This window comes from Carassius gibelio, chromosome A4, assembly GCF_023724105.1.
Source record: "Carassius gibelio isolate Cgi1373 ecotype wild population from Czech Republic chromosome A4, carGib1.2-hapl.c, whole genome shotgun sequence".
Taxonomy (NCBI): Eukaryota; Metazoa; Chordata; class Actinopteri; order Cypriniformes; family Cyprinidae; genus Carassius; species Carassius gibelio.
The window spans coordinates 9,415,548-9,487,636 of NC_068374.1; the positions used below are offsets into that span (position 1 = coordinate 9,415,548).

Genomic DNA, 72,089 nt, shown 5'->3' on the forward strand with positions numbered 1-72,089 from the left:
ATCCTGCAGTGCTTTCATTTACAACGCCGGGTGGAGTTAAGCATCGTTTTGAAGATCATAAGAAGGCCTTGATATGCATCAAAAACCTCTAAAACGTTAAACAGAACAATCATTCTTATCCCCGGCCATTAACGTTAGCGGTGATATTCCTCCCCGTTCTTTATTTTTTTTTTTTTGTTATTATTATTTTTATTTGTTACATATAGGCCTACATATATTTTTTCTTCTTTTGAAACCTTAAGACTGATTCGGGTATGATTATATACAATATATGTCCGTTTTTCCTGTTTCTCCTCTGATGTTCATTTAAACTAGCATTCCGAATTTTATAAAGCTGGAGTTTTTATTTTATTTTATTATTTTTTACTATTAATATTAACTATTTTTGATGTTTGTCTCGCATCACTATCTATAATATACTTCACTGCATGTCTCCCACTTTATTCATTTATTGCCTTTAATATTATTTTTGCAGTGGTATTCTTTATCACAATTTGTAGACTGGGCATATTGGTAACAATTTTTTTTTTTTTTTTTTTTTTTTTTTTTCTCCTCTCTCTCCTTCTTTGTCTGCCCGAGTTATAAGTCATGTGTGCAGGTTATGTTGGGTGGGGGGGTCTGTGGATTTCGTGTCCGTTAACGATATAGCACCGCTGTTATATGGCGGATGTTTTTAATGTGTTCACACTACTGCTGTTCAGTTGTTTGCTGATGGGTGGCGCCGCTGCCGCACTTGAGTGGTCAGAAAGTTCTCTGAGTTAGTTATCCAGTTGTGGATTTTCAGGAAGGTTCGACAGTTTCAGCTTTCTCACCTTCCTCTTCTTTTTTTTTTTTTTTTTTTTTTTTTTTTTTTTTTTTATATATATATATATATTTTTTTTTTTTGGGTGTTTCTCTTTTATGGATCCGGTTCTCTCTCGTGCTGTTGTTGGGACAACTCTTTCTTCTTTTTTTTTTCTCTCTTTCTTTGTTTTTCAAAAAGCCTTCTAGCATATGACAGCTCTTAACCTTATTTCAGTCAACGCCAGGGGTCTGAACGTTCCGCACAAAAGAACCACTGTACTAGAATTTTTTCGTAAGAAAAATATAGACTTTGCTATGATTCAGGAATCACATTTATTGGGCAAAGATGTGGGTCGATTAGCCAATAAGTTTTACCATTCTATTGCAACTTCATCTGCAGCAACAAAATCTAAAGGGGTAATGGTATTGTGTAAACGTAAACTAAAATTTGATATGATTGACTCTTGGGCAGATGATGCAGGTCGGATAGCTATAGCAAAGATCTGTATGGATGGGAAAAACATTGCACTTATTTCTGCTTATGCCCCTAATGTATTTGATCGTACCTTTTTCCATCTATTAACTAAATCCTTGCTTGATCTTACAGGATTTCACTTAGTTCTTGGGGCTGATTTCAATGCGGTGTGGGACAGCAGCATGGACAGAACAGGCGGCAGCGAGACTAAAGACCAACATCTTGCATCTGAGGCGTTGCGCCACTGGGCATCCGAAACGGGCATGGTCGATATCTGGCGTTTGTTAAACCCTTCTTTAAAAGACTATTCTTTTTACTCAGGGAGACATAAATCCTTTTCGAGACTAGATTTTATCTTTGCCTCAAAAGATTTATTTCAAAATATTCAAAATGCGCATTACATTCCGGTGACCTGGTCTGATCACAAACCCATATGTTGTTCAGTCACGGTTCGCCCATTTTCCACTAAAGCCCCCAGATGGCGTCTTAATACTTCTTTACTGCGAGATGAGTCTTTCAAAGCTCAGTTTGAAACAAATTTTAGTGAATTTTTGGATTTTAATGTTGGCTCTGTTCTCGATCCAAGGATTCTTTGGGAGGCCGTAAAAGGCTTTATAAGGAGTAATACCACTTTATATGCCTCAACACAAAACAAAGCTCGTGCAGCTAAATTGGAAGCTTTAGAATTAAAATATACGTCCCTTGATGCTTCCCTGCAACATAATTTTAATGATTACACAGCCCTACAAAAGGAATTGATCAAAAAAGAGATTAACTCTCTTCTGAGGCGTCGTTCAGAATTCCTCATGCACAAAACCAGACAAACTTATTATTTTAACTCCTCAAAACCCAGTCGCTTACTGGCAATGAAACTTCGGACGGATGAGCACTTTGCTGATATCTTTTGCATTAAAGACAAAAATAACACTATACAATGTGACCCAAAGAAAGTAAATGCTGTTTTCGCCTCCTTCTATCAGGAGTTATATAATTCGGAAAATAATTTTGATAAAGATGTCTGCAATAATTTCCTGAAAGATGTTAAACTATCTCATCTCAGTAATGACGACGCCATAAAATTAGATCAACCAATCACATTACAGGAGTGCGAGACAGCTGCTAGGGACATGCGTAAAGGTAGATCACCAGGTCCAGACGGAATACCACCCGAATTTTATCTTACTTTTTGGCCCCAGATTGGCCCGCTTTTACTGGATATGATTTTATATTCTGTCAGAGAGGGATCATTTTCTAGGGATGTTAATTCTGCATTAATTTCACTGCTTCTTAAAAAAGGAAAGGATCCAGCTGATTGCGCCAGCTACAGGCCTCTTTCGCTTTTAAATGCAGATTTGAAGATTTACGCAAAATTACTGGCCCGTCGGCTTCAAGGCCATATGACAGAACTGGTACATAGTGATCAAACTGGGTTTATAAAGTCTAGACTTGCTACAGATAATGTTAGAAGACTATTACACATTATACATGATGCTCAAGATTTAAATTCCCCTGCTGCTGTCCTTTCACTAGATGCAATGAAGGCCTTTGACCGCCTGGAGTGGCCATTTCTGTGGGCAGTGCTAAAGGTTATGGGGGTTGGTTTGCCATTTATTAATATGATTAAGGTCCTGTATAAAAACCCAACAGCTGTAGTACTTACGGGCAAAATTAGCTCCTCCCCATTTGCTGTCTTGAGAGGATCAAGACAAGGCTGTCCTCTTAGCCCGCTGTTATTCGCCCTTTCTCTTGAGCCACTGGCACAAGCTATCCGCGGTTCTCCCACAATCTCTCCAATTTCCATTAGAGGTACACACCACCATGTTTCACTTTATGCTGATGATATTTTATTGTATATAAATAACCCAGTGCAATGTATCCCACATATTTTGTCTACCTTCGATCTTTATGGCAAGCTTTCTGGTTTCAAAATTAACTGGCAGAAATCAGCTTTACTACCTTTAAATCAGGCAATGTGCAATGCTCCCATCCCTGCATCTATTCCAGTTACTAATAACTTCACTTATCTGGGGATAGACATCTCTTCCTCCATACAGACAATTATTAAAAATAATTTTTCTAAAACACTTAACAAAGTGGTGGCGGATCTGGACAGGTGGTCTAACCTTCCAAATTCGCTCCGTGGCAGGGTAGCCATAATTAAAATGAATATTCTGCCCAGAATCAATTTTGTCAGCTCAATGCTCCCCCTTCCCCCACCCCCTAAATATTGGGGCAAATTGCACTCAGCAATAAGTACATTTCTGTGGCATGGCAAACGACCTCGTATATTAAGTTCACCACCATGCAGCGAGAAAGGCAGGCCGGTGGCCTGTCTCTCCCAAATTTTAAGTTCTATGAGTGGGCCTTCACACTTAGACCTCTCCTATCCTGGTTTCACCCTGATGCTCAAGTCTCTTGGCAAACTTTAGAGGAACGGATGATAGCTCCATATTCTTTTGCTAATATTTTGTATGCAAAAATCTCACCCCATCAATGCCGTTTGAAATTTGGTCCTATGATTTCATATTTACTTTTGGTATGGAGGAGGGTGGAGAAATTGGCTGGTTGTTTTTCTATCTGGGACCCACACTTTCCAATATTTAACAATGAGAGATTGCTGATTGGCGGTTGTCATATTCGATTTCCTGATTGGGAAAAAAAAAACATTTGTACACTTGGGGATATTCATGGGGAGGCGGGGTTACTTACTTTTCAAAATATTTGCATCAAGCATGGTATACCACGTACCTCCTTTTTCTTTTATTTGCAGTTGAGATCGACTCTAAAAAGCAACGGTGCCCCCTTACAAGCTCCGCTCACATCACATCCAATTCGAAAACTGTTTTACTCTGTCGGGAGCACAAGGGGTTTTGTATCAAGACTCTACTGGCTCTTGCTGCGATATGCTTATAGACCTCTGGCGTTGGACACAGTGTGGAGGAGAGATGTTCCAGATTTGTCACCCACATTTGATTGGGATAAAGTGTGGATCAATATAGGTTTATCATCCAGAAACCCTGATCACCAGCAAATTCATTATAATTTTGTACATAGGGTTTATTTTACCCCTAGAAAGCTTCATTTAATGAAGGTTATTGACGATCCTACATGTACTTTCTGTTCTACTAAAGTGATTGGCAGTTACTTTCACATGTTCTGGGAATGTTCCCCAGTGGCTGAATTTTGGAAGATGGTTGCCTTTAACCTCTCTAAGTTGTTTAAGATTAGACTGCCTTGTACGCCTGCTACACTTATTTTGAATGATTTGTCAAAGTTGGGATTGACACTGGACAAGAGAAGGGCATTGTTGGCTGGACTTACAGCTGCTAAAAAACTACTTGCCACACGCTGGAAACCTCCACACTCACTCTGCTTTCGAGCTTGGCTTTTAATGTATTTGGATATTGTTTACTTGGAGTTGTCAATAGCTAGAGTCCACGGTGCCAAAGAGTCAGCAATAGAGGCTTGGCACTCTTTGCTGACCACTCTCCGTGGGCTTTAGATTTAATCTGCGAGTGAGATATGGGGATCGGGATCCAAGGGGCGGGTGGGTTTCACATGGGATTTTATTTATTTTTATTTTACTTATTTTTTTTTATGTTAATTATGCTTCATTATATATGCTTATGTATAGACATGTATGTAAATGGATGTATATATACATTTATATTCTATTTCTGTGAAGCATGTCTGTATGTTTTTCCCTAAAGGAAAAAATAAATAAAAATTTGATAAAAAAAAAAAAAAAAAAATGGTAAAATACATATATCAAGAGCATGCTTAAAGATGTAAACAGAACAAAACATTGTCGATGAAGTGGATTAGAGCCCTGCACGAGCCTCAAATACAGGCCTTAGCCAGTCTTTTTTCTCAAAAAAGCTTATAGTACGGTTTCAGCTACGGTTCAGAACGTTTTTTGTGGTTTTTTTGAAGCTTTGATTATGTTTACAGTGTGCAGTATAACATGTGTTCATGTTTCGCGTGTAAAAAACACAGAATTTTTCACACAATTCACCTATCTGTTTACCGCTGTTATCACTGTCATAAAAACGGGCTGATGACTTCCTTGTTCTATGAAGTCTCTGCTTCAGAAATACTTAACTAGTTCTGATTGGGCCAGCGGTACCTGTGCTGTGATTCGACAGCAGCTGAGCGCACGCGGCCCTCCTGGAAACGTGATTGGGCTAGTTTTGGACTAGTTTTGAGAAGCAAGTGGGCAGGATTTGTTTTGAAAACCTGGCAATCCTGATCTGAACGCAATTGCTGGAGATGTACTTACAATCATAGGAGCGTTTTTACAGACGAGATACGCATGAAAATTGTATTAGATTTTTTTGCACAGCCCTACCATCTAGTTAACAAAGCTAAACAGCGTTGCCCTTTGTGTAATGAGTTACAGAAACTGTCAAACGCACCAACTTAAATAATAAAATACACTTTCCGGTTGTGGTCCATAAACAACGCCTTCTCCAGACAAAGAGGGAACTGCTCCATCTTTCAAGAATAATCTTTGTGTGAATCCGGCATTAAACTGATTGAGATTGAGGAAGCTGTCCTCAGCAAAATGTGCTGCACATAGTTTTACATGTGGATTTTAATTTTCGGGAACCGAGTTAAACATAAATTGTAACCATTAACACTAGAAGCGCCAGAATTCCAAAACTACTAGAACAGCCGTGAGCGGTCATTTTGACCGCTATATTATAAACGCTATAATCTCTAAATAAATTGCCCAAATGAGAGATTAATGTATTAACTGTGTTAGGATATCTTTTAAAAAAACAAATAACACCAACATTTACATTTTTTATTTAGTTAAAAATGATAATTATAAATTTAGAAATATTCGCATCATTTCATAGTAAAATGTAATTATTGCATATTCAGTATTTCTCTGTATTTATTTTACATAACTCAGAACAACAAAATAACATTTAAAATGATCTATTTGATTATGAAAAAAAAAATGTTACAACATTTATGATACATTATAACACAGAACATAAGCTGGAAACAAGCAGCTCTAAAGTTAAAAAGAGTCACGAACGAAGTTTGGAACCATAAAACAATTATGCTACAAATTCTATATTAAATAAATCTATATCGTGCTCGGCTATTTAAGATTCACAGTCAACACAAGTTACTTCTGTTCTTCTCGCACAATTTCCACACAAGGGTTTGTGGCATTTGCAGCAGGTGTCGTGCGTTTTATTTTGTTTGCAGATTCTCCGCACCTGGCACTGTCTCCGTTTTGGTGTCAGTTGCGGGGGTTGATTTTTTTGGTTGGGACCTTGTGTCAACTGCGATGCTGCCCTTTTTCCCTCCATGAACTCCGCTCTCAGCTCCTCTGCCAGTCGCAGCAGGAACTTCCTCCGGGCAATTTTGCTGCTGGTGCACTCCTTGAAGAGGATGTGGGCATTGATTCCAGCAAGGTCGAGGATGTTGTAAAATACAGCCACTGGCCATCTACGCGTACCGCCTTTCACAGAGTATGCCCGTGCCATCTGATCTAGGACATCCACCCCATACTTGGTGTTGTTGTAATAGGTCACAGACTCCGGCTTTGCTTTCGGCCCATCGGTGATGCCCACGCTTGTGTGCACGGAGCTCAAAATGCACACATTCTTCCTCGGCTTTCCCTGGTATATCGTGAGCGTCGCATCCGCACATTTTAGCACTTTTGTGTTATACAACTCCGCTTGCTCTTTTGCGGAGGGGGGCAACTCGCGCTTACTTTTTCCCATAGTGCCAACCAGGCTGGTCTTCTTGGCCTGTAAGGCGGTGGCCAGTTTCAGTGAAGTGAAGAAATTATCCGTTGTAATATTTCTTCCCTTACCCAAGAATGGCTCCGCCAGTTTCAGCACCACACTCTCTCCCACGAGCTGACCTCTGCTCCGTGCCTCTTCTTTACCCAGAAACGGAGCCCCGTTCAGCATGTATTTCGAACGGACATCAGCAGCCAGCCAAAATTTGATGCCAAATTTATCAGGCTTATTCCCCATGTACTGAAGAAATCTGCACCGGGCCTTGGTGGGGAACAGCTGCTCATCTATGGTTATGTCGGCACTGGGCTTGTAACAGGCTATGCTGTTCTGAATAAACTTGTTCCAAGTGGCCGATACCAGGGCAAACCTGTCATCCTGCAGACGCACACGTCGGGTTTCTTTTTTATCGAACCACAGAAATCTCATTATCTCCCTGAAGCGATTTCTGGCTATGGTTTCTTTGAAAAACGGGAAGCCCCATTTCTCCGACCAAAGGCTCCCCAAATCCATGTTCTTCGCACCCTGTGCTCCACGGATATATAACAGAGCTATGAAGGCTTTCAGTTCAGCCACTGTCAGGTCCCATGAGCTGTCACCACGGTGCTGATGTGCCTCAGCCACAGTGCAGTCCCTGATGTGTTTCAACATGCCATCGTCAAACAAACACAGAAAGGCAGTGAGCGCATCTTCGATGTTGCGCTTAGCGTGCGCGGTGGGACCGGCAGCTTCAGTCAGAACATTTTGGCTCTGCCTTCTCCCTGGACATTCAGTTGACTGAAGGATGGTCCACACCGTCCCATCCTTTCCCTTTTCCACAGCCACCTCCGGCCGAGATGACTCTAAGGGCGGGCTGAGCACTCCAGCTGGCTCAAGTGCAGGTACTGGTTCGGGAAGGCCTAGGACAACAATATAACACTAATAAGAATAATAAAAACAAAAATATAATAATAATAATAATAATAATATCACAATAATAATAATATTCTAATAATAATAACAATAACAATTACATAAGAATGATAGTAATATTCTAATAATAATAATAATTATAATTTTATAATAGTATAAGATAATAAAATAATAATAATATGAACAGCAGAACTAGTAAATATGGGCATCCAAGTTTACCTGGAACGTCAGCTGTGAATGGAACATCTGGTTCCCTAATCTCCGAGGAAGGTAACCGCCTCTTTTTCCTTTTTACGGACTCTGACTCACTCTCTGATGAGGATGAACTGTTGTCTTGCACCCAGGAAAGGTCGCTGTCACTTTCCACCTCAGACAGCGCCCCTGCATCAGAGTCATCACTGTCCAGATTGTGAAGCATTTCCAAGGCCATGGCAAAAATCATATTTCTCTTCATTCTATTATTTGTATTAGACATTTTCTAAACGCTCCCTATAAACTCTTTATAAATTTATTTTTTAAAAGCAATAATAATTTGTAGTCCAAGAATTTGTATTTATAATCAAATGAGCATATGCTAATAGTACTGGTGACGCTGACAGAGACAATAAACCGCGGGAAAGAACAATAGAATTGTGCGAGATTTAGAGCGGTCAATATGACCGTTATGGCTTTAATAGGTAGAAATGCTCATATTTTTTTTGCCTTTTATGTAATTTATATAAAATCTATTGTAAGTAAAAATAGAAACACTTTTAGGAAAAGTCACAAACCAGCAAGATTGTATTTTTTTATTCAACAAAGTTATTGTACATATACATTTCAAAACGGTCATTTAGACCGTCATGGCAGTTCTAGTGTTAATGTGACGATCGTAACCCAGTGAAACGCAGGGAGAGAGAGATCCAATTGCAGGTATGTTTTATTGGGGTAATCCAAAATGTAATCCAAAACAAGCCAGGGTCAAAACCAGAAAACAGTCCAAACAAACAAACAAAGAAGGAGCAGGAAGGGAACAGGAACTCGGAAAGCGAGAAGACTGGGTACAACATGAAACGGAAGGTAAGGACTCCATACAGACAACAGGAAAAGACTGGTAAATATAGGGAGGCTAATGACAAATAAGTTAAGGCACCTGGTGCAGTTAGCAAGAGTGCAATTACTGTGATGAAGGCTAGTGGGAATTGAGTGCCTACAGTGAGGTGCCTTAGGGGGAAGTGAGCCCACTAGTGGACACCCAGGGAAACAGAGACCAGACAGCGTGACGATTAATCTCCAAGTACAGCATCCCTGGAAAGCACAAACAAAGGTGATTGGACTCAGAGATGAAAATAACAGAGTTTCAACGACATGTCAAACACAAACGCAGCTCTTCCTCTTCTCCGTAGGAGCACACCAAGACCACGCCCCCCTTTTTGTGTATTCATGTGGGTGGAGGTTAGTCAAAAAACTGTTTTAGTGACGTCATTACTGCAGGAACTAGAGGGCTGTAGTCCAAACGAGTCGTTCGTTGTAGGCGAATTCTGTTAAATAAAATATCTCGCTTGGCATTGAACTTTGAGCTTTAGAATTTTACAGATATTATTTATACTCTAACAACAACATTACACAGTAACTAAAGTTTAAAACATGGAATCATGAAGAAGGGGACCTTTAATATACCGTATATGTGTGTGTGTTTTGGCCATTCATCATAAGTAGTAATAGGCTGAATTGCGAATAGGTAGCCTAATTCTGATACAAGCAATGACTATCCATCATTACATTTTTACATTTATGTAGCCGACACAATAATATTCTTTTACACTGTAATTATTTTGTTTTTAATATTTGGCATGTTTGTGTGATGCACATCCCTGTGTGTAATAAGCAAAGTCAACGCACACTGTGGATCCACCCAGAGGCACATCTTCTACCAAAGCGCTCTTTAAATTTTCAGCTCCCTAAAATAGCAATGCACCAGCAATGTGCCTGAATACACCTCTTTTTTAGACCAGCATGCCCATGGCCGCACAAATGGGTGGCGCTGGACAGGAAAAATAATATATATTTGAGAAAATGACTGCTGACTTGCAGTTAAGATCTGACTTTTTTCAACTGAAGTTGATTTTCTCACCCTCAAGCTATCCTAGGTGTATATGACTTCCTCTTTTCAGACGAATCCAGTTGGAGTTATATTAAGAGGTCAAACAGGAAGTCAATCAAAAAGTTGACGTGTGGTGTTTCTATCACTATTAAAAGAAAAGTTTGTTACATTTTAACCCATATACACTACAAAATATCATCATATAGATATTAACATATACACATTTTACGTTACAAAATGACATATTTACACAATAATATTAGGAATATAGCTCAACATTGGTATTATTCGACACTCACTCTTCCTCCTGCACTAAAATGACTGTATCTAAAATGACTGTATCTAGATGCTGTAAATTTAGCTAAGGTCAAACATGATGTGTGAAAAGTGTCATGTATTCAGTAAATGATAAGAGGAAGTGTGCTGAAGAAGTGATAAGACAGACTGTCGCCTCATACTCTGCAAAATTCTTGTTGTTTATAGAAGTCTGTACTTGAGTGTAAAGAAGTAAATGACATAATGAAGTGCTGATTGAGCATTAGTGATGAACACCTGCTGTTAACTAGCAGAATCACTGAAAGAAAGAGAAACAACTGCGACTGACTTCCAGCCGTACAGCCTTCGATGAGATCAACTATATATTAAATCTGATAATACCTCAGCAGAGGATGATTAAACAACTCCACAAACAGCTTTCCCAGCTTCACTTATTCCTGCACAGTTTGACTTGATTTCTTTTGCATGTCTACAGAAGTTCATATTGAGAATGAACAGAGGTTTATCTCTAGTCAATGCTGAACTCTACTGCAGTCAGTCAGAAGAGGGACACAGTCTCGTCTCTCGACGTCTGTCTCAGTGTCACATACACAGAGTATGTTTTCAGTCATATTTCTGAATAACTTTTGTTAATCAATAAACAAGATTTTACCAGTACATCCTCCACAACAGGTGTATGCAGTGGTGAATCTATGTGATGAAATAAAGGAGTGTGAATCAGTGTCTCAGGCATGCAGCATTATTACAGTGGAGAATATTAGTGTACCTCCAGAAATGAACATTAAGAGAATTACTCTGGTGTCATGTGTGAGTTAATGAAGCTGTAATTAAAAACTTGTGTCTTTACAGATATAAATGACTGAGTTTGATTTATTTCTGTTATTTCAGCAGTCAGATGTGTTTCATTTGCTGAAGCACCAACAGATTTTTAGCAAATGAAACACATCTGACTGCCGAAATAACAGAACTTGCTCAGATTAATGTAGATCTGGTGACTCTTAACTGCAGTTTTACTTCACATTTAAAGCTCTGAATCTCTTGAGGCCTGTCACTGAATCATGGGTAACATCTCCATCACCACAGCAGTTCAGATGGAAACAGACTTCAGATCAATTTGTTCCAGTAGAAGAATATAGGGCAAGTTATACATTACACAATTTAAAGGGACAGTAAGTAGGAATTACTCCCATCTAGTGGTGAAATTATATTTTGCATTCAAACTAATTTTGCTCTCCAGCGCCTCGCTTTTTCAAATGTGCGTTGCATCTACGGTAGGCGATATGTACCAAAAAGCTTTGACAGGATGTCTTCTAATAGCACTTCGTCGAGTTTTCCTTCAGGTGAACAGGTGTGTTATTTCAAACAAACTGCAACATGACAACTAACAAACGAATGTTACAGTATGAATTACTGACTGTGGAAAACATGAAATATTGTATTTAGTAGTTATGTCTTCTTTCTTCGTTATATTTTCTGAATAATGTGCATTGTTAGATTTAAAAAAAATATTGTAATATAGATAGTAACACTGACTTACCTGTCGAGAAGAAAACTGGCCACTTCAGCGTCTCTTTTGAAATCTTTATCAAGCATTAGCTCTTTCCACCTAGAAAAAGCTTCCCCGACATTAACTCTTGTTTTCTGTAATCTACGGTCACGTTTCCTTTTACGTTCTATTTTTGACTGTTTTGGCGACGATGTTTTCTTCTCCTGTGGCGTGTTTCTGGCTCTGACCGAAAACGCGCTGTGGAAACGCGTTGGCTTAGTACTTTTTGTCCCTCTCTGCTATTATAGTTTTGCAAGATGGCGGAACTACATGGAAGCCTCCGTCGACCTACCCGTCCCATGTATATAAAGATAATAAATTCTTCATTTACGAGGATTAGTTTAAACATTGGCTTAGGTATTTGTACACCATTGAGGGCATATTTATGAATAAAAATATTGATTTTAGATAATAAAATACCTAAAAAGTTACTTATTGTCCCTTTAAGTGTTTCATCTATCTTTATGTTGACACTCACATGAAGAGGATGAAAAGGGGATCTGCTGTAAAAGAGAGTTTTCTCACGAAATGTGAAGTGAACCACCAACAGCAGGTTTTTGTCACACCACGTCTGCAGTTTCTTCATCACACAACCAGAACCAGACACTCAGTGGTTTCTCAGCTCACTTCCTTTAGTTGCAGTCTTTTCTGAGGAAACTCTCTTCAATAAAGTCTTCTTGTCCAGTAAACAGTGTCTTTCTGTCTTACTTTACAGTTATCTCACAATGTACACAATTATTCACTTAAATTTAATTCACATTTAATTCACATGAATGTTACACATGAAATAATTGTGAAAATAAAATGAACTTCTAGCCTGTGATTGTATAGTTGTTTTTGTTAAAGGGGGGATGAAATGCTCATTTTCACTCAATATCCTGTTAATCTTGAGTACATATAGAGTAGTACTGCACCCTTCATAACTCCAAAAAGTCTTTATTTTTATTATATTTATAAGAGAAAGATAGTCTGTACTGATTTTTCCCGGAAAAACACGAGCGCCTAGAGGCGTGACGTGTGGGCGGAGCTAAAGAATCACGAGCGCCAGTAGGCTTTTGCGTTGAGAGCATGTGGAAGCTGTGACACAGATCCAGAGGCTGAAATTTAACAAGAGCAGCATCAGCAAAGGCGTCTCTATGTGGTATGTACTGAAACTGTATATATTTGCTTAGCGGTTTTGGAAAATGACTAAGTTACACTTTATGTTGTCTTTTTTTTTTTTTTTTTTTTTTTAAGCTGTACATCTGGAAAGTGCAGTTTGATGACAACATCGCATGTTGTTTACTTGATGTGCTTACGCGCCGATAGCTAAGTAAACAACACAGAGATATTTGAAGCAGTTTTACTCACCGCCTGCGGTTCCAACACACAATCGTGACCCTTTTCCGTTGGGACTGCATTACCCTTAAGAAATAAACGATGTGCAAACCCGGCGTCAAACTGGACCTTGTTTGTAAAACAAGCATCTTCGAAATGCAGGGAACAAACAAAAACACTTGCACAACTCCGTTGATGCTCTGTAAAAATAAACTCCATCCACTGGTCCCTTAATGCTGTTTTTTCTTTGGTAATCTGTGCAGGGTTGTCTTGTCCTGGCAACCAAAAACACACTTCTTTTGTGACATTTCGCGACGCTCTCGCTCTGATCAGTGAAGTCTGTTGTTCTCTCAGTGCTCTGCTATACGGGAGCGCGCGCTCTTCCGGCAGAAGTGCCTCAGGACTCATATAAGGAAATTCCGCTCCATCTAACGTCACACAGAGCCATACTCGAAAAAAACTTTCCGAAACTTGTGACAAACCGGAAGCAGTATTTTTGGAACAGAAATACTCCTTCAAACGTACAACTTAATTTTTGAAACTTTGTCCATGTTTAGCATGGGAATCCAACTCTTTAACAGTGTAAAAAACTCAGTATGCATCAAATAGCATTTCACCCCCCCTTTAAAAACCTCGAAAGCATAAACACTCATTCAAAGTACTTTGAAAAGGGATATGTAAATAACCATAACCATAAGTTCCCGCCTCCTCAGCACGAGCTGACCGATAACACTCCAAGAGAGGTGGGACTTAATGCAGAGCAGCCAATCATCAGCCGGTCACACTCAAAGCCGGTGTCAGGTTTGAGAGGGAGGGGGGAGGAGGCAGCCGCGGCGAGCGCAGACACAGAGCGGCCAGAGAAACGGAGGAGCGACTGTAGTAAGGCATTTGTGCAAAATTGCGGAAAAACTGCAGAAAACGTGCGGGTGTTGAACACTCTCACCATGAAAAGTGTGGGTGTTGGGTGCGACGCCCCTGATTGCTGATATCAATCAACTTGTCCTCCTCTGTTACAGTTAAACTATAAAGGACGTTTGTAGTACTGACATTTGTAAATGGATCTCTGATCCAGTATTTGTCTGTTTTCAAGTCATTTTCCACATCACCAAAGTATTTTCTGAAACCATCAATAAGCACAGATTGTATCAGAGATGTCCACTCTTTCTCCATCTTTCAGCTCTGTGTAGCAAACGTGTTACTCCATTTCTCACACGTTCTATTCAGCGTCATGTGTTCCATGCAGGGTCCTTGAAGTGTGTGGCCACAGTTCTTTAGACAGCTTCTCTGTGTAAAACACAATGCGTTGTCACAATATTGGGTGACAACTGCTCTTGCAATGAAGCCCTTCCTTGAGTCTGTCTTTGCTTTAGCTCTGTAGGTGCATGTGCCGATGCAGTTCTCCCAACTAAGTCCTTTTGATGTCATTAATCAATTGATTCCATCAAAAATCTCAGCTCCTGTTGTTCTTTCTGGCAGGATAAAACACCCCAAAACGTCTCCATTGATTATGTTCTCCCAAACATAATGAATAAAAACCAGCAGTTCGGCTTGACTTTCAACATCCACAGACTCATCAATTTGCAGCGCATTTTAAGTCTATCAGTTAGTTTTGCTTCAATGTCTCCTGGAAACAGTGTTAACAGAGTTATTGTATTGTTTTTTTTTCTGGTTTCATACAATTATTTGCCAGTTGCTCCATACATACAACGCACGTGTGAGCGGGCTTGCGGCTTGCCATTAACACCGTCTATGGATGTAAATCCAAATTTGATGTAGTCCTCATTATACTTGTGGTGCTTTTCTCGCTTTGGTACTTTTTTATGCTGGCTTGAGCTTTGCGTCATGACAACAGACAAGATATCCGAAAACCACAGTAACATGACATAAATTAAGCAAATAATATGTTTTTGTTAGCAAGTTCTATTCAGATTTTTTATTTTAATATTAAGTAGCCTATTATGTGTTTTTATTATTATTTAAAAAAATAATATTTTAATTATCTGCTTGTCATCAACTCACCAACCCCCTGTAATTCCCTCCTGGGGGTTCGTGAACCCCAGTTTGGGAAACCCTGCTCTACACTAACCCTACACTTAAACCTAACTCTTACAGAAAACATTATGCATTTTTACAACTTCAAAAAACTACTTTGTTTACTTAATTTTAATATCAGTTTTACAAATGTGTACATCCCCAAAGGGAGGTTTTGTAGATTTTGTCAGGTACAAATTTTTCACCAAAATACGGTTAAGTAGGTACACACACACACACACACACTGATCTTATGGTTTATATGATGATTTGTGACACATTTATTCAGACTGTTATTCCAGTGACAGAAGTTTAGCTGCAGTATTAATGAATACACTCCATAACATCACTGTTACTGATTTATCATGCAGCTAAAAGCATTATGGGTAGAATCTCTCGTCAGTCTCTGATTCATCAACAGTTTCACTGATGATCCAAGGCCAACATAAGACCCAGGATACAGCGGCTGAGTGAATGTGGTCTGGAATGTGTGGATGAGGCTCATTGTGTTTCTGGAGACGCTGTAGAAGGACAGAATTCCTGCGCTGTGATCCAAAAACACTCCTATCCTTCTGCTGATGGGATTTACAGGGAGGTCAGTGTGTGTGTCATTTTGTTTAAATATGTATCTGGAGGGAGAGCAGATCAAACTCCAGGATTGATCATCACCTCCAAACAAAGAAACACCCCATGCTCCCTTCCTGCTGATGCTCTTAAATGACACTGATATAGATACATAATCTCCACTCCACTCAGTCTCCCAGTAACAGCGTCCACACACACTCTCTCTACTCAACACCTGAGGCACATGATCGAATCTGTCTGGATGATCAGGATACGGCTGTCTTTCGCTCACATGTGTCGCCTTTCTGTTCTTCTCAGACAGAATTAGTTGAGTGTTTGCTGTGTTTGGATCCAGTGTAACAAAACAGGCATCTGAACACAAGAACAGAGACATTTAGAACAACAACTAACCCTACAGCCGTGTGTTTGTGTGTATGAATCATAAAAATATACATGCACTGCTTACAGACAATGATTTGCAACAGATTTGTTTTACAAAACAGATAAATATGTATAAAAACACTGGGCACGGAAATGCAAACACTGATTTTTTAATTAATGCAAGCCTACCATAATTACATTGTTAAATTGTAGAGATATTTATAAATTATATTGTCAATTAACGTTAATAAAACATGCATGCAGAAATCTCTAAGCATCTCATATGACAGTCACAACTAGGGATGGGCGTTTTCCGCAAATATCACATTTGAATATTTGGGCTCACAAAAAAACGAATATTCGAATATTCATTTATTTAAATTAAGTTTAATGAGACAGACGTTATTTTTCAGCAAAATTTATTGTTTCCGTCATTTTGAACAAGCTTACACACAATAAGCTTGAACATTACACATTGTGTTTGGTAGCTGAAAACATTTAACAAAATGTGCAAACAAACAAAAGTACAGATTTAAAGCAAAAAAAAAAAAGTGAACAAAGAAAAAACGTAAAGCAGCCCGCAGCAATTAGGCTATTGTAGAACGTAGCCTACACTTAACGTTGAAACTTTGAAACTGTCAGCAAATCTTTTTTCCATATTGTTTTACATGCTCTTGTTAAAAAATACGGGCATGTAAACATGATCGGGGGAAAGTCGGCTCCTTAGTATGTTAACAATAAGGCCGGCCGCGGAGAAAACGCGCTCTGACGGCACAGACACAGGTGTGCTAAGCGAATAAGTTTTGCGAAGCGCTTCGTGTTTTCATTTCACCACTGAATGGGATCCTCATCTGGTGGCATTCGCACCACTCGCATCAAGGAAAATGTTCTGATAATGTTCAAATAAGTTTTTTTTTTTTTCTTACTTCTCTCATGTTTTCATTGAGAAACCTGAGATGTTTGTGCCGAGGGTCTAGGGCAGACACGAAGAGGAGTTTTCACTGCATTCTCCAAGTGAGCGGTGTTTATTCGTTGCTTGAGAGATGCCGCAACAATGTTCTTGAATTCGGTCACTTTCTGTGATTCTCCAAGGCATAATTGAAGTACTGTAGAAGACCACAGTTCTTAGAGGCCGTTCACATATCGCGTCTTTTGAGCGCTCAAGTTCATTATTTCCAATGTGGGTGCGCGGTATATGCGCTGATAATGGAAGTGACGCGGTGCGACACGCCCGTTTTTTCCAGGCGTGTTTGCACCATATCGAGTTAAAAACATCTCAACTTTTCAGAATGCCACAAGCGCACCGCAGGTCATGTGACAAGAACTAAACATTCAGCTTCATCCTTTTCCGTAACAACATTGAAAGCTCAGCCAAGATGAAGCAACAGCTGATCATAGCTGTATATGGATTGCCATTTTGAAATAAATTTAGTAGCAGATACTGAAAGCAAATTTTTTTTGCTGCAAATCCATTTATTCTTTGCTGAAATTTCCGCGTCTTCATGGAGAGAGCGCGTCATTGCTGCTTAGCAATAGCAGACCCCTCAGGAGCGCTTCTGCCCGAGCGCTTTGGAAAGAAGGAGAAACCGGCATGCCTAGCGTTTTCCACGTGTTTTTAGGCGCAATATGTGAACGGCCTCTTATTTATTCATTAATTATTTTTTGCTTGCATACATCTTCAAATATGCCATGGAGAATCACAGAAAGTTACCAAATTAGGTTTTATTGTGAACTTTTTTTTTTGTTTGTTTTTGCGAAATTCGAATATCATTTTTTTTTTTCGAATAGTTAGAGCAGAACGAATATTCGAATGTTCGACTATCCGTGCACACCCCTAGTTACAACCCTTGTGATCTTATAAATACCAGTCAGAACAAAATCAACTATATTTGACTGGTATGTGTTTGAATGAAGAGATCACCGTAAACTGACTAAATATTGACCACATAATCAACTGAAGAAAGAATTGAGGTATGCAATAATGAAAGGGGGATGTTTTCTCATCTTTGATATACCACCATCTGCTTTTTAATTTGTAAAACATTAATTATATTTATCTCACTGCAAAAAAATATGTTCGGTTTTATCGGGGCCTAAAACTAGTGGAGGAGGAGTAAATTAACTCCTTTACTAATATAACCTTGGTTCCCTGACATACAGGAACGATTACTGCATCTAAAAAACGCTATGGGAAAAAGCCTTTTTTTTCTACTGAACTGAAGGAACATTGGTTTGTGCAGTGCAGTAATAATTGAACCAATGGGTTGCAGCAGTGCTGCACAAGCCTATGGCTATTTAAGCACCACAGGATTCTCAGGTTACTTCTACAGAAGTGAGGACTGAGTCGTGCAGCTACATAGTAGAGCTAGGAACGCTGTACTCATTCTCATATTTCAGGCAACCGAGGTTACATTAGTAAAAGAGTATGTTCCCTGTAGATAATTCACTTCAGAATAATTGATAATTGAGATAAGTACTGGATCTTGCTAAATGATGCTATGGAACACAGTATAATCACGCCATACTAAGGTTGGGGAATGACTGCATATTGTAATCTCCATAAGCAAGAATACCAATAGGAAAGTTAACAATGAATTTAAAGGCTAAAATGGGCCAAACTCACAGAGGTCACGCCCGGCCTGCGTAATCATTCCAAAATACTAGTACAACTTTATCACCCCAGGGGCCGAGAACCAACAAGTCTAAGCCAATGGCTTGAGCGTGTTACGGTCAAGGACTCTCTGTTAGAACTGATTGCATAATGAAGCAAGTGTCTCCTTAAGCAGAAAGGACCCTGGCTTGCAAGGCCGGGACTTCTAGGTTATAAAACCTAGCAAATGTGGACAGCAAGGCCCAGCCGGCCGCCTAACAAATTTACGTAATGGACACACCACTATACCTCACCCAAGATGAGGTGATGCCTCTAGTCGAAAAGGCCTGTACATCGATGTTGCACTGTAGGCCCTAACAAGAGTAGGCTAGCATGATAGCTTCAGTACATCCGTGAAGCATTTGGTGAATCCTTTGACCACAGGTCTGAAGAAGCCACTGGGAGTGATCGTGGGATCTAGGAAGGGACCTTATCTGCATCATTGATTCTGTTAGTGTTAGCCATAGATGGCAGTTGAGCACCATGAGGTTGGCCATTGAGCTTCCAGTAGCCTCAGATCAGTTGATCAAGGAGGCCTCAGTAGAGCGGCGAGGCATGTCAATGGGAAGAAGGCTTTCAGGATCAGCATTGAGCATAAAGTCATCATTAAAGGAGAAGAAATATGAGAATCCTGTGGCAAATAACCGCTTATATAGCCAGATGGCTCCGCCCATTCTTTCAGGCTGTGTCTCCAATACCTGTATACTTGCATTGTGGTTACATACTATGTGCACATTTAGTTACTATGTAAGTACACATTTGTACATGGTATCTACAGTTGTAACATGTCTGCGCCTACACACATGTAACAACCTTTAGGATGGTTTGTGTAAGTACAAATGTGTAACAGAACATTGGTAACAAAATTTTTTCGCTTCACTAAGTACTCGTGTAACAGCAATTATACAACTACATTTTGTAACAACAATATGCATAAGAATAATTGGTACCACTTGATTCAGGGGTTGGAGATGGGTAGGTTTAGGGGTGGAAATGGGATCCAGCGGGTGGAGATGGGTAGGTTAAGAGGTGGAAATGGGATCCAGAGGGTGGAGATGGGTAGGTTTAAGGGGGAAATGGGATCCAAGGGGGTAGAGATGGGTAGGTTTAGGGGTGCAGATGGGATCCAGGGGTTAGAGATGGCTAGGTTTAGGTGTGGAAATGGGATCCAACGGGTGGAGATGGGTAGGTTAAGGGGTGGAAACAGGATCCAGGGATAGGACATGGGTAGGTTTAAGGGGGAAATGGGATCCAAGGGGGTAGAGATGGGTAGGTTTAGGGGTGCAGATGGGATCCAGGGGTTAGAGATGGCTAGGTTTAGGTGTGGAAATGGGATCTAACGGGTGGAGATGGGTAGGTTAAGGGGTGGAAACAGGATCCAGGGATAGGACATGGGTAGGTTTAGGGGTGGAAATGGGATCCAGGGGATGGGGATGGGTAGGTTTAGGGGTGAAAATGGGATTCAGTGGGTGGTGATGGGTAGGTTTGGGGTGGAAATGGGATCCATGGTTTGGAGATGGGTAGCTTTAGCTATATGTAAAGTGGGAGGAGTTGGATCAGTGTACTTACATGTTAACTCCTCAGGAACTCTCCACTTAATACAAAGGTATAACATTCTGGACACCAACCACAAGTTACATGTAAAGCCTAACTTACTGGCCACTGCCGTGTACCATCAGAGTACTTACATAATAAATCTAATATAAACCAACAATTTCTTTACCAAAAAGTGCTCTAGATCCTGTTACGTGTTTGAACTTTCACTAGCAAAAAGTGTTGTTACCAATGTCCTGTTACACATTTGTACTTACACATACCATTCAGTGGTTTGTTACATATGTTTAGTTACACAAAAATTTGAGCTGTAGATACTATGTACCAATGTGTATTTACACTGTGGTTACATACAAAATAAATAGATGTGTACGTAGTAAGTACACAGGTATTAGGGACACAGCATAAAGTGGGACCTGAATCAAAAGTAGTCATTGTAAGGTCCAGGCACTTGGGCCAAGGAAGGTATCCGTTGCTGGATGAAGGTTTCTTGTGTGTTCAGTCTTTCAGCGCGTAGAGTTATTTAATTTAGGTTAAACTCAAATCTGAGTCCATTTTATTATTTAATCTGACTCCATTTTAATATGACCTCAAATTTAGTTTGGAATGCAAATTGGTTGTACGTCTATTTCTAATTAGTAGGCCTATTCTTCTGACATTTGATTATTCTGGTTAAACTCTTTAGTTTATATTAATTTGTTCATTCGGGTGCTCATGTCGCAAACAAGGATTCAACGTAATCTACTAGAGTCAATAACTAAAGAGTAAAACAGAATAACATCAGATTTAACAAACACACTACATGCTTTCTGGCTACAGAAATCGCCCCGATTCTCTTGCTGCAATCCTTTAAATATGTCTGACCAAGACAGACATCCCCAGAGATGGAGACAATAACTAACAATTGGAATTTGCATTAACTCAGGTCCCAGGCTTGGGTGGTTTTACAACCCAAAGGGAATAGAGGGTAATTTACATGGAGGACCCTAGGCAAGGGCACTCCCATCAAAGTAATTAAGATATCTCTTGACTCTTCGGATCTGTATTATCTTCTAATCTACATTTGTAAGATTGACACCATTGTACCAGTTGCACTGAGACATTTCCAATGATACTAGAAATGAGTGTTAGTTCACTTGCATTGACATTTTCATGTTATAATTTTGAGCAGACTGAGTAGAAGGAAGAATGGGTGAAGGTATTTAAAATGAAACAAATGGCCAGAAGGGGAGGAGGTCTCCTGCTCCTCCACTCTGTGGGGTGTCGTGTAGATGCTCGTGTATGTTTGTATTGTCTGTTTCTCAGGAGATCAAAGTATCTCAGGTTCTTTCATCCTTACAATCATACATTTTGTTTTTAGTTATTCACAGCTTTTTAAACCTTTTTTTGTCACATTTTTCTTTGTGAATGCAGTATTTGTAAAATTATTCTATGAAACTTTAGATGGTAATCATGAAGGAAGGTTTCTCATGGTGAATTAGCAGGAATAAGGTGTAGATTAAACCATTATAAAACACAATTTTTATATATATATATATATATATATATATATATATATATATATATATATATATATTAGTGGTGGGCTGTTATCGGCGTTAACATGCACTTATCGGGCGATAAAAAAAATATTGCCCTTAATCTATTCTCAAAGTTGGGTTGGGAGCTGGGTCTATACTAAGCAAGCTATGATGACTTTCACCTTGATATTTTACATAACTGACTGGTTGAGGCCAGTCTAAAAAGATGCTCAGGACAGTTGACGGGCCACTGCTGCACATCGTCACTAAAGCTTATCATTTTCACGTGTTTTTAAGCCTTACCGCTTGTCGATTTAAACATTAAAGCATCCAAACACAAGACGCGGAAAAGCTGAACAGAGAAGCTGGTTACTCGCGCTGTGTTCGGTGAGCACGAGAGAGAGAGAGAGAGGACATGATCACGGACAGCGACACTGAACCGAGCTCTCTTCTGCGAAGTTCTCCTCGAAGTCCCTCCTGCACCTGAACAAACAAATACAAATCGCAGTTTGAACAAACAAAAAGATGTGAAAGAGCCCAATTCAGTACTCACGGTGTTCTGGTGTTCAGGGCTCAGGCAGAGAAAGGCGTCTCAAAACACTTGAACATCAAATTTGTTTATTTTTGCTCTTGTGCCGACAAAAACATACAAAATATGTAAAAATATCCACCTTTGAAATTATGCTTCAAGCCGTGCGCTTCAGTTTGAATCTGAATACTGCGTTCAGCGCAGGGGCGTGGTCACATTAGATATAATGAAGGGAGACGTGAAAAACGGACATTGCGTTGTTTTCATATGCACTTGTTACACTTCATTTTAATGACGTGTTTGTAAATGAAGATCAACACAGACAAAGGCTGCAGACAGCACACATACTGATAAGATGCTCGGGAGAAAACAAACACATAACTTCATAATCATACTTCGCGTTGTGATTCGGAGATGCTTGTTGGTCTAAATATAGTTGGTAATGAACCCTCTTTTATGGCCAAACGCTTTGAAAATCCCGCTTTGTACACACCGAGATTAGAAAAGCAGTCATTAGTGAAATGTTGTGAACACAACAAAAGGGATTTGTTGTACTGCTCTGGTATTGTGGTAAAAATGAATTTTAGCCATTGGTTCTTCTGATCTTCATTCTTTGGCAGTGAAAATAAAACAAACTTGCCTTTACAATTAAAAACACACTGTCTCCTCGACATGATGCTATCACACCAACCAGAGTGTCTGTGTGGGGGGTGGGGCAGGTCAGAGTTCCGTTTCTCCCAAGACAGTAGGTGGAGATTATTATGCAAAGTGCTCCTAGTGACGTATATAGAGATGGGCAAAAGATTTGAAATCTATAACGACTCGTTTCAGCGATTCAGAGTCGACTCCTTACTTTAGATGCCAATAACTTTATAAATCGTGTACTTTTTGGTTTAATTACTTTGCACATTGTTTACACTGATGGACAGCTACATCATACACTGTAATACAGGTAATTTTTGATTTCCCATCTGTGTGGTCAATGCAAAGGCGCGTTTATGCGCGTGTGGAGGTCTCGCGGTGAGAATGAGGCGTTTATCGCGGCGCAGAAGACGCGAATTCACCTCATTCGCGCGAATGACGCAAATTGGCCCGCGAATTTAGCGTTTCATGCGAATGGTGCTTTTATGCATTTAAGTGTTTGACGCGAATTCGCGTCTGCCGTCTGAGTTGAAAAATTTGAACTTTGGCATCAATTCGCGCCACGTTAACCAATTAGGAGCCTGCTAGGAGTTACTCATTCAATAGTATGTTCCTGCAGCCTCCAGTTGTGCAGGAATACCCTTCTCCACTCATTCAACAAGGAGGAACGACTAATGTTGTCAGTGAGCAGTCAACCGGAGCTATATTACAAAAGTTCATTTTTCTATAGAGACAGGAATATAAAGGACCTATATATATATATATATATATATATATATATATATATACACAACATTTAATATATTAATTGAATAAAGGCCAAAGATAAGAAACGTTTCGTTTTACCCCAAACAAAGTATTGGGGTAGTAGTATTGTTGCTGCCAATGCCATGTGTTTTGTTGTGAAAGCTAAACTACTTTGTTTGGTCTTTGTCATGCCTAGAGCTGATCCGTGCTGGTCGCTGAGAAAATACATCAACTTTGTGGGTCACCAAATCTGCTTTCACCATGGGCAAAGTGGAGTCCAGCCCGGGGTCGTCACATGTGGTTGCCAAAAGTCCGCTGGCCACTCCTTCGTTGAATCTGCCAGACTCGCCATTCTCAAACCCGCCGGCCATTCCCTTTCAAGCCATTCTGTTTTTTTGTGAAAGCGAAACTACTTTGTTTTGCCTTCCAAAAGAGAACACAACTAGAAATCAGTGGTTAATTTTCATAATCGATTAGTTGGCCGATTATAATTTTTTTTTCGATTAATCAGGTAAAAATCTCAATTTTATTTATTTTACTTTTACTGACAAAAAAAACACTATTCCAAATTATGCCCATTTTTCTTATGTGCCAACTGAATGCTATGAAAACATACAGTGCTTAATTTATTAGACTGCCTGTCATAATAGAGAAAACTAGTGGTGGCCATAGATTAATTTTTTTAATCTAGATTAATCTCACTGTAATCTTGGAATTAGTCTAGATTAATCTAGATTAAAATGGCTCATTTTAATTTTGCCGAAAACATTCAGAATATGTCTGCTACCCAAATAAAATAATGACTAAAACCAAACTACAGCTAGTCCAAAATGCTGCAGCAGGAGTTCTTACTAGAACCAGGAAGTATGACCATATTAGCCCGGTCCTGTCATCGCTGCATTGGCTCCCTATCAAACATCGTATAGATTTTAAAATATTGTTTATTACTTATAAAGCCCTGAATGGATTAGCACCTCAGTATTTGAATGAGCTCCTTTTACATTATACTCCTCTACGTCCGCTACATTCTCAAAACTCAGGCAATTTGATAATACCTAGAATATCAAAATCAACTGCGGGCGGCAGATCCTTTTACTATTTGGCGCCTAAACTCTGGAATAACCTTCCTAACATTGTTCGGGAGGCAGACACACTCTTGCAGTTTAAATCTAGATTAAAGACCCATCTCTTTAACCTGGCATACACATAACATACTAATATGCTTTTAATATCCAAATCCGTTAAAGGATTTTTAGGCTGCATTAATTAGGTAAACTGGAACCGGGAACACTTCACATAACATGTACCTTCTACATCATTAGAAGAATGACATCTATGCTAATATTTGTCTGTTTCTCTCTTATTCCGAGGTCACCGTAGCCACCAGATCCAGTCTGTGTCCAGATCAGAGGGTCACTGCAGTCACCCGGATCCAGTACGTATCCAGACCAGATGGTGGATCAGCACCTAGAAAGGACCTCTACTGCCCTGAAAGACAGCGGAGACCAGGACAACTAGAGCCCCAGATACAGATCCCCTGTAAAGACCTTGTCTCAGAGGACCACCAGGACAAGACCACAGGAAACAGATGATTCTTCTGCACAATCTGACTTTGCTGCTGCAGCCTGGAATTGAACTACTGGTTTCGTCTGGTCAGAGGAGAACTGACCCCCGACTGAGCCTGGTTTCTCCCAAGGTTTTTTTCTCCATTCTGTCACCGATGGAGTTTCGGTTCCTTGCCGCTTCCGCCTCTGGCTTGCTTAGTTGGGGTCACTTCATCTACAGCGATATCATTGACTTGATTGCAAATAAATGCACAGACACTATTTAAACTGAACAGAGATGACATAACTGAATTCAATGATGAACTGCCTTTAACTATCATTTTGCATTATTGACACACTGTTTTCCAAATGAATGTTGTTCAGTGCTTTGTCGCAATGTATTTTGTTTAAAGCACTATAAAAATATAAAAATAAAATAAACTACAAAAGTACGTCTTTTAAAATGGTTTGCATAGTGCATTAGACCAGGGGCTCATCTCCTGTTTCCAAAATGCATCACAAAGTGCTTGAAAAAGTTGTAAACTAATTCCACATTGCACAAGGTTCAAACAACCTTACGCCTGTTTCACACATAATCTGTCTGCAGTGCATATGCGTTTCAAATTTTTTTACGTACTCATATTAACGGATTCCAGCGTTCACACGTTAATTCTTGTTAAAACTACAAAGTAATTCAGTCAAGAGCAGTGAGTGATTTTCTTTCATTTACTTAGATTAACATTACAGCAGCTTGTAGCTAAATTAGGCGCGATCACTTTAAGAGACGATGAACGCATCCAATATAATACACATCCCTGAACAACAGAACACCACAGTGCTGAATTGGGCTCTTTCACATCTTTTTGTTTGCTCAAACTGCGATTTGTATTTGTTTGTTCAGGTGCAGGAGGGACTTCGAGGAGAACTTCGCAGAAGAGAGCTCGGTTCAGTGTCGCTGTCCGTGATACGTGGCTCTCTCTCTGCGTGCGCACCGTGTTAGCACGTCATGTTTAATGTGGTAATTTCACAGTAGGTTTAAAGACTCTTTAACTAAGATTTCAACTTAACGCAGACTGTCAGGACGGGCCTTTATGAAAAAATGGAAAGGCTTGCATGAATTTTATGCGTTAACAGATATGAACATTAACTAAACGTTTTTTGAGCCAAGGATGCACACATCTGTAAAAGCGCCTGACAGGCAAGCCATTATGCTAACACATCAGCTTGTAACTTATAGATGTATTATGTTTTGGCCAGCTTGGATCAAGTATTTGTAGATGCATTTTGGCCAATTTGATGCAACCGGCAGAACCGACTAATCGATAATGAGAATCGTTGTCGATGATTTTCATTATAGATGATAATTGATTTTATCGATTAGTTGTTGTAGCCCTAGTTAACTTGTATTTACAACACTGTTCCAGAAGAGTTCTACCCAAATATTCAGATGTGTGTAGCACATTTTATAGAGGACTGTTTCCTGAACCTGAAGAATGCTTCTGTGCTTAAAGGCTGTTATATAAAGTTGGGCAGTTCCAACTTCGCAAGGACAGTCTGGTTCTGTAAGTTTTTTATATTTAAAGAATGTGCCACTGATGATTCAGACACAAGTTTTAAGCAGTGTAAAGTAGGGATTTTTGTTTGTAGTTTCTCCAATCACAAATGCAGACATGGTTTTATGTTTATCCAGCGCAATACGCAATGCATCATTATAATCAGTAATTACAAAGTTTTATTGCTTTTGTCACATCGCGCAGAGACATACTGAAACATAGTATGGCAAGGGGCATAACATTTCTGTCACATGCTCTTGATATTCAGCCAATCATGACGCACTGGATAGCTGGCCAATCAGAGCACAGCTCACTCGTTTTTCAGAACGTTGAGCTTCCAAATAGACGTGTATCCCAAAGGATCAGTGAAAGAAAACTCTCTTAATGCGCACTAGTAGTCATTAGTTTGGTTTTTGCGGGGCATAGGGGAGCAACATTAATGTACATTATGTGTAAAACAATGTGTTTGTTTAACCTTAAACCGCAGAAACACATTGCCTTAAATCAAATTCACAACATAATGATTTTAGCAACATCATATGACGCCTATAAATTATGTATTTCCGGGTTTTCTGCCTCTAGAGGAAGTTACAGAGAACAGTGATTTATAGCAGTCTTTTCCTATTTTCCCATTTTTTCTAATGTAGGGTTCTATTTCTTTTTGTCAGATACTACTTAGAAAAAGAAAAAAAAACTAATACTAGCACTTACCTTTTCTTGTCTATTCTATTCTATTAATGAAAAAAAAAAAAAAAAAACTGGCTGTGTGTTCTGTACTAGACTAACTGAGACTTGTCATGGCACTTGTATACTGTTGTTGTTCTCTTGTTGACCTGACTGCTTCTATTGTTCTCATTTGTAAGTTGCTTTGGACAAAAGCGTCTGCTAAATGATTAAATGTTCATTTTAAATGTAAACTTAAGACATTTTTTAAGTATGTTATCCTGGGTTTCCTGCTGTTTTCTGTTGGTCTTGTTTGTCTGTGTACTTACTTTCATACTTTTCTTTTATTCATTGTGTTTATATTCTTTATAAAGCACTTTGGTCAACCTCGGTTGTGTTTAAACATGCTTTGTAAATTAATGTCGCTGTTGATTTTTTTTTTTTATCCCTTTTATCGTTTCTTCATGAGCATGTCAAAAACTAAGCAGTCCTGTGAACCTGTATTGTCATTTCGCCGAGTCCTATTTGAAAGAATGGCTCAAGCATTTTCAACTGACAACCGTAAAGATTAATAACTAAAAATGCTGATATTTAACTGTTAAAGGGGTCTATGTAGAATTCAGGAGCCCTTGTTATTAGAGACACTGGTGGCTGTTAAAGCTGCGGTAGGGAACTTTTGATGCTCTAGCGGTTGATAAACAGAACTGCTTGCATCTTGCGGAAGAACATCATAGCCGGAGCTACTTCTCACGGTTTGGAAAATGGATTCATGGTGTACTCACTTATTATATACATTTTTCTACATTTTGAACACAAACAAAGTTACAGACCACGGCTTTGATTGGTTGTTTCTTACCGGGAGCGGTCCGTAACTGCAAATGGCAATAGGACCACTGGGAGGAGCCGAGGAGCTTGATTTTTTTTCACAGATTATCTGTCTCATATTCTACTGTCAGGACATAATGACAGGTTTAACAAATATGTAAAAAATATATATTTACAAAAGTTGTGGCCAGCAACTTAATGCTCACGCTCTTGCAAACACTCCATAGTAAAGCTATATTATGGAGTGGAAATTATTATGTGACAATTAATTATCCAATTAATTATCCTCTGCTGCAATCTAGTGGTTATAGTGGGATATCATGAAATTCATTTCAATAGGGTGGCAGAAATCTTGCAGTAAAATGTAAAATATGTAGATGAAATATCCAGGTTCAGTTGCGTGTTAAAATAATTCGCTTTACTACCGCTAGGACAAATTTTGAACTGACTGTAATAATGAAATGACGGTTTGTAAACGAAGATTAAAGGACACTTTAAACATCAATATCATTATATTATAACATTTTAACATCCTTAAAAACCATTATAACATTTAAAGTAAGAGTTAATTTAAAAAAGTGGGATAGCCTTATACTAAGTAGACATCAAAAATGCCTCTTTTAACGCCACAGATACCGCGGCGGCGGCGGCGGTATAAAGTGCATTTGCAGCTTTTGACCGCTGAGTGGCGCTTTAACCTCAAGTTATCAAACAAGTGCATCAAAGCACATTTTCGCAAATAGACATCAGTTTTGCCTCACTGATGTGTTACATTTGATGGCTTCAGTCACGGAAAATGAAAGAAAAACACTATGGTTTAAATATTTAATATATTTAATATTTAATATTCACAGATGAAAGTTTGGTATTTATGAAGTTATGTGCATTTCTTAGACCGAGAAAGAGAAAGAGTCTGTGCTTATATTTTCTAAGCTACATGGTATTAAACCATATTTTAGATTGGACACATTTAAAAGGTGTGCAGTATTATTTATATTATATTAATTATGCGGTATATTATTCAGAAATTGAGAAATTAAGATTAAGAAATTGTTGAATGTTTAAATGTGAAGCACTTGTATTATTTCGTTCCCATTATTTAGGCCTAATTTGCCTAAAACAAGAAACGAAATAAAATTCAACTGGCACGATTAAATCTTTGAAACTCAAAATAATTATTAAAACGTCCTCACGATTAAACTCAAGTTCTCTCATTATAATCAACAACATTCACACGATGTAAAAAAAAAAGCTTTAGTAGCTAATTTACAACTAAAGTAATTTTAGAGTAATGTTAGAGTCTGCGCTGCGGATCATTTCAGAAAGATAACAGGTTTAACACCAGAATTAAAGACTTTTTAAAATAAATTGAGCTCAAAACTCACTCTTAGTTAGCAGCAAGTGTTTGAAATAACTTGGTCCGATGTGGATTATAATCACCATACAAGGCAGAAATATTTATAAGCGATGTAGAAAGTCTGTGCACGCTAAACATTAACGTAACCATATTAAATATGGTAAATATGACCGCTTGGATAAATCAGACGTCAGCTTCTTATTCTCTATCACAATTGTGTATTTATTAAGTAACATTTTATCTGTCATCTCGTTTCAAGAGTTTAGCTCCACATTGCATATCATCAAAATATAATAATGATTTTGGTTTGGGAGCTTTTATAAAAATAGAGAGTCTGCGCTGCGGATCATTTCTGAAAGATAACAGCTTTAACACCAGCATTTTTTGTGTTTAAGTGTTTAACACAACACTTTTTTAAATAAATCAAGCTCAAAATTCACTTTCAGTCAGCAGCGAGCCTTTGAAATAACTTGATCCAATGTGTATTATAATCACCATACAAGGCAGAAATATTTATAAGTGATGAAAAAGTCTGTGCATGCTAGGCATTAACATTACCATAGTAAACATGGTAAATATGACCGTTTGAAGAAATCAGACGTCAGCTTCGTATTCTCGTGTATTTTAGTAATGTATATCATCTGTCACAAGCCTCATCTCGAGAGTTTAGCTCACGTCATAAAAAATATAATAGCCTAATGTTTTTGTCCGGGAGCTTTTATAAAAATACAGATATTATCATTCATTTTAAATGTGACGGCTACTGTGGCTAATAAACATAAACAGACTCGACTGAATAAGCAGGCTATTTTCATAAGCGTTAAAAATAAATAAATAAAATAGAAATAAGTGTATTTATGTGTGATTAATTTTGAGTCCTGCTACTGGCCCGAGGCTATGAGCCCCGCCCGGCCGCTTTAAGCCCTGGCTCGCACTCGAAATGCGGCTATTGACCAGAAACACGCTCCGCCTTCACTCCGTGAATAAAGTATTTCAGTATGTTTGAAATGTTATGTTCATAACATAGCATATAAAATAATAATAATAATTAAAAAAAAATAACAGGAGAGTTTCTAAGTGGCTTAAGCTATGTGTAAAGTTTTTTCCCTATAGCCTATCACATGCCAAACTAATCTTTAATTGCTGCTTTCTGCTGTGAAAATTTTGTTTGTGATGAAAATAACATCTTTGTCAGTTATTTTATCTAAACAGATCGATTAACTTCTTCCAGATTTCAAAATCAGATAGCATGCTGATAATGTAGCACTGTAAGATTACATTTGTTTGAACGCATTATTGCGAAAGCGATTGAGTGTGAATCTGTTTAAATCATGCTTTAACCCGAAAATAATCAGTAAAAGAAACAGACAAACTCTTAACATCCCGCTCGACTCTTGCAGTCAACCTTCTGATCAAGCTAAATATGTTGGCTGTTGGCATGAATTTTACTTGTGATAAGAAGCTTATATTCAAGTGTTTGTGCAAAAATTATTAATGTTCATTAATGACAGGGAGGTGCCGTGTCATCACTTTAATTTTACATGATAATGAATGTATAATTTTTTAATTAACATAATATCGTGGTGTCTCACATAGGTAGGCTACATTAAAAATATATCTACAGAAAGCTTGAAATGTTTTTTAAAGAAAAGGAATAGTGTAATGTGTGAATGTTGCATTTCTCTCGTCGGAGAGAGCCAGTACTGTGAATATAACCAATACAACAGTCCTATATAAACCGGTTCAGCAAGTGAAAGCCTCATATGAAAGAGCAATTCACACCTTTATCTCGACCTCACAAGCCATGCATAACTATCCAAAACCCAACCCCCTCCAGCTGAACAGAATTCGGTCTGTGTTTTGGCTCTGAGGAACGGTGTGTTACTGGGCTGAAACATGCCTGCACTACACTTCATAATTTTCTCGCAGCCCATATTATTATTTTCACAAGACCATAATGATAACAACAAATCATCAATTAATAATTAATCATTATTTTACGAAAATCATTGTTATTTGTGATCGTGGATGTTTGCGGGAGGCTTTAAGACCAAGCGGAGTCCTCTGTTCCCGCCTCACAGCGCGCGGGTCTCCGAGGCTTCACTGTCTGCGGTTTGACTTTACTGAATCAGATTGAGGCGAACTTATTGATCATGAGCCCAACATTTAGCAAGGCAGGAAAATTCTAACGGAAGGAAGACGTTGATCTAATGCTGTTAAAGAGAGCGAGAAGTCTAGGGCTATTCTTAAACTTGGAGCTCATTATATTGAAGTACAAATCCAAACACCAGAAACGTTATGAATTTTATGAATAATGAAATGTTATGAAAATTATGCATTTTATTTATTCACATGCTGTATGGTTGAAATAATATTTTAGTTCACAACTTTAAGTTCCGTTGTTTAAAAAAATGCTTTATTGGCTAATGTTTCATAAACCTTCAGTTGTTATGCTCTAAAATCCATGCCATTATTAAATTCACAGTATTTTTACCACCTAAATGACTAATCTTTAAAGTCACAATTCTATAATGGTCAAAATTACTCAGGCCAATGGTATTTTTTTATGACATTATTTTATTATTATTATTATTATTATTATTATTTGAATAATTGTAGCTTACATAAATAGGTAAAGCAAAACAAATATTCGGATTGTCCCTTATTTTTTCCCTTGTTTTCCTAAAGAATAAACACGTATTTTTTACAAGAATAAACATGATAACATATTATTAATTAATAAAAATAATTTAAGCAATTAACTTTTTTTTTTTTAACTTGAATTTAAATACTATTAAACTAACTTTAAATTCTCAAGGAGTTTATTAGTAAAAAAAAAGTTCTAAATGAACTTGTGTTAACAATATAATTAAAACTAACAATATAATTAGATTTTTTTTAAATTAACAATTCCTGTATAAAATGGGACAGCAACCTTTATATCAGTGGTTCTCAACCTTTTTCCCAGCGGGCCGCACTATGGTGTAAGTGCAAGTCTATGCATATAATTTACATATTACGTCAGCAATACAAACCAACCTGATTTATAATATTATAGCCTAACTATTATGATATATAATCTATTACATTCATTGAAATAAACAATTCTACTCCCCATAAATAAAACACCTGATGCTGTCGGGAGCTGACCAATTTTGTGAGATTCAGCTTGAAAGGAGTAACACAAAGAAGTTGCGATTGTAACGCCTGTGTTATACTTTCCGCATGAGCAATCCGGACGCGTACACGGCCAGCGCAGATGCAGACTTCTTCAATTTATACTTCTGAATGCGCAGGCTGATGGCCAGCTCTGCAATTGCCCAGAATTATTGCACATCTCACTGTCTTTATATTCTTTTATTGACGGATTGCACAGGTTCGAGTAGCAATGAGCTTCTTCACTCTGCCTGCACATGTGCAATTGTGCTTTTAAAGCCAACTGACCACGCGCACCTGTCCGCGCGGTCGTCTGCTCAGAGCCTCGGCACACACTCTCCAATGACGATTTTTACGTCACGCCTACCTAATGGTCCATAGAGGACTCGCGGATGCAGAAAGTTTAACAGAGGGTTTAAGATGCAGGCTTGCATGACCTGATGCGCAACATTTCAGAAAATGTGCGTTCACAAATGTAGCCTATTTTGATCCAAATATGGAAAGCACTTTTGAATTTAATAATATGAGGTTCTCTCTTGAGATATTTTGCCACATTTCTTCAATTAAGGATTGTTACATAGTGTATGGTGTTTCCATTTATCTGAACTTCTTCAAGTGAGTTGCGGGCAAAAACTCGACTTTTGACAGTTTGTACATGTTCATTCGCTGGCATTTTTTGAATTTCTTTTTTTTCTCCCTTAAAAAACACATTCTGTCCATTCTGACGCGCAATTTTACCTTAAAGGCAATTTACCTAATGGCTGTTGATGACTATTTGAATTGAATTCTGCCAAAGTGCGCGCTTGTAAGTGTTCATTAAATGCTTATGCCAGTGCTCATGTGAAAAAAATCACATAAAAACATTAGGATATAGCTTATATTTCATTAGTAGCATATTTTTTTAAAATTGATGTAAACAATAAAATTTTACAAATTGATAAAAAAAAAAAAATTTCAGCATGTGGTGCAGGCCGCATTTGAATTTGTGACGGGTCGCGGGTTGAGAACCACTGCTTTATATCAAACATTTTTTAATCGTCCACAGCTGAGCTGAGTTTGTCATAGGAAAAAAATATATGAGTCGTGTATAGGTTTCATTTTAACGGATCAATCACCTATTTTCGTTTGCTGCATGTTTTTTTTTAAACATGCTAAAAAATAAATCAGAGTTTGTGAGAGGAAATAAATAGCCTATTAGAAAATATTTTACAACAAATCCTTTAAATTTAACAAATTTATCAGAACAAAACAATAATTAAAAATATATAATTCCAGTGGATAAATATAATTGTAGTATATAATATAATAATAGGCTTAGTAATAAATAATAATAATAATAATAATTTAAAGCTAAGCATAAGGTAAGCTTGGGCTTTCTCAATCGGGAGAAATCAAACGTTTCCATATTTGTGATGTTGCCCACTATTAGAAAATATTTTACAACAAATCCTTTAAATTTAACAAATTTATCAGAACAAAACAATAATTAAAAATATATAATTCCAGTGGATAAATATAATTGTAGTATATAATATAATAATAGGCTTAGTAATAAATAATAATAATAATAATAATTTAAAGCTAAGCATAAGGTAAGCTTGGGCTTTCTCAATCGGGAGAAATCAAACGTTTCCATATTTGTGATGTTGCCCACTATTAGAAAATATTTTACAACAAATCCTTTAAATTTAACAAATTTATCAGAACAAAACAATAATTAAAAATATATAATTCCAGTGGATAAATATAATTGTAGTATATAATATAATAATAGGCTTAGTAATAAATAATAATAATAATAATAATTTAAAGCTAAGCATAAGGTAAGCTTGGGCTTTCTCAATCGGGAGAAATCAAACGTTTCCATATTTGTGATGTTGCCCACTTGAAGCTTTACTATTATTCATGAGGTAAATAGGCTGTGTGCGTTTCAGTATTGATGAAAAAAAAATCACAATTAACAATATGTCAAAGTGCTCACGCCGAATGTCTGGTGAACGACTGCTGTTTCCAGTGAATATGTGCGCGAGGCACCAGCGATCAAACAGCTGAAACATTTTTGGTCACACATAATTCAAAAATGCTGGTAATTTGAAAAATCAAGAATAATAACAGAGTTAATACTAATTATTGCTAAATGCTGGACCGTTCCCATTTCGCTCTGCATATGGAACCTGAAGATTTTTTAAAACCAAGAATGAATCGAAATGAAAATTAAATTAAAACATTTAGCTTATATATATATATATATATACATATATATATATATATATATATATATATATATATATATATATATATATATATATATATATAGGCCTTATATTTATTTACTGTTTAATAAAAATAGCATGCATATGATCCTTTGTGTTAAGGTCTTCTTTTAATTTTTGTTTAGTTGACTGTAGTCTAAGACTAGCCTACATTTAAAAAATATATTTTTTTAAATGTTACAATGTTATATCATAATGTTATTGTTGTTTTACTTCCTTCTTTTATCTAATTTTACAATTACATTCATTTCGCAATACTTCACTTTGCGCCACCTGGCGGTAGTTTCGCGAATTATTTTAACACGCGACTGAATTACAGTATGCGCGGCGGTAAGCCCCAGAAAGGCTGGCCACCTACTGTAGGCTACAGTAAAAATGTAAAAGAAAGTCTTACTGCATGCTATTGTCATTAAACAGTCATTACTAGGTATATGTGTATATACTGTATATGTAACAAACCAGAATTAAAATATAAAATGTTCTAATCTGTGTGTGTTACTATATATATATATATATATATATATATATATATATATATATATATATATATATATATATATATATAGGAACACACACACACACGGATTTAAAAATATATATATTTTCATTCTGGTTTGCTCTTAGCAAAAATAAATAAATAAAATCCTTCAAGTTCCATATGAGGAACGAAATGAAAACGGTCCAGCGTTAAGACCGCACTAACAGCAACAATTCTTATTAACTGCTATTGTTCTTGATTTTTCAAACTGTCTCAATTTATGCCTTAACTGTGTGAGCAAAAATTGAGTATGGTATATTTCAGCTGTTTTATGTGCTGGTGCCTAACGCGTACATATTCATTGTAAACAGCGCAGTTCAGCATGCTACTGTGGCATATTTTTGCTCTTTATAATATTTTGCCGTCGATACTGAAACACACGTGAACCACAAAGCCTATTTTACCTAATAAATAATAGTTTAGCTGCAAATAGCAATATCACGAATATGGAAACATTTGGATGTGTCCAGAATGAGAGAGGTAAACCCAACAGGTGGATATACTGTACATCAATTTATTGTATTTACTTATTTATTTCTTGTTTATCCAATTTTTTTCATTGCATATGAAAATTTAAGAATAAAAAAAATCCTCACATTCACTTGTGCGCTCTTGCGCAATACCTTCCTCTTGCATTGCTCAATTGTGGACAACGTAAAAGTGTTTGATATAAAGGTTGCTGTCCCATTTTGTACATGAATTGTTAATTTAAAAAAAAATCTAATTATTTTGTTAGTTTCATGGTAACATGCAATCAAGGTCATATAGGCTATATTTAATATTCACTGTGGCATTTTCAGCCGTTTAAACTTAAAATTCCATGAGATTTTAAATTCAGTTTAATAGTATTAAAAATTCAGATTTAAACTAGTATAAAAACGCATTAAATTGCTTAAATTATTTCTATAAGTTAAAGTATCAACCTTAAAAATGTGTTGTCATGACTTTTTTCATCGTATTTTTTTTTACAGTCTCATAACGAGCTGCATTTGTTTTCCTTTTTTATTATTATTAATTTTGTTATAGTTTATTTAAAATAAATTGGCTAAAATAGGAGCAGACACGTTTAAATTAAAACAACCACAAAAACATGACTAGTGTTGAGGGAAATATAGGTTTTAATATTTTTATAAATCGGTACACATCCCTACTTATACCTGACTTATATTTTTTCCTCTCACAAACTCTGATTTATTTGTAGCTGTTAAAAAAAAAAAAAACAGGCAGCAAACAGAGAATAGGTGATGAATCCATTAAAATGTTATACTTCAGAGCAGAGCCTGGGCTTAATATAGGCTATCCGTTTTTTTTTTTTTCATTGCATCTGAAAATGACTAGATCAGCCTCCCTCAATGCTCAGCTGTGGATGATTTAAAAATGTTTGATATAAAGGTTGCTGTCCCATTTCATACAGGAATTGTTCATAAAAAAAAAAAAAATCGAATTATATTGTTAGTTGTAATTATATTATTATCACAAGTTCATTTAGACTATTTAACATGCACTGTGACATTTTATCATATTTTACTTATAAACTCCTTGAGATTTTAAAGAAGTTTAATAGTATTTAAATTCAAGTTTAAAAATAGGTTTTAACTGCTAAATACCAATAACCATACAGCATGTCAATAAATAAAATGCATACTTTTTATAACATTTCATTATTCATAAAATGCATAACGTTTCTGGTGTTTGGATTTGTACTTCAATATAATGAGCTCCAAGTTTAAGAATAGCCCTAGACTTCTCTCTCTCTCTCTCTCTCTCTCTATTTAACAGCATCAGCTCAATAAAATACGTCTTCCTTCAGGTAGAATGAATGTTTTCCTGCTTTCTAAATGTTGGGCTCATGATCAATAAGTTCGCCTCAATCTGATTCAGTAAAGTCAAACCGCAGACAGTGAAGCCTCGGAGACTCGCGCGCTGTGAGGCGGGAACAGAGGACTCCGCTTGGTCTTAAAGCCTCCCGCAAACATCCACGATCACAAATAACAATGATTTTCGTAAAATAATGATTAATTATTAATTGATGATGTGTTATTATCATTATGGTCTTGTGAAAATAATAATATGGGCTGCGAGAAAATTATGAAGTGTAGTGCAGGCATGTTTCAGCCCAGTAACACACCGTTCCTCAGAGCCAAAACACAGACCGACTTCTGTTCAGCTGGAGGGGGTTGGGTTTTGGATAGTTATTCATGGCTTGTGGGGTCGAGATAAAGGTGTGAATTGCTCTTTCATATGGACAGTGTCTTATGAGGCTTTCACTTGCTGAACCGGTTTATATAGGACTGTTGTTTTGGTTAAGACAAAAAAATGGTCTGTCCCCACGTAAGATTTTTCTAGTTCTAGTCATTCATTTGTTATATTCAACTAATCAGAGGTTTATATTTAATTTACATAATCAAATCTTAATATATTCCGTGCTCAAGCACATGCAGAAGTAGCCTAGTAATTGTGAAAAATTTGAATTTTTAATTATTTATTAATAAATGTTTTCTTGTCTGCTGCAAGATGAAATTCACAGTGCTGGCTCTCTCCGACAGAGAAATGCAACATTCACACATTGCTGAATGTTGAATATTAATGCACTCTGTCATTAATGTGAATTAATAATTTTTGCACAAATACTTGCATATGAATATTAATTCACATTTTGCATTACAACAAAAATTATTTCTTCCATGCAATTTTCCAAAATGAAATCAAACAAGATTTGTGATGAAGATAAAATAAATACGAATAAAAGCTGCACATCTACATCACACGTGCAGTGCAAATCTTGCACATATTTTACACACCTGCATTTAAATGCAGCTGCATTTTTTTTTCATTAAATAATATGAAAGCAAGTAGGGCTGGGTGATAAATCGATTTTATCAATTAATTTGTAATTTAGATCGGTTTGTTTGAATGAAAATCGGTTTTCTTTTTAGCATCCACAGACGCACCACTCAGTTTTCCCGTAGTTCAGAGTGGCTCAATCCTCCACCGAGTCTGACAGAGACACACCGCCAAGCAAAGGATGAACGGAGCGGTGTGATTCTGACTGGAGCCTCCATCACGAGTAGAATACATGCCAACAGCCCGAAATATAACTGCATATTCAGCAATAATTCATGTTAAACATATTTAGCTATAGCTTGATCAGGTTATAATGACTGCAAGAGTTGAGCGGGATGTTATGAGTTTGTCTGTTTCTTTTACTGATTAGTTTCGGGTTAAAGAATGATTTAAACAGATAAAGCACAGTCACACGCAATCGCTTTAGCAATAATGCATTCAAACAAATGTAATCTTACCGTGCTTATTTATATTTATTTTGAAGTTTTAGTGCATGAGTTATAGTTTACTGCATGTGTTAAAGTCTGCATGAACATGTAGGATCATATGACAGACACAGGGAGAGGAGCTAATTTTGACCATACCAGAATGTCTACATGAAGGAACGTGTACATGAAATGTGTTCCACTGATGCATAGGGTGGTTTCTTCTTTCCACCAATGTATGTATGTATAAATATACCAACTGATGCATGAAGTATAAATTCTATTTTAAACAAACCAACATGTTTCTGTACCTTGTAAGGAACTTGGTCAATGGTATATAAGCTATGGTCACTGTTAAAGCCTTAGAGAAACTGAGAAACGGAGAAATGGAGAAATGAACATACAGCTGGCAAAGACATCAAGTTTCTCTCCTATGCCTGATACATATGTCAATAAAGATTTTTGACAAGAACTGGTATTCGCCCTGTGATTAAACTGTAAGGGGACACGACTGATTTTAGATCAACAATCACCATTTTTTTATCATCTTGTCTCAGTTATAAGTTTATAACTATATTAAAACTTGTTTTGAAAATTGTATTTGTCATTTGAATATTGATTTTAAAATCTATTTAAATCATGAATCAGATTTTTTTTTTTCAGGCCATATGCTTTCGCCCAGCACTAAAAGCAAGTAAAGAAGGCTCCCTTTAAAAACACTTAAGTTGTCCATTAATGAAGCTCTTTTTTACATCGTGTGTATTTTGTTGATTATAATGAGAGAACTTGAGTTTAATCGTGAGGAAGTTTTATTAATTCTTTAGAGTTTCAAAGATTTAATCGTGCAGGTTTCATTTATTCGTTTCTTGTTTTAGGCTAATTAGGCATAAATAATGGGAACTAAATTATACAGTGCTTCAAGTTTAAACATGCAACAATTTCTTAATCAGTTTACAGACAAATGTTTTTTCCCCAATAAGTTAAAGGACAGGTAACGAATAAAAAAATGCATGTTGTTTTATTAAGGAAAAAATATATTTATTTTGAAAATATAAATTAAAATATAGGCATAATATATGAAAATATTGACATTTTGCATATTAATCCATGAAGCCCAACCCCTAAAATAGGCCACCACTTTTAATGCTCCGATGCAAAATAAACCACAATTTCTTTTGAATAACACATAATTAATATAATATAATACTGCACACCTTTTAAATGTGTCAAATCTAAAATATGGTTTAATACCATGTAGCTTAGAGAAAATATAATCACAGGTTCAGGCACAGGCTTGAATTCGTTCTAAGAAATGCACATAACTTCATAAGTACCAAACTTTCGTCTGTGGATATTAAATATATTAAATATTTTAACTACAGTGTTTTTCTTTCATTTTCCCTGACTGAATCTATTAAATGTAACACATCAGTGAGGCAAAACTGACGTCTATTTGTGAAAATGTTCTGTGATGCGCTTGTTTGATAACTTGTGATTAAAACGCCACTCAGCGGTCAAAGGCTGCAAATGCACTTTATACCACCGCCGCGGTACGTAAAGGGGCCTTTTGGATGTCTACTCAGTGTATATGATCAACATTGTTTTGCTTGTTTTCTTGGTGACTTACATTGTAGGAAGTCGTTCCTGGTCCAGTCAGAGACTGTGGAAATCAACAGACAAGAACAGTGTCACATTCAGTCAGTAACCAAACACAATCATGAACACACAGTGCAGCATGATTAATTAAATTACATCTTCAAAAGGGGCAGTTATAGGATTGAATTGGTAGGGGTTCTTAGCCCTCGCTACTGTTGCTGATAACACTACCCTGTGTTGTTGCCGTGTATTGCACACAATCACATATGTGAAGAACCAACATCATCTCTGCATTACACGCTGCAGTTACAACATGAAATACAACTTTTTTTTCTGTTCCCTGTATTAATTCTGAAAGATATTTACTTGTTTTTAAAATGTATTAAATAATTTAATCGTATAACTGTATATTTTTTCTGTAATACAAAAATTGGTATAGAGATTTATGAAATTTCACTATTATTCCCCTTTGTAGTCCACTTATTTTTTAGATGGTTTCATTAAGGGGGGGGGGGGGGGGGGTGAAATGCTCGTTTTCACTCAATATCCTGTTAATCTTGAGTACCTATAGAGTAGTACTGCATAACTCCAAAAAGTCTTTAGTTTTATTATATTCATAAGAGAAAGATAGTCTGTACCGATTTTTCCCGGAAAAACACGACCGGCTGGAGGCGTGACGTGTGGGCGGAGCTAAAGAATCACGAGCGCCAGTAGGCTTTTGTGTTGAGCGCGTCTGGAAGCTGTGACACCGTGAGGACAAAACCAGCCAAAACAAACCATGGCTAACTGTCAGATTCAGCGTATATTTATGATCCAGAATCAGATCCTGAGGCTGAAACTGAACAAGAGCAGCAGCAACGACTCGCTCCGAGCGGGGCTCGAACCCGGGTCTCCGGCATGGGAGGGGACGCACTAACAAGGAGGCAGAGATATTTGAAGCAGTTTTACTCACCGCCTGCGGTTCCAACACACGATCATGACCCTTTTTCGTTGGGATTGCAAGAATAAAAAAAGAAGACTGAATCTGACTGTAAGCCATGGTTTGTTTTGGATGATGGTTTTTTCCTCACGGTAATGTCACAGCTTCCAAACGCTCTCGACGCAAAAGCCTACTGGCGCTCGTGATTCTTTAGCTCCGCCCACACGTCACGCCTCCAGAAGCTCGTGTTTTTCTGGGAAAAATCGGTACAGACTATCTTTCTCTTATGAATATAATAAAACTAAATACTTTTTGGAGTTATGAAGGATGCAGTACTACTCTATAGGTACTCAAGATTAACAGGAGATTGAGTGAAAACGAGCATTTCACCCCCCCCCCCCCCCCCCCCCAAGAAATAAACGATACGCAAATCCGTCGTCAAACTGGGCCTTGTTTGTAAAACAAGCATCTTCGAAATGCAGGGAACAAACACTTGCACAACTCCATCCACTGGTCCCTTAATGCTGTTTTTTTTTTGGTAATCTGTGCAGGGTTGTCTTGCCCTGGCAACCAAAAACACACTTCTTTTGTGACTTTTCGTGACGTGACTCTTCTGGCAGAAGTGCCCTTAGGACCCATATAAGGAAATTCCGCTCCATCTAACGTCACACAGAGCTCCTTCAAACATACAACTTAATTTTTGAAACTTTGTCCATGTTTAGCATGGGAATCCAACTCTTTAACAGTGTAAAAAACTCAGTATGCATGAAATAGCATTTCACCCCCCCTTTAAGCTGTCTCCTGTATTTCATAGATGCAAAACGGTCGATACGTTTGTCCTGTTCTGCAACCAAAGGATATCCCTTTCCACTGACATAAGAGCCAGATGAGGGTAGTCTGTTTTGAAGTACTGTTCCTCTGAGCCAGTGACGTAGTGCACTAAATAACCATTCACAGCTACAACTACGGCAGTGTAGTTATGGCTGCATTGATACGAGTTTTCAGGGATGGAAACATGTCCCCATCCAGTTGGTTATTAAGCGTAATAATATCACTGGGGCCACCTCCAGCCTACATTTTTCGTGTTTCTGGCTACAACTTCCTCTGACTTAAAATTAATTTTGTAATGCAATGTTAAGATTAACATCCAAATCAGATTCAAACAGAAAGTTCTGTGAGGTTGGACTACATTCCTTTGATCATCTCAACACTTACTTAAAAAAAAAAAAAAAACTTGTCTTCACACACTGACAAGTGTGACAGCTTGATTGACAGCTTTTTTAAAGCCCGAACAGTTTACAGCCCGACATTATTCAAATGTGCGCACGCACACAGCTCTTTTGCCTTTTGTCAACAATGAGTAATTTATTCATGTTTTAACATAATTTACTCATAACTAACGTAGACTAGACCACTTGGAAGTTGGAATAAAGAAATAAAATAAGTCCTGTGTCACATCGTAACATCTCAGCATTCTAGACATAGGCTACTTTAACCTATAAATAGACCAACGCACCAATAAAAACGAGTTATTTAAAAAAAAATTAAATTAAGATAAATTTTAAATTAAGATGGGTTTTGGCAATAACGAAATTAAGATAAAGGCTCCGCCAGATTTGCTTTATTTAATAAAAGAATAATGCCAACATTAGCGTAAATACTCTGTCAACATTATGCATTTAAGACTCAATGAATATTTAGTTATCATTTGAAAAACCTTTACTCACAGAGATTAGGCTAGGTCTACATGTTTTTGTGGAGGAAAATGAATGAATCCACTGTAGATGTCTTCAGCGCGCTCCTGCGCTCACTGATGGTGCGTCATTATTCACTCATTATTCTCATTATAAACATGGTCAAACCTTATCACACCTCCCTCAGAGTTTGCTTTAGTTGCTGGTGCAACCAAAACGTAATCACCAGAGGCAAGCCTCCGTTACACCTGCTCAGCATTCATTTTCGCATCTTTCTCGCGCTAATCGAAACACATCACATGACCGCTCGTTTACCTCGCAAACCGGAGCACAAGCCCGAGCCCGCGTAAGATGATAGAAATTAAGCCCGAACCCGACCGAACCCGGGCAAAGATCTTCAGCTCTAATGCGTTTATCACATGAATTAAATAAGACATGAAGTGTCTAAAATAAATGTTCACAGTTCAGCTGAATGATGAAGTTTACTTTGTGTACTTTGCACAATATTAATAAACTGTACACTGAAACAAAATAACCAGAACATTAATGAGTGATAGAGCTCATCGTTTATCAGTCAGTCATGTGCTCTCGGCCACTGATCTATGCTCGTGACGTATTATTTATAATTTTCATTGGCTGATAGAAATGTTAACAAATAAAAATAAAAAAATCGTTTTTTTTTTTTTTTGAAAATTATGATTTATCAACCAATCGAGATGGTTTAGGGGTGAGCTGGACCGCAGACAGAAGGCAAAAGGGCCAACAAGTGCTAAGCATCTCTCGGAGAACTCCTTCAAGACTGTTGGAAGACCATTTCAGGTGACTACCTCTTGAAGCTCATCAAGAGAATGCCAAGAGTGTGCAAAGCAGTAATCAAAGCAAAAGATGACCTAGCACAGACCTAGCAAAACCCTGACCTTCTCTCATTCTTATCACCTAAAGCTCTCATCACCACACTCACATAGTGGTGTCATCTTCATTATGCCTTTGTTAGTAAGTACTATCCCCACCGTGTACCTAATACAGCTAATGGGTGGTTAAAATAGTAGCTGTTCAAATAATGTATATGCTGCTGTGTGAACAGGGCAGTTTGGTAGTTACACCTGTTAAATACAGTCCCAAACATAATTCTAAACGCTGACCGTTTAAACATAGCGTTTTGTGTGTTTTGAGAAAAAAAAAATGATGATGACACTTACTTTGAGAGAGTGTAGGGCTGGCAGTATCACTGGCTTCACTCACTCCTACTTTACCCACTATCCTGTAGCGGATCAGGTACTGCTTTCCAGATATCAATCCAGTCAGAGTAAAGTCTTCATCAGCTGTGTCTATGAAGAGCCACTGTTCCTCAGCTCCAGAATCTGCTTTCATCTGCTTGTACTCTACTCTATACTTCACTGTTTCTCCAGTTGGGGACTTCTGCAGTTTCAGGGACACAGTTTGGTCCAGAACATTCTTCACTTCTGGTGGGGGCGGCTTGGACACGGGCTGGAACTGTGTATCTGTCAGAATCCCTTTTTCATACAGATAGATCGAGGAGCCTGGACTGGAGGAATCAGAGATTGCAGAAATAATGAAGCGCATTCTCCTTTCATCTTTATTGGCCTCTGAAAAACTTCTGAAGTGAGATAAGTTTTCTCTCATTTTTGAAGTGAAATCATGAGGGTTGAATGATTTTTGAAGAGGAGATGTCAGGGGAAACTTGTTTTCCCCATCTAATTCTTTAAAGGGGTCAGATTTTAGAAACTCATTCAGGGTTGAAAGATATGGGTCTTTGTATTTTAGAGATCTGAAGGTCAAGCACACCACAACATCAATATCAGGATCAAGGAGGCTGATGAGACTGTCTGAATCTTCTATTTGGATCCCCTTCAGTGTCTTAGTGTAAACACTCAAGAGGTCAAGTTGTAACTCGGTGTCATGTAACCACTGGTTAAGCTTGCTAACATTAAAAGGGGAGAGGTTGTGGATCTTAAGGACATCTGCCAGTGATGTTTCCTCCATCCCTCCTCCCCGAATAGCAGGCAAGATTCTGGCCAGTGCTTTCTGGAGTACCATCTTGTAATTGCTAAATGAACCCTGAAATGAGTTCAGCCTCTCTTTGATGTCACTGAAAAACAGTACCATTGTTCTTCTGGACAGGTCTTTGCATCTCCTCTCTACTTCTCCCAGCTGCTCTATTATATCTTCAGTGGTGGAAATGAGTTGTATGCTGATTTCTCTCACCAACTGAGCTGCTTTTGATTCCAGTAGAGACAGAGGATAGAGCCAGACTTTTATTGGCACTGCGTTCTGTGGATTCCCCCTCAGTAGAGAGGGGAGCTTCTTATACACCTCTAGGGCTTCTATGTATGTGGTGGGGTTCTGCTCAAGATGGACATCACCATGAAATGTGCAGGTGATCTTCTCAGCCTTCTTCTTATCCTCATCTGTCATTTCTACAGCTCCTTGTCCCTCAATTGAAAATGTAGGGATCTTCTTGACCATGACATTCAGTTCTCCCTCAATCTCCTGCCTGTTTTCATCTTCTACAAATGAGCGATCAAACACCATGAAGGCCTGAGCTCCATACAGCACAGCTGTGACTACATGAGTTGCAGTTTTCTGCTCAAATACCTGAGGGTAGATGAACTGGCCCAGCTGAGTCATAGTGAGCTGTTCGAATCTTGAAGTTTCACTGTAATGCATTGTTACTCTGGACTGTTGGTTTGAAGATTTAGTGTTCCGCAGGTACTTGGCAGATCCTCCCACCTCCACTAGCCCTCCCAAAAAGCTGGCCTTCAGGGAAGCACTTACATCCAGGAGACTAGACTTATCAGAGAGAGAGTCCGAGCTACTGAACTTTAAATCTGTCATGAGCTGTGGACGACTGTCCAAATCTTCACTCAGTAATTTCTTATCCCACAGAGTAACACCTGAATTGAGAAAAAAAAATGAACAGTTACGTATGAGGATACAATGTACAGCTAAAGTCAAAATGCATCCTGTATTTGTTAGGAAATGTTACATTTAATATGTGTACTTAATTTTATTGTGCCTCAAGTTGGCTGTACAAATACTTTTGGTAACACTTTATAGTCTTATAACTATTAATATGAGATGATGTGCTTGTAAATGTTTGCTAATGTACTCATTGAAAATTAAATAATAATGTGATCAAGTAATCTCTCTTTAATAAAACACACCAGATATAATTAATTAAGACTGCAAGACCTGAAATGAGTGTCAGACAAAGGTTAAATTCAAAATATGCAGTGCTGGAGCTCCATTTACAGAGATTACCCTGGAAACTGCTGTTCCATAAGTGCCACCTACTGACAGACAGTGGATTTACACTTTTATCCAGCCTGTCTGTTGTTGTTTTTTCAGACCAGTGCATTTTTTTATGTAAATCTTAACTGGTTTCTGGATCAGTTGAAATGCCTATAATGTATAATTTTGACTCATCATTTTTAATAAATGAATACAATTGAAAATAAATAAATAAATAAGGCTGTAATGTGAGATTTATTATTTTCTAAAACTTTTTTTGTCAAAAATTGAACATTTGAACGTTATGTTGTCACCCGACCATTATTTTTTGTTCATTTAAAATCTGTTGCGTTTTGACATAAAACTTGTTGAAATTATTTAAAATTCTGAACATTTCTAGCATATTTCAACAGTAAAGTCATATGTTGGCACATATAGCCTGGTGGGTAGCGTACCGACATATAACGCCGTTGTGCTTCGGTCGGTCTGAAATTTGAGTACTGACTCACGGTCCTTCCCCAATCCTGCCCCTCCCCTGATCTTGTCAAAGTTAAAATTATACATATTTCGTTTAATTTAGTTTCCTACCATATTGAAGAGAAATGAAGAGGCCCATTGATCTGCCAGTTGCAGGTCTATCATGCTGAGAACTCTGCTCATGTTTGCTAAAAGTTAATAACCAAATGTATCATTATAAATTTCAGAGTGTTGCTGCAAATTAAATATAATGCGGATAACATTACACAAAGATTTTTTCAACAGGTTAGATATTGATTATTTAGCACACAAACCCCTTTCTCTACCTGACTTTCAGTCTTGCATATCTGCCATGTTTGTAGTTTTTTAACGCTTTTCATGTGTGTTAGTAGTTTTAATTGAATCTTCAGCCACTGCGCAATTTGTTGTGGCCAATATCAGCTATTTAGGCTGATTTATACTTCTGCATTGATACTACACCTGACATGCACCTATCCGGAAAATGTAACAACATATCTATTCTACACAGATCGCATCGCTCTGATTGGTCTGCTAGAACTCTTCCATCCATATGTATTTGAGTATTGTGTGTGGTTTTAGCACTTTAATATACTTTCACATGCCAAGACCACACCACAACCAAATATGTAAATTAATAGTTTGTTGTTCAGAATGTTAGGGATGAGTTGAAAGAAGATGAAAGGGTAAAGGGGACAGGATGATGGTCAGGTTGGTTTGGGCTTCTTGAATTGATGGCCTGGAGAGACTCAAGAGGGGGATATCTTCTTGTTTGATATATTTAGACCAGACGATTAGGACCTCCTAAATTGGGAAGAGCTGAGGTAAGCTTGGGCTTGATGGAGAACTTGATGTAGTTGCGGATTTAGGCTTGGTATGGTCGAGATGACCAGCAGCCAAGGGTTCTGATAGTCTCAATGGATATTCCTCATCTCGTTGCTGATTTTATGGATTTTGTGGCCCATTTCTAATTTATGTAAGGAAAACTGGATTTTTAGAAAGTGCTGGACCTGCATGTCAAAGGTGGACACATTTAGAAATAGATTTGAAAGAATTCAGGAGTATGGCCAGAAGATGTAGATGGGAAATTATGTTCCTAATTGATCAGTTTGCTTCTTTGAAGAGTGAAGATGAGAGTATCTGAGGAGTGGATAGTAATCTCCGAAATATAGGAGTGGATAGGAGGATTGAATATAGAAGAGTCGAAGTGAGTTCTGAGCATCATAGGATGCTGAACAATGCTAATGAGAACATGAAGTCTAAAGCTTGATCAGTCTCGGAATTTGGTAGGATGATTGAGTGAGATTATGCAGAGGGTAAGTAGGTTAGTGGAGAATGAGGTGTCCGGCTTATAAGCTGATCAGAGCAGAAATTGCGGTCAGGCAGATATTAGGTGAGTCTGCACATGATTGCATAACAACAGCAGAACATGATTTCCCTTGTCAATAATTCTAACTATCACTGTATTGTCCAAGTAGATGGGTATTGATTTTCTGGACCATTCTTGCCCCCAAAGGATGGTGTTGTGATAATGGGGTATATTTCTGGTGGAGAAAGCACTTAAATGCTGACTAAGGCAACTGAACTCCAGAGGTTGTTCGAAAGAAAAAACATCGCTCACCGTAATAGCCATCGAAACCTGTTGAGGGTGCTGCATCAGTATAGTTGGAAGTCGAGATGAAAGATATAGCTGTTATAGAGATAGAAGATACTGTTCTGGAATGAGAGGAATTGTTCCCAGAGGTGGATTTCCTTTGGCATGCATCATCTAATATGACTATTGTGGAGAGATGCGATGGCTGCTGCTTTAGACAGAAGGTTGGACAAGAAGGATTTCCCTTGAGGAATAATCCGGATGGCACAATTGAGGGGGCCTAGAAACAGTGAGATTTGGTTGATTTTGTAGAGGGTGGAGATGCCCTGAAGTGGTCAAGGATGATGCCTAAAACTCAATGGAGGTATGAGGCCCTGAGGTTTTCTGCTGTAAATGTAATGCTGAGTTTGGTGAAAACCTTGATTAGTGTGGAATCCTTATTGCTAGATTCCACACTGCTAGAAATCTGGATGGATAGGATTTGAAGCAAACCAAATGTTTTTTTTTTTTTTTTGTAAAGTAGAACTTTCATACACGTTTGAAAAACCAGAAGTAAACATCAGTTCTGTATAGGATGATTATTTTTATTTTACCTTAAAATTAAATGGACTTAATTTGATTAAAATAATCATCTGCTGTAGCACACTGAAAAAAAGTTTCATTCATGCAATTAAACATTTTTAGGGTAGCAATTAACATCTATATTTTTTCAGCCAATAGTTATTTATTTTTCATTGGCTCTAGTAAAAAAATATAGATCATCATTACCCTATTTTTTTTTTTAATTGGACGAATGAAACACTTTGCATCTTTGTTTTATTCACACCAACATTATTTGATTTTAACATTTTGGAATAATTTATTTATATAGCATACTTTTATTTAGTCTCACTGATAAATACCTTTTTTTATTTAAAACCAAATTTAAAAACTAAAACAAATACTGAACGCTGATTAAGAAACATCTTATTGAATGTGTTGCTTGTGTTGTTTGATTGTAGAACTATGCAGTTATTGCCTTTAATTTCACATGGTTACAGTTAATCTTTTAATTTAAGGCCAGTTCTTTGTAGTTTCAACCCAATTCAAAAACAAAAGCTAAATGCTGATGTCTGTACCATCTATGTTTGTATTGAATGTAGGCTACTTACTGTGCAGTTACTGCCGTTAATTTCAGATGGTTACGTTTATTGTTTTCAATAGCCAAAAGCCAGTTTGGCCTATTAAATACCACATAAAGATCTTCATTCATACTTTCCTTGTTTCTTGATTGTTGCTTAAAGAAAAAAATAATCGGAAATCGGTATCGGCCAGTTTGCTTGTAAAAAAAAATCGGTATCGGAATCAGCCACGAAAAATCATGATTGTTGCATCCCTACCCCCAACTGCTTCCCGGGCACTGCAGGATAAATGACTGCCCACTGCTCCGTATGTGTGTGTGTATTCATGGTGTATGTGTGTTCACTGCTGTTTGGGTGAACACATGATGGGTTAAATGCAGAGTACGAATTCTGACATCACATCACTTTTAAATTTTGAGTGGGAGACATGTGTCAATAATAACATGTCCAGTGTCATGTATTGCATTGCGTAGACATTTGCATTATAAGATATATTGTTTTGATTCTTGGTTAAAGAAAGTTTTTTACAGTATTAATAGAGTTTCAGATTTCAAAATGAGTTCAGGTGTACATGCAAAAGAGTGATTCCAATCTTAATGTTTTCATATTTCTTACAGAAATAACTGTTGTACCAGTGACGAACAGCTCCTTATTCAAGTGTAACAATATCAATAAGCTGTTAAATATCATAATGTTTAATTAATATAGTTATTAATGAAAATCACTATAAAATGTTCCCCTAATTTTGTTTGTGGATTTAATTAGTAAAAAAAATGAAACAAAAAGCATTTTTTAAGTAGGTAAAGTACCTGGAATGAAGGAATCTTCACGGCAGTCATACAGCATACCAGGAAACAGAGGTCTCCCTAGGGCTGCGATTTCAATGGGTTTAAATTTCATGTCTAGTAAAACAACAAAAAAACAACAACATTTATTTCTTTTTTGAGTGATATACACTCCTGATGCATAAAGATCTGTAAAGCTGCAAAGACTAAACTCTCAAATCCAAAGGGATATTCTTTATAAAACGGCTTGTTCAAACACGCCCCCACATTTCTACGTCACTATGAGAAGATTTGCTTAATGGTGCCCAAATATATTCACGCAAAGAAAGAAGGCTTAACTTTTATTCTTTCTTTTGCCGCCACTGCCATGTTGTGTTTAATTGTGAAAGCGAAAATACTTAGTTTGGCCTCCCAAAAAAAGACACAACTAGAATTTAGTAATTAAGTTTTATTTCAACAGTGTTCCAGAACAGCTCAACCCAAATATTCAGATGTCTGCTGTGCATTCTATGGTTTCTTGAACCAGTAGCCTGCAGTGTGTCTGTGGCACAACGGCTGTTTCCATAAAGTTAGGCAGTTCAAAATTTGCAAGGATAGTCTGGTGCTTCTTACTACCAGCCTGTAAGTATATTTTTTTTATTAAAATAATTTCCACTAATGATTCAAACGCCAGTTTTAAGAAATAGATTAGGCTTGTTGTTTGTCATTTCTCAGATCACAAATGAAGACGTGGTTTTATGTTTATGCAGCACGATAAACAACACAATGCGTAAAAAGACAGTATAAATCATTATAATCAGTAATTATGACCCCAATGGATGCAACAAATGCCTCTTTTGTAAAAGGTTTTATTGGTTTTGTCGCACTTATTAGGGTGCTAGACGAACTGGAGTGGGTCAATGCTGTTAGGGACAGAGGAGCAGATGGTGTTATTGATAAGCCTTTCAAAAACTGATGTGAGTGCCACTGGTCGATAGTCATTTAGTCAAGATGGTTGTTTTTTGGTACAGGAATGAGGATAGATTTTTTAAAGCATATAGGGACAACTGACTGTGCAAGGGACTAGTTAAAAATGGATGTAAACAATCCAGCCAGTGATCGGTGCATGATCTCAATACAAGACCGGAAATTCCATCTGGGCCAGCTGCATTCCTAATGTTGACATGCTTCAGAGCTTGACGAACCTCATCCTCTGATACAGTAAATGCATACGCATCACGTGTTGAATACATCTACTTCGTTATATTCCATCAATGCTGTGATAGTTATATGGCTATAACTTTTTTGACAGCACTGACAGGGGAGCTCATCTGTCCTTCTCTCATCCAAAACCAGCGGCGATGAAAGCGAGGTCTGTCGATGAAATGTTGGTACAAGCAGTAGACTGTGTGGAATTGCATTCTGATGCCTCTGTCTCACAATATAATGGGAGAACTGTGCATGTACACTCACCTAAAGGATTATTAGGAACACCATACTAATACTGTGTTTGACCCCCTTTTGCCTTCAGAACTGCCTTAATTATACGTGGCATTGATTCAATAAGGTGCTGAAAGCATTCTTTAGAAATGTTGGCCTATATTGATAGGATAGCATCTTGCAGTTGATGGAGATTTGTGGGATGCACATCCAGGGCACGAAGCTCCCGTTCCATCACATCCCAAAGATGCTCTATTGGGTTGAGATCTGGTGACTGTGGGGGCTATTTTAGTACAGTGAACTCATTGTCATGTTCAAGAAACCAATTTGAAATGATTTGAGCTTTGTGACATGGTGCATTATCCTGCTGGAAGTAGCCATCGGAGGATGGGTACATGGTGGTCATAAAGGCATGGACATGGTCAGAAACAATGCTCAGGAAGGCCATGGCATTTAAACGATGACCAATTGGCACTAAGGGGCCTAAAGTGTGCCAAGAAAACATCCCCCACACCATTACACCACCAGCACCAGCCTGCACAGTGGTAACAAGGCATGATGGATCCATGTTCTCATTCTGTTTACCCCAAATTCTGACTCTACCATATGAATGTCTCAACAGAAATCATCAGAGACTCTTCAGACCAGGCAACATTTTTCCAGTCTTCAACTGTCCAGTTTTGGTGAGCTCGTGCAAATTGTATCCTCTTTTCTCTATTTGTAGTGGAGATGAGTGGTACCCGGTGGGGTCTTCTGCTGTTGTAGTCCATCCTCCTCAAGGTTGTGCGTGTTGTGGCTTCAATGTTGCTCTTCTATCAGCTTGAATCAGTCGGCCCATTCTCCTCTGACCTCTAGCATCAACAAGGCATTTTCGCTCACAGGACTGCTGCATACTGGATGTTTTTCCCTTTTCCTCCTTTAGGCGAGTGTATTTTTACACTTCATAATCAATTAGCACAATTAGCAGCAATATTTTGGCTACGTTCACCATTGCACAGACTCGCCTCATGTAAACAAAGGCGATATGAATGATGAAATTGATTAAAAATTACATCTTAAAAAATATTGCATAGAGACGTCAGCTTTGCCTCAACGATGTTTTATATTTGACTGCAGTTGGGGAAAATGAAAGAAAAACACTATAGATAATATATTTAATATTCACATTGAAAGTTTAGTGTTTATGAAGTGATGTGTGTTTCTTAGAACAAATTCAAGCAGGATAAATGTCAAACCTATTCTCTAAGGAAATACACTATATTTTAGATTTGACACATTTAAAAGGTGTGCAGTATTATTTATATTTTATTAATTATGTGTTATATTATTCTAAAGAAATTGTGGTTGACTTTGCATCAGAGCATTAAAAGTGGTAGCCTATTTTAGTGAGGTACATGAATTAATATGCAAAAAATTCTCACATATTATGCCTATATTTAAATTTATATTTTAAAATTCCCTTAATAAAACAACATGCATTTTTACACATACTACTTTGTTATTTGTTATGTAGCTAAGAGAAAATAGAACGAATTCAAGCAGGATAAATTTCAAGCCTGTGCCTGAACCTGTGATTATAAGAAATGTACATAACTTCATAAATACCAAACTTTCATCTGTGAATATTAAATATTAAATATATTAAATATTTTAACTAGTGTTTTTCTTTAATTTTCTGTGACTGAAGCCGTCAAATATAACGCATCAGCGAGGCAAAACTGACACTCAGTGCTCATTTATCCACCTTGATAATACCTAATACCCACCTTGCTATAGTTCCTGGGGAAAAAAGTTCCTGGTACAGTTGTTCTGGGCAAATTTGGTGGAAACCTGGCAAATATGGCTAACCCATAGAAGTCTATGTAGAGGAGTTTGTGGTTTACCGTCATTTTGCCCTATTGAATGATATAATGTTAATGGAATGCTTTTAGAGTGGATTGGATGAGAACATTGGCTGACTGATGCCAGTGGGTGAGTCCAGGTGGAGCTTAGTAAATAAATATTGTTCTGTATCTGTGTGGATCTTAACCAAAGAATTTTTCAACATCAACAAGTTTCAGTGGCCATGGAGCTTGGCCCACACCTGTGTTTTCAGCACTCTCAAGTCCAGAATCTCTTTACAAAATGGCCATCGTTCCAGAGTCCTGTCCCAAGATGGCCACAGAGCCTCTTCACGTCAACCAGGAAGCCCAAGGGCCTCAGGACTGGTAATCACAGAGAATGTTTCCATGCTCTATGTAATGGCAGTCGCCCTTCTATATGTTTGGGCCAAAAGCAGCAGTATCTGGTGGCTCCTCCCGAAGTGGCAGCTTGCGCTGCTGAACCTCCAGAGGGAGTGGTGTCTAACTTTGAACTCTCTGCCCATCCAACAATGGCAATGGAGTCTGTTTGTAAATTCTCAGCCTGTCCTGGCACAGCCAAGGAGGCCATCTTTCAGCTCTTTGCCTGTTTAGGCATGGCCAAAGCGGCAAAGTTAACTCTCTGACTGTCCTGTTACGGCCAAGGAGATGGTTTATGAACTCACTGTCTGTCCTGTTTCAGTCACAGAGAACATTGATAACTGCTCTGTGCTCTTTGTTCCAGTACAGCCTGTTCCCTGCTCCATCAGCTCCACTCTGGTGCTCATCTGCTCCACCATGGCGATTTTTGGTCCCATCTGCTCTGCTGTGGTGGTCATCTGCTATGCAGTGAGGGTCCTCGATCACAACTGCTCTGCTGTGGTGGTCATCTGCTATGCAGTGAGGGTCCTCGATCACAACTGCTCTGCTGTGGGGGTCTTTGATCCCATCTGCTCTGCGGTCATCTGCTTTGCCACTGGGATTTTCAGTCCTGTCTGCTCTGTCCTGGTGGTCCTTGGATCCACCCTGGCATCCTGCTCTGCCGGTGTCCTGATATTTTATCCTACCCGTCAGTTTTTCCTACCCAGGGTTACTGCGCATGTGCAAATGTATCTGCATTACTGTAGGTTTAGGGTTGTGGTAGGTGTTGACGTTAATAAACCATAACTTCACAGTAGTATTTTTTGTTGTCGAATTGTACTACCCAATGTTTTAGTGGGAGGTAGGAAAATCTGACAAGGTAGGACAAATCGACAGAACACCGGTTTGCCTCAGTCCTCAGTTCCCTCATGGACTTGGTCCTCCATCCCACCTCCTGTTCTGTTCCCCTCATGTTCCCTGCTGCTCTGCTCCATCGTTTGTTACCATGGACACTAAATCTCCCAAACCCATTCTCTTGTTAGTTTCCATAATTACTCATTAGTTAATTGAGTAAATTGAGAATTAGTTTAACTACTTTAAGTTTGTTTGTATAAGGATGTATACCTTGTTTGCCTTTATCCCTGATTCTACTCTGTGTTTTCTCCAGTGTCCTCTATCTTTTGCCATTAAAACCTGCTGCATTTGGATCCTCTGCCTTTCGTGCCTCCTATGTTACACAAGTTAGAGCTAGTTTATTGTGGATGGTTTCCCGTTAAGGGTTTCTGTCAGTCCTGCCACTGCTTGTTTGGATTGTTTTTCCTATAATGTAATATTTGTATTTGTTACATGTATAAGTTACATATTCAAAATATACGTGCATACCATGTTTCCCATAAATTACATTTATAAACCATATATTTATCAAACACATATTTTACATTTCATTTTTTCAAGTGTACAATTAATACTATGACATACAGTCAAACCAAAATGTATTCAGAAAACTTCAACATTTATTACATTATCGCAGTTTATTTCCTATTGTTTAGAAAATTGTAATAACAGATGACAAGAAATCAGATAAACAAAAAAAATTTACCTTGATAATGTCAGATAACAGGTAAAATAAACAAAAAAAAATTACCTTGATAATGTCAGATAACAGGTAAAATAAACAAAAAAAATTAACCTTGATAATGTCAGATAACACGTAAAGGGTTAGTTCATGATGCATAAGGTCATCACGTGACACAGAACAGCAATAGGTCCATCAGATATTCTTCAAAATGGCACCAGGGTGATGCAGAGACAAATTGTTGAATAAAGTCCTTTTTTTAGCGCACAAAAAGTATTCTTGTAGCTTTGTATGAATGCGGATGAACCACTGATGTGACGTGGATTAATTTAGAGATCTCCTTGCTATGTTTCTAAACTTGGGAACATTTCAGTTGCATTGCTGTCTATGCAGGATCTGACAGCTCTCAGATTCCATCAAAAATATCTTCATTTATCTTAATTTAAGAGTAATTAATAACATAATTTTTTTTTTGTGTGAACTAACCATAAACATGGTCATGTCAAAGTACCTGGATACTTTTTGGTCCCAATCTTTTATCAATTTTACTAGTAGTCAACTGTATGAAGAATTTTGTGGTATAATTTATAATATTAATTCATTATTAATTTTAGTTTCTATAATAAATACAAAGAAAACAGATAGAAAAAATAGAGCAATCTAGCGTTATAGTTCTTTTGCTTTTGTTCATTGTTTAATAAATGAAAAGAAACCGATAGAATACAAAAGATTAGAAAGCTAGTTACATATATATTTTAATATGCGCCTATAGAGATGAGATCCTGAGACTGTCAGAGTGGTGTTCAGCTAATAACCTGACACTTAACACCACCAAAACAAAGAAAATCATCCTTGACTTTAGAAGGCACAGGGCAGACCCCGCTCCATAGTCAAACATGGAAAGAATGAGCAGAAATGATCCATCAATATGTTCTTACTGCTTCTGATAATTGTGGGGGAAGAAAAATTATTTGCTGTGATTGTCAATATCTGGTGACTTTGAAACTACTGCAGAAAGATGTTCATATTCAGAACCACAGTTAAACCGCAAACACTTCAGGAAAACAAATTAAACCAGTTTGACTGTGCTGAAGCTCAGTTTACAGCTGGAGGGGTTTCCAGAAAGCAGCTTTATGTCTCTGAATCATGTTTCATCAGGTTTCAGGATTACTTTCCTTCAGATAAATGTCTCTAAACTTCAGTTGATTTCAGCACAAGCATGAAAGCACAGGTTATGTGAGAATTTATTATTTTATAAAACATTATTATTGTATAAGCTATTCAGCTCTACTTTTCCAGGATTTAAATTCAAGTGAACATACTATATGCATTTATGAACAATTTTCAGGAGTTTTATATATTTGGGAATTCCTTGTATTTCAACTCTGCTGTTTAATACTTAATGTACAGCGAACTAGAGTAAACGTGTTAATAAGGTAGAAATGCTTTTTATTTTATTGAATGAGTCTGTTATAGAGTTACCATTATATTTCATCTAAACTGTCTGCTAATGCTGAGTGATAGTTTCTCCTGCAAAGAGTTAAGAGCGTCTGACAAATACTGTTTGAAAATCACATAAACACTGATGACAAACTGAGAAACAGTGATTTTACACCATGTGACAACAGTATCAGAATCTGCAGCTTTCTGTGATTCACTGACAAAGACACAATTGATAATCTGTTTTAAAGTTTAAATAAAACCATCAAAACAACTTCAGGACGGCATTAAATAAGCACAACGTGACCAATGACACATCATAAGATGACACTCATACATGAAAACAACTAGAGAAAGATGAAATGCTCACCTAAGTGTTTGTACTTCTGTCTTTGTCTTCGTCTGAAGTGTTGTGTTGAACAGCAGCTCTACACTTCTACCAGGAAGAGACATGAGAATGAAAAGAATGACAGTGGCTGTGTCCGATATGGCATACGTACCGCCACCGCGGCGTCTGTAAAGTGCATTTGCAGCTTTTGACCACTGAGTGGCGCCCTAACCACAAGTTATCAAACAAGCGCATAAAAGCACATTTTCGCTAATAGGCGTCAGTTTTGCCTCACTGAAGTGTTACATTTGACTGCTTCAGTCACGGAAAATGAAAGAAAAACACTATATTTAATATATTTAATAGCCACAGACGAAAGTTTGGTACTTATGAAGTTATGTGCATTTCTTAGAACAAATTCAAGCAGGATAAATGTCAAGCCTGTGCCTGAACCTGTGATTATATTTTCTAAGCTACATGGTATTAAACCATATTTTAGATTTGAAACATTTAAAAGGTGTGCCGTATTATTTATATTATATTAATTATGTGTTGTTTTATTCAAAATAAATTTTTTGTTTTACTTCTCATCGGAGCATTAAAAGTGGTAGCCTATTTTCCCAGCCAGCAATGACACGTGGGGCCCAGATGGGTTAACTACGGGTTCCATGGTTACTGTGTGGGCATGGGCTTTGGCGTATGTGAAATCAGCAGGTCCCATGTAGGTTTTGTAGTACAAGTCCCACATAGGAAGCCCATATGAGCTGATTGCATGGGCCCCATAAGGGACAGACATGGGCCAAGTGGGCATGGGTTTGATCTGGGAACACATATATGGGTCTTGAATGGCATTGTAGGGGAATTTACAGTTAAAACCCAAGGACCAGATATTTGGCAATGAAGACCAGGAGTCAGCTTCAATACTCTCGATGGAGTTCGCAGGCCGCCCCCGTCCAACTCAAAATCAACCACAGTTATACCCTGACAGAGGATACTCACTGCATCAATACATAAGTCAACAAAATTCTGATTGGTTCCAAAACCTAGATAAACTCTCCAAAGACGTATATCTGATATGCTGGACACTGGCAGTTGATCGTTTGTCCTGGGACTGTCTGAGCTTCTCCCTGTACAGACAGATACTAACACACATACACAGAGAACTTATCTAAAATTCAAGGCTTTCTAGCACTGGCGAGTGTCTTATCATTACGGTTGGATACACACACATAATATGTGGACATTAATCTTGAGGAAAAGAAATACAGCACACATAAGGTTACACATTTCACTCTTGCTATAACTTGATTAATAGTCAAACAAAAAATCATGTAATAATATAATATAATATCAGTATGAAGGATATGGCAACTCGGCATCCACTCCTTCAGTCCAAAAATAGCAAAAACTATGACTTTATTCAGCATTGTCTTCTCTTCCGTGTCTGTTGTAAGACAGTTCAAAACAAAGCAGTTTGTCATATCCGGTTCACAAACAAAACGTTCGATGTAACCAGATCTTTTTGAACCGGTTGCATCGGTTTTCAGATCAACAGTAGTTATTTCGGACAGATCGATTCAATAAACCAGTTGAAGAAAACAGACGCGTCTGAAAGAAACGATTCTTGACTCGTGAACATTGTTCTGAGTTTGTCTCCCTTGGTTCATGGAATTAAAATCAAGCTAGGGAGCAATTAAATTAATTAAAATTAAATATTTAAAAATGAAATTATTGTGCTGTGCATAAAAGCACCGAAATAACAAAAAAAATTACAACTATGCTCAGTCACGTTGTGTTCTCCATGTGTTCTCCTTGTGTGTTTCCGATGACGTAAGGTGAATGCAAACACACCTGTGCTTGATACAACTATTGAGTGTGAAAGCAGACCAACGTTGGGGGCGGCAACGGGAACAATCGCGCTCAGACCGCAGCAAATGAGCCCAGTGTAAAAGCCCTCTTAAACTTTTAACTTTTACATGCTTCCGTTAGGAAATATTATTAAGAATGTTGTCGTGCACATTTAATCTCGCCAAACATTTCTAATGTGCGATCATATTAAGACGTTTGTCCGTGAGATCTGCGTGAACTCTCATGCACGCCGCGGAGGCTGTCTGTCAGTCACACACACGCACACACACACACACACACACCACAACGAGAGCACGCACATGCATTAACTGTACGTAAACTCCTGCTTAATAATAAAGAGTGACGATGGCGAAGAGATTTGCTTAATGTTATCGTGCACATTTTATCTCACCAAACATTTCTAATTTGCATTATCATTAAGACGTTTGTCTGTGAGATCTGCAAGAACTCGCATGCGCGCCGCGGAGGCTGTGTCCGGTGACACACTGGATGCGTGGCGCAAGCGTCTCAGCCGCGTGGCGTGTCGGTTTTTAATTAGGCTCCCATGTTAACAGGTTAGAGCATACAGACCGCCTGCAACGCGTGTTGGAAGCGTTTCCAGGCAAAATATAATAGGAAAATGTGTTTATATGTCATTTTGTACACAGATACATATGAATTCATGATATTTTGATATTTGAAAATCTATAGGTTGACCTAAATTCAGATATAAATTTAATTTAAAAAATAAATAAATGATTATCAATTTTCAAATATTGCACCTGTCAAACAATCTATTTCACCGTCAATACTTTTCACGGTGTCCTTTATCAGTAGGCGTAGGTGTGTAAAAAAAAAAGTATTCCAACACGCGTGCGTGTCGCGGTAAAAATAGGCGTCGGTTCTATTTCTAGCGTTTTCCGTGCGCACATCTCACGCAGGCGGTCTGTAAGCTCTAACCTGTTAAAATGGGAGCTGAATTAAAAACCGACACGCCACGCGGCTGAGACGCTTGCGCCACGCATCCAGTGTGTCACCGGCCTAACAGTATGAAAACTCCCACTTAATACAATGAGTGACGATGGCAGAGACAGCAAAACGTTCCAAAGTGTGGTTATACTTCACTAGAGTTAATGCTGACAACCCTCGTTGTCATAAGTGCAAAACAATATTTGTGGTCACAGAGGCCATTGAACATTAAGCTGTACTATGCTAAAAAAATTATAATCAGTTTATTCAGTTTTATTTTCATGGTTAACTGCCTTAAAAAATCTGGGTAGCAAACCGGTCTACATATGATCACCTTGGTCAAGACAATAAACTACGTAAAATTGCACCTTTGTCAGATATCAGTCAGCATTTTAACTGCTATGTGTGTGTTCGTGTATTTTGTAGTTTTTCCATATGTATCATTACATTATTCAAGTAATCTCCAAGCCAGTACCTGCATTTAAAGTTGTAATCCGACAAAGGACACAGCAAACCAGTGTAATTTACCTGGCCTCGGTCTTGGCTAAGCCTGAGGTACATCACCTTCTCCATTTTGACGTAAAACAAAAACGAGTAGTTCTGGCTCCTCCTATCCTGACAGTCCTCTCTTCAGCTCTCCTCTGGCACCGTTGCTATGCGGCAGAGCGCTGATCGGAAACACCAGGTGGAGGAATTAGGAAATCCAGCGAAGGCGGAGCATCTCACGCATTTCGGAGGGCCCTTCGTGCACTTCGGAGACCAGGGGCCCGTTCTTCGTACGTCGCTTATTACATCCGAGATTAAATGACACATCCAAGATGATATCATCGTGCTAATCCTGATCCGGCTAATTGGGTTCTTCGAACACACCTGTTGTGTATGATTAGTACCGCTGGATTGAGTTATCTGAGATAATTGCGCGTTCATGTGTTGTCTTAAAAGGGGACATGTATCAATACTCGAAACCATGATCAGCAGTGCAGCGATTGGCTGGTGGCAAGACGGCAATGTAATGACGTCATATAATTTAAAACGACACCTGACGAAAAACTTGACAAATTTCTGGACTTTTATAAGGAAACAGCCAAGCAAACAAAACTACATAAATGTTATAATAGATACATGAAACAGATAATAGATACATGTTTTTATTTTATTATAATTTTTTCATGATTCACAATTATTTAGATTCGCAAATTATAATAGTTGTGCAGTCTTTACATTTTTATTTCAATGTAGAAATTATGTATTCATTTCATTTTATATTTGGACAGATTTGTTACGTGACAGCATTAAAGGGGGGGTGAAATGCTCGTTTACACTCAATATCCTGTTAATCTTGAGTACCTATAGAGTAGTACTGCATCCTTCATAACTCCAAAAAGTCTTTAGTTTTATTATATTCATAAGAGAAAGATAGTATGTACCGATTTTTCCCGGAAAAACACGAACCGCTGGAGGCGTGACGTGTGGGCGGAGCTAAAGAATCACGAGCGCCAGTAGGCTTTTGTGTTGAGAGCGTTTGGAAGCTGTGACATTACCTTGAGGGAAAAAAACATCATCCAAAACAAACCATGGCTTACAGTCAGATTCAGCCGTTTATTTATGATCCAGAATCAGATCCAGAGGCTGAAACTGAACGAGAGCAGCAGCAGCAACGACTCGCTCCGAGCGGGGCTCGAACACGGGTCTCCGGCATGGGAGGCGGAAGCACTAACAAGGAGGCAGAGATATTTGAAGCAGTTTTACTCACCGCCTGCGGTTCCAACACACAATCGTGACCCTTTTACGTTGGGATTGCATCATCCTTAAGAAATAAACGATGTGCAAACCCGGCGTCAAACTGGGCCTTGTTTGTAAAACAAGCATCTTCGAAATGCAGGGAACAAACACAAACACTTGCACAACTCTGTTGATGCTCTGTAAAAATAAACTCAATCCACTGGTCCCTTAATGCTGTTTTTTCTTTGGTAATCTGTGCAGGGTTGTCTTGCCCTGGCAACCAAAAACACACTCCTTTTGTGACATTTGGCGACGCTCTTGCTCTGATCAGTGAAGTCTGTTGTGCTCTCAGTGCTGTGCTATACGGGAGCGCGCGCTCTTCCGGCAGAAGTGCGTCAGGACACATATAAGGAAATTCCGCTCCATCTAACGTCACACAGAGCCATACTCGAAAAAAACTTTCCGAAACTTGTGACAAACATGAAGGAGTATTTTGGGAACAGAAATACTCCTTTAAACGTACAACTTAATTTTTTAAACTTTGTCCATGTTTAGCATGGGAATCCAACTCTTTAACAGTGTAAAAAACTCAGTATGAATGAAATAGCATTTCACCCCCCCTTTAATGAAAGTTTCTTAAGGGTCAATATCATGTTATCTGCATCTCCTGCGCTCCATCAAGCCACTCTTATAATAACACTCATCACTCAAAATAATGCACGACTCTATTATCTGTATAGCATGTGTGTAAGACTCGAATACAATTATGAAGTAATACTTTTATGACAAATAAATATTTCAGTGAGTAAAACTGGCTGTGTCTATAGTAGGCTGTTATGGATTATACAGCATTTTTATATTATTTAAAAAAAATTTTTAAATGAATATTATTTTAAATTATTGTCCCTGGATCAGTACGATACTATTGTAATAAAGTAGCTGTGGTAGCAGACATATTTTGAGTATCAGTTCTGGTTGAAAAGAAGCGATCTAATCCTGTTTACATGAAATAAGCTGCTCCCGACCAGGTTTAAGCTGACGGACCTGTTGCTATGACAGCAGCTCCGGGATGAGCTTTGAAGAACCAAATGATCCAAGATCACGCCAAATCATCAACAATCAAATCCAGCTAAAACCCAGAGATCATGGTTTACCAACCGTGACAATTACGTCTTCTAATGGTTTATGTTTGAGGTAGCCTTGTAGATGTTGCATTAAAATTGTGACATAAATAGTTTTATAGTTTTTAAAAGTTAGTATAATATTGAGGTACATTGAATAAAATATTAATGAATTACAAAATGTTTGTATAGTGATTCGAATAATCACTTTTCATTCCTTATTTTGTTTTATTTATTTTTTAATTATCAAATACTGAGTAACAAAAATGCTTTCTATGTGTTCCCTTTCTAACAAGATTTTAATGATTGACTGTACACTGTTAAAACATTTCAAGTTGGTTAAACTTAGAAACTAAAGTTCACCTGCTGCCTTAAAAATGTGAGTAAACTCAACTTACAGATACTCTTTGTTTCAACTCAAGAAGTTAAGTTTTACAATTTATTAAACTAATGGTCATTTGTTGTTTAAACTTGATGCTCTGAGTTAAAACAACTTACTATGTTACATTTTCGGTTCAAGAAAACTCAAATCATAATAAATAGACTTGTAACTGGTCTGCTCAAAAATGTAAAAAAATTTTTTGAAATATTCAAAAATTCAAGTAATGTTGTACAAGCTTTAACATTGGTTTGAGAATACAAATTCTTGTAAGAAAACAGGTTTTAAAAAGCCATTTAAGAACACAAGTGCTACATCCATTTCATCAAAACATCAAAGTTTCTCTAATAATATACAGAAGTAGAAGAAAGGTAGATGTAAAATATAACTGAGGGGGAAAGAAAAAGGCATGAATTGTGGAACAATGAGGAGTGGCAGGCCATGTGTAATGATACAAAATAATGGCTCATCAATCACTTTAAAGATTGTAAGTGTTCTCTATATAAACAAGTACATGTAGCTTTCTGACCTTTGAATGATTTGCACAATACATGGTCATTGACTGTGTTGAACAATACTCATGTTGTAAACGCTCACTAAAAGCAATAAGAACACATGTGAAATTGGTCTATTTCCAATAAATGCTCAAAGTATTATTTTTTTTTTTATATATATATATAAAAGTTTTTCCTTATAGTAAACAATTGACCAACATTCAGCATTGGAGATTCCAGATAAAGCAAAAAACAAACAAAACAAAAAAAAACTTTAATATTTTGTTAGATTTGTACATGATATTATTGATGACATGATCTGATATATAGTATAGTACTTAGATTGACTGACAGTCAAAAAAGCATTTTAGCATAAATTATTGCGGATTCTGGGATAAAATAATAATAATAAATATATTGTAATGGCTGATTTACTTTTTCCCTACACATATTGCTCTACAATGAATTCAGTATCATCAGTACATTCACAAGATTTAAATATATTTACTGACATCACACATCTTGATTATCTCAGAAGTCTCCTCTGAAAGGAAGCGTAGAAGGCCAAGGCAGCTTTTCTTCTGTTCCAATATGTGTCCTACATACAATTATAAACAATACTGAGTGACTCCAATATATATATATATATATATATATATATATACAGATGAAAAATAATCACATATCAATAAATCACATGCCATCTTATAACTTAAATGATTAAAGAGGTCATATATAGAGGTCATGACAAGTAATAAAATCAAGAATAAAGGATGTTTTAAAAATAAGCAAGTTCACAATTACCTTATTGTAAAATGAATGTCCTTCACACAGCTTCTTGAAAACTTTTTAGGGTGACACTTTATATCTTTAGAGTGACAATAACTTTGAAGAGGAATCAACAGCTGTAACGGTGTGGAAAAGCAGTAGCATATCAGTAGAAGCAATATAGACTAAGCAAATGAAATTGAACAAAAATAATTGCATGGTCTGCATTAAATATGTTGTGTGACTGCATTAGTCCTGCAAAAAATATACAAGTTAAACAGCAAACGATTTTAATATCAGTAAGGATGTGTTAACTGTACCTCAATGTAACATGAATGTCCTTAAAATCAGCTTCTTGAAAACTCTGCAGGGTGACAACCTTAACCTTATATCTTAGGCTGACAATAACTTTGAAGAGGAAGAGCTGTAAAAAGCAGGTGTGAAAAAGCAGTAGCATATCAGTAGATGCGATACGAAATAAGCATATGACATTATGTTATACAAAAATCAGTAGACAAACAGCTGTCAGTAACATTTAAAAGTAACTAAAATATATAAACTGAAAACCGAAGTGAAATATTAAGCTATTTTAGCATTTGAGGCTCTAGTAAAATTAGCGAGGGAAAAACCCCGTGTCCTTATATTGCCCCAGTCAAGTGCGTCTTCATCTGTGTAACGTTACACTCGTTCAAGCCTGCGCTGCCTGGATTTGAACATTTGTCTATTTTTTAATTACAGTACAAATGCGTGGCATGGCCAAAAAGCAGAGAAAGATGATTTTTGGAAGCTTAATGTATGGCGACACCTTAACGTAACGTACATCCACAAAACAGACGTGCACTCGTGCAGCAAAGTCCAGGCGACGGCAGGCTTGACCGGGTTTTCACAGACGGTGGCTCAACTGACCAACGGTCTTACACCCGCGGAGCACGGTCAGTGCAATAAATAATAATACCTGCAGACTTCAGCTCGAAGACCAACTAAAATATAAGCACTGTGAACCAAAGTGATATAACTATTTTAGCGTTTGAGGCTCTGGAACACAGTGAATTAACGAGGGAAAAACTTGTGGTGTCATATTAATTTATCATTACAAATAAAAAAACAAAAACTCACTTTCCTCGCATTCTTTGTGTTTCTCGACACAAATTCGTGTAAGGTCTCCAGGCAGCTGCATTAACTCAAAATGGCGATGACTTCTCTCTGTATTTCGCTTTTCGCGCTCTCCGTGTATCGCCCCTCCCCAACATATAACTTACAGACACGAGTTAAATGAACTTTTACAAGCCAGACAAAACTCAGAAGTAGTCAAGACAACACATTACTTCACGTTTAAATTTTCAATAATATATAACTTAAGTTCAGTATCCAAAACTTAAAATGACAATTTAAGTTAAAGAGGAAAAGTAAGTTCATATAACTTATTTGGGCTATGATGTTTTACAGTGTAATCATAATGTAAAACCTGATACTTATCTAACCAAAAATATCTAAACCTTGACAAAAAGTAATGTCTAGATACAGATCTAAATGCAAAACCTAAAAAAAATGAGGAGATGAGGTCTAAAACACTATGGGAATCCAAAAGCCTCTGTATATATCTATATAAAGTGCTAATACAAGATGTTACAACAACATTACACAAGTTTTTACTTTTTAATGCCTCCAGATTTCCCAATTCTCACATAATTTTTATTTTAAATGCTTTTACTCTATTTTAATGTGAAATATTTCATTTATTGAATAGTAAATTAATAAAGATATAAAAAATATACATTAATTCTAATGGAGAAAATAGTTTTCCTGAAGAAAAAAAAAAGGTACATTTCAAGGCTTTGGTCACTTTTGACTGTGAAGAAGGTAAGTGTGACTCCTAAACGAAGAGGGCCAGAGGGTTAAAACACATTAGTAGTTACTGCAAATTTATTTATTCACTATTGTGAAGACCCTTGGCATTAATTATACTGTTTTATTAATCTCTCTCTCCCTTCATTTTAATGAAAAATGAAATTATGACCTAAATGAAATATTAAAGGTTTGTGGATATTGGCCCATGTGTTAGAGAATAATGCCATCTGCAGCTTTGAGAAAAAACTTTATGAGATATAGCTGAAGAAATAAAGTGCAATGACCACATATATCCAGCAGAGGTCCACAGGGACGCATTCATTTCAGATCAGTTTCAAGTCAATTTTTCTTCATGTTTCAACTTCACATAACTTTGATATATATTTTGTGAACATGTATTTAATCATTTTAAAAATATAAAAAAATCAATATTTTTGTCAAAGGTTAGAGTTTGCTGTTGTCTGATATCTTTTGAATTGTCTGCTTTTATAAATTATGTAACATACATTTGCAGAAATGTCTCTCTCTCTCTCTCTCTCTCTCTCTGTGTGTGTGTGTGTGTGTGTGTGTGTCATGTCTACCCCTTCACATTGATGTGCATTTATGTTTACTGCTTGAATTTGCATTGGACAGAAAAAATACTCATCGGGTTCAGCACAGAAAAAAACAGGTGAAGAAGACTTTGTTTGGATAAAGAATTCTGTAAAATTACCCAGACTTAAAAACACTGTAGTGTCCCTCATTGCAAAAAATAATAAGCAGCGTCAACCATATTTGAGTTTTCAAATGGTTTTCCTAGCGATAAATGTCTGAGGAAGAAGTGGATACATGCTATTAGACGAGTAGAAGGACAAAAGTTTACAATCCTTAGAGGCAGCTCATTTGTCTGCAGCTGGCACTTTATCAGTGATGATTACACTGCCGATACTGGTCATAAACGCCTCAGAAAAGGGACGGTTAACTCTTTGATTAAAAACATTCTTCAAAATATTTTCCGTTGTGTTCAGTAGAAGAAAGACATTCATACAGGTTTAATACAACTTGAGACTGAGTATATGATGACAGATTTTGCATTTTAAAGTGAACTATACCATAAAGAGTGACTTATAAAATGTATTATATCTTAATGTTCCACCTCTTGTATTATATTTTTTCACATCGTATAGTTTGATAGACGATTAGTATCAGCTGTGCATTGTTGAAATAAAGTAACAATTGTAGTTTCATAAACATTTATTGAAAATCATATCTCAGTGTTAAAACATACATTTATACAAATATAAAATCATCAGAACAATTACATCATAATAGCCTTTGAGACTGCTGAACCCCTTTTCAAACATGTGTTTCTGAACTTTGGGATCCCATAAGACATTGTGTCTGACCGTGGACCACAGTTCATTTCCCGGGTATGGCGAGCTTTCTTCTCATTACTCAATGTCACTGTCAGTCACTTCTTTCTTATCATCCCCAGACAAATGCACAAACTGAGCCCAAAATTCAGGATATCAGTCGCTTCTTATGAACTTTCTGCCATCAAAACCAAAACCTGTGGAACCATTACCTCATCTGGGCTGAATACGCCCAAAACTCACCCCGTCACTCATCCACTAACCGTACCCCATTTCAATGTGTCCTAGGTTATCGGCCTCCGCTGTTTCCCTGGTCAGGTGAGCCTTCGGAAGTCCTTGCTGTCAATACCTTGTTCGAAAATAGTGAGAGGGTTTGGGACCAGGCCCATCAGCATCTCCAACAAGCCGTGAATCGTCAACAACTCTTTGCTGATACGCATCGAAGGCCGAACCCCATGTACCAACCTGGTCAACTGGTATGGCTATCTACCAGAGATATCTGTCTAAAACAACCCTGCAAAAAGCTCAGCCCTAAGTACATTGAACCTTTCCTCGTGGAACGACAAATGAACCCTGTCACATATCGTCCACGCCTCCCTGCACAATATTGGATACACCCCACGTTTCACGTTTCCCTGCTAAAACCCCTTCACGCTCCCGTCTCTGTTCCCCCCACAGACGCAGTCCCTGAAGCCACCCATTGACGCCGAACCCATCTATACAGTACGAGAGATACTGGACTCCCGACGTTGTGGTGGGCGACTGGAGTATCTTGTAGACTGGGAGGACTATGGACCAGAGGAAAGATGTTGGGTACCTTGCCAAGATATCCTCGACCCCAACCTGCTCACAGACTTTCATACTCAGAATCCCGAAAAACCCACTCCACGACCCAGAGGTAGACCCCCGTCGGAGAGTTAGGAAGCTGGAGGGAGGAGTAGTGTCAGGGATCTGGTAAGCCCGGTCCCCACCAATCACCAACGCTCACAGTCACCTGATTACTAACCAGCCACACCTGCCACGCATCACAGAACCAATCAAGGGCACTATAAAAGCACTCACCCGCACCTCAGTTCCCCGTCAAGCCTCCAACAGGAACGACCTCCTCAAAGTTGTCTCCAAGCTCCTGCAAGCCAGACGTAACGTACTCCCCTTAGTGTTACGCTAACCTGTGTTCTTGTTCTGCTGTTCCCAGGACCGTGGATCACCGTGCAACATCAAGTGATTCGACGGTCGCTGTAGTCTCCTGTGATTACCCCGAGCTGGTTCTGTCTCTGGCTTATAAGAAGGAAGAGAACTTTAATGAGCAATCCTTGACTGTGGCTTTGACATCTGTGTTCCTGTCAAACTCACCTGTGTGATTCCCCGCTCCATGTGAATTACATTCAAGCCTGCACTAGAAGATCGACGCTTCACCGTGCACTGAGGAACTGAAAACACTGAGCACATGAAACCTTATTCTAATAAACACAGTTCTGAATTCACTTTTACACCTGTCCCGAGTCATACCTGACAGATATAGATTTTATCTCTATCACACAAAATGTAATTACTAAAAGTCTCTCTCAGTAATTCAAATAAATTCTATAATTAATGTAAAAAAAGTGTAAACCTCCATGTTTGTACATTAAAAAAGTTTTATATGCTGCTTGATTATTGTGGTTTGTAAAATATACATTTTCATACATTTGCACCTCAAGTTTCTTAATTTGTGATCTGTAGAATAGGATTTGTGCACCTGCAATGAAGAATTTGAGAAGGTCTAACTGTTGTGTTGTGTTTGTGGGAGAGAAAGAAAGTCTACAGGTTTGCAACTCTTAAAACATTTCTCTCTGACTTCAAACTTACTGATACACGTGTGGCTTTTCTCCACAACTACAAACACACTGTCACAGGTGTTCAGTCGTTTTGACTCAAAAATACCTTCAGAAAATCCCCCCCTTCACACACACACACACACACACACACAGACTGATTTACACAAAACCTGACGGTCATAAATACACTGAAACTAAATGAGATAATAAACTAAATAACACGTGAACAGAACGAGTAACTAAACAGACTGAGGTCAAACGACAACTAAAACACAATTAATAAAAAAATTTACACAAGTGTTACAATAACGTCAATATTTGCAAAGCCTTTTTTCCATTTTCTCTCTGCATTGATCTTCAACAATGCTTGGTGTGGTAAACAAGGTTCAAGTGAATATATTATATCACAATAACTCCTTCCCTTCCCTCAGGTATTCCTCAAAAACACAATGACCATTAATAAACATGTGAAAACACAATCATTAGCACAGTTTGTCTGTTTGTGTGTAAAGACGTCAGGGGCTTGTTCATCTGGTGTTGAAACCCTTCGATGTTTGATTCGCTTCAGGTCGTTTCATCAGAAGTTCAGACAGATGAACAGTTTTTAGCAGCGACTGCATCTGATGCTCTTCCTTCAGTCCATTATTCACTCACTTTAATGAGGCTGGACTTTAAAGGAACTGTCGGTCATTTTGGGGTAAAATCTGGGCCTCGCTGTGTAAGCAATTTCTGCGTTCACTAGCATAAAACAATCATAAAAATGTTTTAAATAAATAAGATGTAATTGTTTCATATAGTGATAATGACTTATATTTGGTGATGTACCGATCATACTGATGCTAGAAAGTGTTTATAAAGAAGAATATTTGTTAGACCATATCCTGATTTCTACAGTCAGACTATTGTTCATATTCTCAGTCAAACATTAGAAGCTGTTTATGTGATTTTCCATTTATATTCATCTTCACGTGGTTCAGGAAATAAACCAGTTTTTGAAAACAAGTAAATCATGTTTATTGTCATACTGTCATTACAAACAAGCTGCAAGAGTCACATTTCAAATCAAACTTTACTGTTGTACTGAGTAATACTCCTAAAATCATGATCATTTTGGTTAACAATATTGGATCAATGCTGTTTTTATGAATATTTCTATTATATCAGTGTATTGCTGATTTTATTTCAGTCTGTAGAAACATTGCTGTTGTTTTTCACATTCAGATTTTAGTTCATATCTAAAAATTCAAAACAAAATGATTTTAAAATGTTTTATATGAACATTTTAATATTATGTTTTTTTTTATATTTATTTTTTAGTTGTTTATACTGAATAACCTAATTAATGTGCCATTCAAAAAAACAAACAGGTAAAATTACGGACATATTTATATGTTAATGATGCATACACGTACATTTTTATTATAATGTATCATTTAAGGATACTCTTCTCACAGATCCATTTAAGACTACCATCACAATTAGTATCAAACCATCCTGATGAACGAGTGTTAGCACAGTCTTCGTTTCCCTGATTTTTTGGCTCTCCAGACGCCCAGAACCTGCATCAACAGATCAGAGTTAGATCAGAGCTGCTTTCTGTGTGATATGATACTGAGACAATCATTTATTAGATAATAATCAGTTCAGTTTAGTGATTTCTCACTCAGAGGTGATGGTGATGTTGCTGCCATCAACCCATTTCCATCTGCCCTCCTCTTCAACATCAGTCAAACCAATCCAGAAATGTTCAGAACCAGAAATATTCTTCACAAAATCCTGAGAAGTCAAACAATCACATGATTTATAACACGAGCACAGACTGATTTCAGAGCATTATCTTTAATTTAAAAAACAAACACCACTCACACACACACACACACGCACACACACAGACACACACACACACACACACACACACACTCTCTCTCTCTCTCTCTCTCTCTCTCACACACACACACACACACACACACACATACTCTTTCCCTCTCTCTCTCTCTCTCTCTCTCACACACACACACACACACACACATACTCTTTCCCCCTCTCTCTCTCTCTCTCTCTCTCTCTCTCTCACACACACACACACACACACACACACACACACTCTCTCTCACACACACACAGACTCTCTCTCACACACACACACACTCTCTCTCTCTCTCTCACACACACACACTCTCTCTCTCTCTCTCTCTCTCTCTCTCTCTCTCTCACACACACACACACACACTCTCTCTCACACACACACAGACTCTCTCTCTGTCTCTCTCTCTCACACACACACACACACACACACTCTCTCTCTCTCTCTCACACACACACACACTCTCTCTCTCTCTCTCTCTCTCTCTCACACACACACACACACACACACACACTCTCTCTCTCTCTCTCTCTCTCTCTC

The 72,089-nt window shown here is 37.7% G+C and overlaps 1 protein-coding gene across 1 annotated transcript; it reads right to left on the minus strand.

Annotated features, from left to right (window-relative positions):
• Nucleotides 1–15,442: 15,442 nt before the first annotated feature.
• Nucleotides 15,443–50,523, minus strand: LOC127969864 (stonustoxin subunit beta-like). The gene is made up of 4 exons (XM_052571991.1): nt 50,431–50,523; nt 44,359–46,074; nt 40,578–40,610; nt 15,443–16,121 (listed from the first exon to the last, which is right to left on the minus strand). The coding sequence occupies exons 1-4, from the start codon at nt 50,519–50,521 to the stop codon at nt 15,538–15,540; spliced, it is 2,424 nt and encodes an 807-aa protein (XP_052427951.1). The 5' UTR covers nt 50,522–50,523; the 3' UTR covers nt 15,443–15,537.
• Nucleotides 50,524–72,089: the final 21,566 nt, after the last annotated feature.

Excerpts from the sequence above, each read along its gene's own strand:
- LOC127969864 (XM_052571991.1), bottom strand. The coding sequence starts at position 50,521 with ATGAAATTTAAACCCATTGAAATCGCAGCCCTAGGGAGACCTCTGTTT. Across the intron at positions 46,075-50,430 it reads TGAAGATTCCTTCATTCCAG|GTGTTACTCTGTGGGATAAG; the intron begins GTACTTTACCTA and ends TTCTCAATTCAG. Across the intron at positions 16,122-40,577 it reads CAGGAACGACTTCCTACAAT|ATGCCTGTTTTGTTACACTG; the intron begins GTAAGTCACCAA and ends TCTTGTGTTCAG.